This window comes from Ceratotherium simum, chromosome X (genome assembly GCF_057802395.1).
Source record: "Ceratotherium simum simum isolate JZ-2026a chromosome X, ASM5780239v1, whole genome shotgun sequence".
Classification (NCBI taxonomy): domain Eukaryota; kingdom Metazoa; phylum Chordata; class Mammalia; order Perissodactyla; family Rhinocerotidae; genus Ceratotherium; species Ceratotherium simum.
In genome coordinates this window covers 101,174,095-101,246,183 of record NC_141940.1, presented here as the reverse complement: position 1 = coordinate 101,246,183, position 72,089 = coordinate 101,174,095, and positions in this window count along the sequence as shown.

The following is a 72,089-nucleotide window of genomic DNA, read 5'->3' as shown; positions in this document are numbered from 1 at the left end:
AAAAAAAAAAAAATATCTATGAAATTCTATTCCTTCTCTCTGGATATGTAAACCTGTATGGATATCTCTAGTTGATAATAAACCCACCAAAAAATTATCAGGGAAAGGGAGAGAATAATCAGAATTAGACATGTTTTCCATTTTGTGTCTACATTTACAGTAGGGACTATCTTGTGGCCTCTGCATTCTGAAAAAAAAATACGAAATAATGATAAGTTAAAAACAAAAAATCTAATATTTTCTTCTCCCCCGAGCTGATTTCTCATAGTCTCTTTTCTCTATGTCCACCTTAACTTCCCCCTCCAGCCCCCAATTAGACAGATTTCTCACCCTCAGATCTCTTGCTAGTCAATTGATGCCTCCACTTAGACCAGCAAGTGAGCTTTCTCACACTTCAAGAGAAAGCCTAAGCAACATATAAAAACCGTAAGAAAAAGTGGATATACTGCAGAAAGGCCTCTTTCAGTGCACAAAGTGGAAGATTAAGTTTTAGAAGTTTCCGAAACCTGGCCTCTGTATTCACCATTGGATTGCGAAAAATTGCAGCAAAACTCTATTTCCAAATGACTAAAATCATCTTAAGCAGCTCTGACAGAACTTGCTGTGATGAGGGAAATGTTCTATAGCTGCCCTCTCCAATGAGACGTTCATTAGACACATGTGGCTATTGAGCAACTGATATGTGACTAGTACTGAATTTTAAAATATGCATAATTTTAATTAGTTTAAATTTAAATTGCTACATGTGAGTAGCATATCCAAAGTATTCATCTTAACACTTATTTTATGCCCTTGATCCAAAGGAAGGAATTTATTTTTAGAATAAAAGACAAAAAATAAAATGTCAGGATGCATTTTTAAGAGCTTTATTGAGATATACTTTACATACCGTAAAATCCATCCATTTAAATTGTATAATTCAATGTTTTTTAGTATATTTAGTATTCAGAAAGATGTGCAGTCATTACCACAATCTAATTTTAGAACATTTCAGCATCCTAAAAAGAAACTCTGTACACGTTAACAGTCACTCCCCACTCCTCCCCCAATTCCCAGCACTAGGCAGTTAATATTCCACTTTCTGTCTCTATACATTTGCTTATTCTGGAGATTTCATATGGAATCATGGAATACGTGGTCTTTTGTGACTGGCCCCTTTCACTTAGAATAATGTTTTCAAGGTTCATTCATGTTGTGGCGTGCATCAGTATTTCATTCTTTTTATTGCCAAATAATATTCTATGGTATGAATTCACCACATTTAATTTATCCATTTGCCAGCTGATAGACAACTGGGTTATTTCCACTCTGTGATTAATAGGAATAATGCTACTGGGAATATTCCTGAACACGTTTTGTGTGAACATGTGTTTTCCTTTCTCTTGTGTATTTACTTAGGAGTAGGGGACTGCTGGGTCATATGGTAACTCAATGTTTAAGTTAGGGGACTACCAAACTGTTTTCCAAAGCAATTGCATCATTTTATATTCCCACCTATAATGTACAAGAGTTCAAATTCTTCCACATGCTCATCAATACTTGTTCTGTCTGCTTGTATTACAGCTCTTGTAGTGAGTGTGAAGAGATATCATGTAGTGGTTTCGATTTGCAATTTCCTATTACTAATAATGTTGAGCATCTTTTCATGTACTTATCAGAGCAATTTCTTTTTGAAGAAATTTCTCTTCAAATCACTTACTCATTTTTAATTGGGTTATTTTTCTTATATTATTGATTTATAAGAGTTCTTTATATATTATGGATACAAGCCTCTTATCGGATATATATTTTGCAAATATACACCCCGTTCTGGGACTTTCATTTTCTTGATGGCATCATTTGCAGTACAAAAGTCCTATATTCTGAAGTCCAATTAATTTAGTCTTTCTTTTGTCATTCGTACTTTTGTTGTTCTATCTAAGAAACTATTTCCTAACCAAAGTCACCAAGACTTTCTCCTATGTTTTCCTCAAGTGTTTTATAGTTTTAGCTCTTACATTTAGGTCTAGCACCCATTTTGAGTTAAATTTTGTTTATAGAGACAGAGATCTAATATTCTTTTTCACATGGATATCCTGTTTTTCTGGCACCATTTGTTGAAATGGTATTCTTTCCCCCATTGAATTGTCTCGGCACCCTCACTGAAAATCAATCATCAAAAATATAATGGTTTATTGCTGGACTATCAATTCTATTTTGTCATTTTGTATGTCTATCCTTATGCCAGCACCACAGTGATTACTCTAACTTTCTGGTAAGCTGTGAATTCGGGCAATATGAGGCCTCTAATCTTAAGCATCTCTTGTAAGATTGTTTTGTCTATTCTTGGTCCCTTACTTTCCATATGAATTTCAGAGTCAGTTTGTCAATTTGTTCAAAAAAAGCCAACTGGGAATTTGGTGAGGAATGCATTGAATCTGTAGATTAATTTGGGGACTGTTGTCGTATTAACAATATTAAATCTTCTGATTCATAAACATAGATCTCTTTCTATTTATTTAGATATTTAATTTCACTTAGCAGTGTTTTGCCACTTTCAGGGTATAAGTATTACAGTTTATTTTTTAAACCTGTTCTTAAGTATTTTTATCCTATTTTTTATTTTATTGCTATTGTAAATGGACTTGTTTCATAGTTTCATTTTCATTTTAATCATTGCTAATGTATAAGAATACAATTAAATTTTGTGTATTGATATTATATCCTGCAACTTTGCTGAACTCATTTATTAGTTCTAATATATTTTTTGGAATGGTTTCCTGAGGATTTTCTATGACAAAATCAAGACATCTGCAAATGGAGGTAGTTTTACTTTTTCTTTATAATCTGGATACCTTTTTTCCCTTTTCTTGCCTGAATGCCATGGCTAAAACCTCCAACACGATGTTCAATAGAAGTATCAAAAGGGGACATCCTTGTCTTGTTCCAGATCTTTAGGGAAAAGAATTGATTCTTTAATATTAAGTGTAATGTTAGCTGTGGGTTTTTCATCGATTCTTCTTAATCAAGTTCAGGAAGTTCCATTATATTCCTAGTTTGCTGAGTATTTTTATCAAGAATGGATATTGTATTTTTTAAATGTTTTTTTCTGTATTAATAAGATCATGTGGTCTCATCCTTCATTCTATTAATATGGTGTATCATATCGATTGGTTTTTGGATGTGAAACCAACCTTGCATTCCTTAGTAAATCCTACTTTGTCATGGTATTAAAAGCCTTGTTGGATTTGTTTGGTTAGTATTTTGTTGAGGATTTTTGTATTTATATCCATATTATGTATTGGTCTGCAGTTTTCTTGTGATATCTGTGTCTGGTTTTGCTATCAGGGTAATACTGCCCCTACAGAATGATTTGGGAACTGTTCCTTTCTCTTCTATATTTTTGGAAGATTTTATAAAAAATTGTTATTAAATCATTTTGAAGATTTAGCCTCCCCAGCAAAGCTATTACCCAATTCTACTAAAAATTATCTTCTTGAGTTTGAAATGGAGTTTTGTGTTACTGCTGGTAAATGGCTAGCTTGTCACAGAAAATATTTTTATCTGAGATCCAGGTTACAACACAAAGTAACTTAAGCACAGTTAATCCACCAGCCCTTCTGGCGAGTCAGAAATTCCTTTCTCACTTTTGCCAAGCCTGGCATTCGAAGCTGGATAAAAATATCGAAACGATAGACACCAGAACCAGAAACAGATTCATTCTCTAACTGAGAAGCTTTCTAAACAAAGAGACAAAAATTTCATTTGTTGGTTCATTTGCTTTTTTTATGTTTTACAAGACATCCAGAGAGATCTGACGGATCTTTAAATGGTTAATGTTTAATAATTGTAAAAAATATAAACTTAGCAAACATATTCACCTGCCGGCTGTTTAAAAGATACTCTACTCAAAATCATTATGAAACTGATTTTGTGATACACTCAGCCTCCAATCAGGTAAAGAAAGAAGAAAACATAATGAAGCATTTTCAACCTGATATAAGCTGACTTGAGGACAAGTCATACAAGGTCTTTTGTATTTGTTTGACAAAGAAAGAACAGAACATAGAATCTTAGAATTGGAAGAGAAAAAAGTAACTAGTAATAGACTTGTCCCGTCACTGAAAACAATAACATAACTTAACAAAATATATGAGAAAATTGTTCTCAGGCACTGGACAATAACAGCTGCAGGACTGTGATACTTCAGAAAAGGGAAACACAAAGTAAGCAATAGCATTTTCCTGTATTTCCTTCTGGAAGTACATTCCTGCTCTAGGGTAGGATAATGCACCCCAAGTAGTGGTGGATGTTGCTGAACAGAGAAGGCCGAGATCTAAATTCGAAGATGCTGGAATCTGTGCAGCAGGGTAAATGAGAAGTGAGAACTATGCAGAGACAAGGCCCCAGAAGTCTGTATGGAGATTCACCAGCTTTCCATAGCCAAGAGTAGAGTTCCGCCTGTGTGAATCTCTGGGAGCCTTAGTAGAAATCACCTACTGTTTTGTTGAGAGCTGAGCAGTGATATCAAGAGTCATGTAACGCTAAGAACACTGACGTTCTGGCCGAAATAGAGAGGAGAGACCTCACTGAACACCTTGGGATGAACACCTTCCTTGATACTCCCAGGAAAACCAAGCCTTAGCAGTATGCTCTATGACCTAGAATAAGGGCCATGGCCTAGGATTAAGTTCAAGACCAAAATAGTTAATAAGGTTAATAAAGAATAAAAGCTAATAAAGTTAAAGAATAAAACCATACCTAATACACCCAAAAGGAACCACTGATAATTTAACTAACTACCTGAGCAAAGCTCAATGGCCTTTAAAGGAAGATGACTCACCACAATGTATCACCCACAATGTCTTATCATACAATAAAAATTAAAGAAATCAAGGCATGAAAAGAAGTAAAAAAAAAATGTGTCCCGCTATCAAGATCTGGAAGAGAATATCCATGTCCCTTCCAAGAATAAACTCATGCCTGGGTTTACACATGTAGTTTATTCTCTCGTCAGAGTCCTATCTTAACTGCCTTGTCTCTGACCCTTTTTCAGTGGCTAGCAGAAGTATTACCTGGCAAATAGCTGCATCCTTTCATTAAATGCATTTTATTTTGCTGAATCTTCAATAACACATTGCTCATGGTACCCCAAAAATCATGTCACTTATTCAGCAAATTTGAAAAAGCGATTAGCATATCCTAACTTGAATCAGGGTTTCATGAGGATGGTACTGTGGCATTTTTTTCCCGTGGGAATCTTTCACGCCTCCAATGAGTGCTAAAAAGAGGTTGGTACGCTTACTTCAGACTTGATCTTCTACTCTGATACAAATTTCCCAACAGGTTCAGTTTACCTATAATCATAGATCTCTGACTGAGTCGTGTGTCCACTAATACCTATATACCTTCTAACGTCTTTATAGAGCAGGTCTTATTTTATTAACTTGTGTTAATAAGTTATTAATTAGTTGTTTATTACCAGTCCTATAACTTACCAGCTAATTTTCTATGATTATTTTATCCAATATGCTGTTTCTTTGTCCATATTTGACAAGTCCATGAGATATAACAACTTTCTCTTCTATTTTCCAAGCCTCAATTATCTTTCAATTCTTTATGTCAAGGAATATTCACTATATCGAGGACTTGAAAGTCTGTAGGTAGAACTCCAGCAATCAGACAGCAAGCCTGAGAGCTATTTAATAAACTATTCCACTTGTTTTGATTCTGTTGTTTCTACAGCTGTATGGAAGAATATTGTGCTTATTGTCTGAGTAAATATCTATAATTCTTTTAGTTATATCAGAAAGAAAAAGTCAGGTAAAGTCCAAATTTCTTAGACTGGCAAGTGCATGTTTCTACAATCTAAAATAAAGCACGTTTTCAAATTTCAGTTGCTTCCCAAATGCCATGTACTACCATAACACCACCTACTTTATTACCATACTCTACCTCTGACCACACTATTTTCGCATCATTGTGAAAAATGATTTTTATCTGGCAAATATCTGCCTCCTTTCATTAAATGCATTTTATTTTGCTGAATCTTTAATAGCACATTGCTCATGGTGCCCCCCAAATCATGTCACTTATTCAGCAAATTTCTAAAAATTCTCTAGATTTCTAAAAATTTCAAAGGTTAACTCCAATCTCATCTCCTCCTGGAAGCCTCCCCTTCTAACATATAACTCCCTCTGCCCATTTTTTTCTCTATCCAAACTGCAATGAGCTGTCCATATTTTTTTCTGATCTAACCACTAAGTTGACACTTATGTACATAAAATGTAAGTACAATTCAATATATAAAATCTTTCAACAACTAGATATAAAGAATATAAGAACATGGATCATATCTCATATTTCCTTATATCCCCTGTGAGCAACAAAGTACATTGCATCTAATATCTCCCCCCCACACACACACATATACACATAATCCTGATAAGAAAGAAAATTATTAAATGAAGTCATGGCAAAGGCAAAATATATGCTTAAGAGTAACTGATCTCAAGTATGTTTAAAATTATTTCTAAATAAAAGTAAGAATGAGAAACCAAACTTTTTCTAAATATTTGGTTTACTATCTTCAATATCCACTAAATAGTAAGTATCTACTTTAAACAACATTAACATGTTTTTGATTACTTTTCTCTTTTCTTTATCTCTACTTATTTCAGTTCTTCTCATCTTTTTATAAGCAAAGGCAAATTTTAAGGTTCAGAACTATAATAAGATGGTTAAAGCATACCATACTTTGTTTCAATAAATTAAGTAGAACAGCTCTGTAACTCTAGTGATTTGCTCTTTTACTGCACAGAAGCTAAAGCCTAGCTTTATAGTAATAAGATTGATAGAACTTGTACATACTAACTGATAAAATTGAAAGCTTTGCGCTCTCACTTTGTTCAATTGTTTCTCATCAGATGACAATATTTTTTTTTCTAATCCTTGATCTGCTGCATCTCAGTAGTCTATCCAGGTTTCAAATGTGCTTCACTGAGTGTCAATTTTATTCAGTGTTCAGGTTTCTCTTATCTGCTGCTTAAAACTAACTTATTTAGTTGCATTTTTTTCTGGAAGAAGCATATCAATAAAGGGGAGAATATTGTTTTTTCAGTTTCCCATTGAGAAGATAAAACTCAGTAATCTTTTTGCATAGCAGAGATAAAAACAGACAAATGTGGTCCAGCCAGAACAATACGCAGGAGAATTCAATTTTGATGTCCCATGAGGTCCATGGAAAGTAGATGCATGCATTTTCTCTGCTCAACAATTTAGATCCAATCAAGACAAATTGTACATTTACATGAAAAGACATGGTAGATAAAACAAGATATTTACTTTTACTTTTCAGATGCTTCTGATGCAGGGGTGCAGGGATAACAGGAACATTAGTCACAATATACTTCAAATTATAATCCATTTAACAAACCCTTACCGTAACACACTAAGACCTCTCAGAAAGGAAATTTTGCAGGTTTTGAAAAACTAAGTTGAATCGTGCCTTTCTTGTTGAGCTCCAGTGTTTTTTAAAGTGCACAGTCCATCATTAACATTCAATACTAAATAATCATGAATATCACTGTACATCTAACAATATCCTTTCTCCATCAACCCTGATCCACCCACAAGTTAAACCCTAGTAGAATCATTAACTCAACTGGAGAAAAACAGACCTTTTATGTTTCTTTTATTCCACTTGGGTAAGATCTGAAAAATGTCCATCTCTTCTGCAAGCTTTCTTCAAGGCTCCTTTTCAGTAAATTACCATAGAAGCCAAACCTGGATGAATCAATACGCTTTACCCAACATACCAGAAGTGCTGAAACGGAGACAAATAAAAAGGCCTCACAAGTCATCAATAATAAATTAGTTTGCCTGCAGTAGTGACATCAGGCCAATGTGAGAAAGGCCTTACTTCTGAGCTATTTAGCTCCTCTAACATAAAAAGAAGATTCCACCGATGAAAGACACAAGTGAAAGGACAATAACATGTTTTCATCCACCCACTAAAATTATTTTCCGCTTACCTTCATCAACTCATTAAATGAAAAAACATATTTATTTTTCAAATGGAAGTTGTTTCTTCCATTCAACTTGTTGTTTTAGGCACTTTTGCCAAAAGCAACAAGATGACAATGTGATAGAAGGATCACGACACAGTCTCCTACATGAATGTCATGAAAGACTCTGTGAACCCATAGAAGAAACACTGAAGTTAGGGGAGGTTTGTGATCTCAAAAGGAAGCGATGTATTGAGGAAATGGTGGGTGGAAGGCTAATTTCAAAATTATAAAACAAGCTGCAGGAATCCATGAGTCAGAGACGGTTAATTAAAAGATATTATTTTGAATGAATTATAATAGTCTCTCTGCTGCTAGTCACTCTTTCCACCCTCGTCAGAAGTTTTCATCAATGTTCTATTTCATACTCTGAGCACAAGCAGAAGATGGCCAACCTAGTTAGCCCTCTGGCAGATGGCATGCATAGACGCAGAACTGAATTTATCAAGTTCCCTTCAGATCCTACATTCTCAAACGCTTCACCTCCTCGTAATTTTTTAAACAACAAACAAATACAAGTCTTTCAGGTGTCTTTACTACTCATTGCTATCGTCTCCACAAATGTTCATCAGATTTGCCTTCTGTGTCCTATCTCCCGAGTCCTCGAATACCTATTCCACAGCAAAAAAGATTCTTGCGTACCCTAACTTATTTTTCAAAATGCGCCTTCCCTCATTGTTTTAAATGACTGGTGTTCCCGAACACACCACTTTTCCAAGCGTCCCTCAAAAGTAGAGGCTGCCTCTCCTATACCTCGCCCCTCACAGGGTTGTGGTTCTGCTATTGCTAAACTTTTCAATGGCTATTCTATACTATTATTCTTTCACCTTCACATAAAATGTCTTTGAGAACTTGATCACACTATGCCACAATACTGTTCAAGGCTTATTCTCCTTCTCTTCACCTTTAGAAGTCTTTGTTATTCCATCTTCATCTAGGACTTGGGATCCTCAACTGTAGCCTTTCCAGCAACTCCAAATCCTTCCATCCACACAGAGAATTTCACTGTATATTTTATGACTGTATCCACCTTCTCCACTCTCATTCAGTCTTCAATCCACGAAAATCTGTTACTCCACTGACACTTCTTGCTCAAGTCATTAATGCCACACTAATTGCTTAATCTGATATCCACACTTTAGTTACTGTCTTATTCAACATCTCTGCACTGTCTATACTGTTAGGTCACTCCTGATTTCTTGCAACTCTCCCATGTAAGATTCTGAGACATCACTCTTCTTATTTCCCTGCTTTTCTTCTGAATGCATCTCCTTATTTTCATTTGTTGACTTTATTTGCTCCTTATAAGTCAGAATGCCCAAGCATTCCATCTTCAGATCTCATTTTTACTCAACCTACGCATTCTCCTTTTTTGTTTTAAATCATACCCAAGGCTGCAGCAATCACCTATATGATTATTCTTCTTAAAATATAACAATAGTCTTCACCTACTTCTGAGCCTCACACATATATAACTAACTTTTCAAAAGGATGTCTCCATTTAAAGGGATCATGGGAATATAGAAATCAACATGTCCAAAATTGAATTCATCACCTCTGAGTACTATTTGGGTACAATTATTCTGGGAGTTATAAGCTCACTGAATAATAACACCTTTTAGTCATGAAACAATATGGAAACCTTTGGCAAAACAGTGTCAAAATTATATTTACTCGATGTTATATCTAGGTCATTTCTTAATCAACTGATTAGTAAGTCTATAAAAAGCAGTTAAATGTTGACCCTTATTAATAAAACCATTATAGATCCCAACAGCTAATAAAGTCATAATTCATTTAATTAAATATAAGAAACGCAATGTCTAAATCTCAAGAAACTATAGCCTTCTCATTCTCAGAACCAGTCAGCTCATATCTAGAAAAGTATCTTCAGATTTGTTTTGGCTGCCATTTTAAAAGTGTGGATAGTGATGAATAGCCTAGCATGTGAGCAGTTGAAGGGGTGGGTATTAAAAGATGGAAACATCTCAAACATTAGAAGGGTGGCTATATGCTGCTTCCGAACGTAGAAAGGGGACCATGAGGACAACTCTAAGAGTAGGAGGGGATTATAGTTTATATAAGAAATAATTCTTTCACTGAGTATTGCTTTTCATAATGCCATGGTCTGCCTGATTATCTCCAAAATTCTATCTCTCTGAGGTTGTTCAAACAGAGGCTAGTCAGTATCCACAAAGCTCACTGTGGAAGAATTTGCCTCTCTGTATGAGTCTGACTAAATGACTTTAATGTTATCTCATAAACAGAGATTACGTCTTAACGCTACACATGAATCAATATCATTTTACTACTCTACTTCCTATCAACTTTAAACAAGATAGGCATAACAAGCTGAACATTTTCCAGAGATTTTTAAAAAGCTTTCTTTTAAGTTATAAAATAATTTAGTTTGAACTAAGTTTTAGCTACAATTCATGATACTTAAGTTTCTTCACTACCATCTCCAACTTCCCGCACCAATACTTTAGAACAGCTAACAGTCCTTAAATCAGGATTTGGTAATTCCTTCACTTTATTGGGAAAGGTAGAAAAATAATAGCTTCTAAAACAAAAAGAAGTACCTTTGCCTCTAGTCATTCACTTCACCAGCAATTCCAATATTTCATCGGTACCTGTGAACAAAACAGAATGCCCAGAGAAGGCTAACCATTTAATCTGCTCCTTCTGCACCAAGGCAGAAGTGGCTTACTCAACTATTACAGACTCTAGAGAAAGTCAAGTTATAGCCCCACTTTACCAAAACATTAACCATTTAGTGGCTTTCCTTCCCTTAAATCCTAAATCTTAAGTACTGTACTCCCTGTATTCTGCACTGGATAGAGAATTCTGTTTTTGTTTTTTACATTATTTTCCTTTGCTAATTCAACGTACCTTGTGTTTCAATATCTTTGGTAAGAACAACAATAAATTTTAAAAAATGGAATAAGTCTTTGCTCACATATACTTTTGGCAAAATACATGGCTTTCCCCCCTTCCCTGTGGGTTAAAACTAAAAATTAAATATCTTATGAGTCATGATTTCAAAAGACCTTCTCTTGTCATTTGCGAGTTCAACAAACATGAATATTGTCACAGTTATTCTGTTGATTCAGATTATGATTTATAGCTCTAGCACCTGCCAAAACATCTCTTAGTTTCCTTTCATCAACTCTTTCCTCTCCTAATCTCTCTCTCTCTCTCTGTACTGAAGCCAGAGTGATATTTTCAAACCTGCGGATCTGATCAAGTCAAGTCTCACCTTGCTTAAAATGTTTCAGTAGCTCTTTATCCCTGAAAGGATCCATACAACCATATGTGGTTTTAACTATCCCACCAGTCTTATCCCATAGCTCCCTCTTTGCTCCTGCCTCATTGCGATTAATTCCTATTTCCTCCAACTGTCATCCCCTCTGTTTGGAACCCTTTTCCCATGATACCCTCCCCGTGTCATATGCACAAAACACTTTGTCCTTCATACAACTTCCTCAGAAAGGACTACAATGACCCCAGTTTAGGTCAAATTTCTTCACTATGGGCTCTCACAAAACCATGTTTCCTTTCTGTCAAAGTGCTTACCTTGGATGTTATTCATGCCTTCAACAGTAGAATTGTTTAATCGATGCCTATTTTATACACTAGTAAAATTTCTCAACTGTGACATCATTGGCATTTTGGCCTGGATAATTCTTTGTTGCAGGTGGCCATTCTGTGCAATGTAGAATGTTTAGCAAAGTCTCTGGCCTCTATCCACTCGATTCTAGTAGCACACTGCCTCCCCCGGCAAGTTTTGACAACCATAATGTCTCCAGACTCACTGGTAGATATTGGAGTAGGGTAGAGCTACCAAACCATTAACTCCATAAAAATACTGATATATGTTTTTGATCAGTATTTACCCCTATGCCAAGCACAGTGCTGAGCTTTAGTGGGTACTTAATACACATTTTTAAATGATACATGTTGGGCCACAAAGTTATATTTATAGGAGAATCTGAAAAGATATGTTATCAAAAGATGAGAGCCATGAAAAATGCATCTAATAATTTAAAAGCTTTCAAATACTGAGGAAAATATATATTATGATATACACAAAAAAGAAAGAAGCTAATTTAACTCTGCTTTAAGCACTTTTCAAGAAGCTAAGCATTTCTAAAATTGAGATACAAGATGTAAAAACTCTACAGTTTAACAATGTTCCCCCCTTTCGAATTACTCTATCACTGCTTGAAAGAGAACCTTTAGAAGTGCTCAGGTTGATAAAGGTAGAACATTATACTTAATTCCTGCATATTCCTTAGTTCAATCTTATTTTAAAGTAATAAGCTGAAACTTATTTTCTACATGACTGGATGCAGAGATTAAGTTTGGACTACTAAAATTAGTAGCTGGTCTTGCCAGGGTTTAATGTTTTTAAACATTTAACCATTGAACAAAAGATTGATATTATATCTCAAGGGAATTATGCCTTTATATATCTTCTGTCTTTTAATTCAAATAGAAGCTTAGCTAACGTCCATAAAAATATTAATAAAAATTCAAATGGCTTAAACCAAAAGATTGTGTTATGATAAGAACAACTTTAGCAGTCTATCTTTAATTCATCACACAGGACCCAGCATTCATGAGTTGTGTCCCTGGGTGCATTATAATTAAGTTAATCATGGGTATAATAGTTGTGATTTATTTGAATGCATCCACTTAAACTATTCTCCCAAACCCTTATTCACCTGTAAGAAATTTATCTGTTCTTAGACTTGTTTGGTATTCAGAATAGGATCACTTCAGACGAGGCAAGACAGTTTTCATAAAGGTTGCATGAAGGGTTCTGGGATACAGCATGAAAACCACATATTTTACTATATAGATTGACACCAGCCTTTAAAAGGATGATCTCCTGAAATTAAGGGACTCATGAGTATTCCCTGAGTGTGGAGCTGTGAGTTAGGCAGAGTAGAGAAGGAAAGAAGACAAAAGTTAGAAATTATTTTTTCTCTTCCTATTCTATTAGACTTCAATGCTTTAACATTTCTTTCTTGAACACTTTATTTTTCAGTTAAAGTATGCTATCTCAGTACCAAAAAATGGTCTCTGATATAACTCAGAAGGTGCATGATGCCATTTGGAAAGGAAAGTATAAGGTAATTGGATCCAAGGAAACCAAGCTGATGATCAAACGCACTTTTTAGCCACAATCCCATATTATACCAGATAGGTCTATGACAAAATATATACACTACTTTGCTAGACTTATTTTACTAGGAAAATGAAGCTAAGTCTTAAGAGTTAGATTCTGAAATTAAACAAAAGAAAAATATATATACATATTAAAAATTCCTTAGGAATGTATCCTATTGGAAACCAACATCGCTCAATTAAGGGACTATACTGGGGACCAATACTGGCATTAAGTGCCACTAGATAATTTTTCCTTCAAGATGGGTACAGAGAGCTGTTTATCCAGGGAGGTATCAGAAGAAATAGTCAATTGGTTTGGTCTTAGGAGCCATGCTCTGTATGACTCACACTTAGGAAAGTGAAGTACTCCCCTTCTGAAATGCACATAGAAATTCAGGATTCTGAGCGAACAGCAGGTTCACATCTATGGCATCAACTTCCTTTGGATATGTGCTCAAAAATGAGAGAAAGATAAAAGGCCTATCATAATAATTATATTTTATCTCTGGTTTTGCTCTATATAAACTTTTCATTTATTAAGTGCATGTTTTGCCTAACTCCAGCATCACAGAAATGGGTTTATGTTCACTCATGTCCTCCAATCTAAACCTAAATTGGCAAACTATATAAATTTACACATCATTTACCAAGATAAGAGTTTAATCTGAGATTTATGATTTCAACCTTTTTAAATTTGGCTTCCTAAAGTATAGAATTTAATTAGTTACAAGATTATAAAATATATAGACCCTAAATCTATAGGGTCTATTATAAATTTCTATTTTTTTTCCTGACTTCCAATCTTTGTTCCTTGTAAATCCCATTCCACCCACCTTTGTTATTAAAGAACTTTTTTATGCTCTCTAGTACCCATGGGTTCACTTCTGTACTATGCCTTCTGGCTTTTTGCCTTCCGCAATCTGATCGGATATTAATACTTTTAACATTATATACCACCACATGTATATGTGTAGTAGTTCAGCTCTCCTATTCATGACCAAAAAATGTCATTTTATTTCTTGCATCTTCACAATGTGCTTATGACATCACTTTGATCCTGAATAGTCTCCCCATCAATAATATCCCATGTACCCCTTACTCACTCTCTTACAACCAATGCAAGTCATACGTGCTCTAATTGTGACACAATACCTCCCTTTTCTTAGTTCTTATGATGACAACTATTAATGCCTCTTCCTTTTATTAAGAATCTCTATTCCAGTTAGAGCCAGGTAAGTTTTATATACTGGTTTATTCCATCCTTAAAACAGTGAAATATAAGAATGACTCTTCTCATGTTAAATCCATGAAAATTTAGGTTAAGTAACTTACTCAAGGTCAAAAATCACAAGTGTAGAGGAGCTGTGACATGAACAAAGAACTCTTTGACTCTAAAGGTATGCTTTTCCCATACAAACCACGAGGTCTCACCCCCAACCCGGGCCTTCCATTTTGATTTATTGAATTTGCTTTGTTATCAATTTGTTTTATGTGAGTATTCTCTCATCAGCTAGATTGTGATTACTCAAAGGAATTTTCTGACAATCTTAATTATCATTCTAAGAACATGGAAAGTGTTTAAAAAAATAACTGAACCATCAACATCTAAAAAGAACATATTCAGTCGATGTGTCTTTTTTTGCTTATTTCTCTGATAAAATGCATAGCAAAGTACAGAAATTCATTAAGAAACAAAATAGAAGGTAGAATTGGTTTTAAACCTTACTGTAACAAAAGTTCATTTTTTCAGCCCTAGGCTTCAGGTTCCGTATTGGTAAAATGAGCTTAATTCTAAAATTATTTCTACTTTTAGGGCCGGCCCCGTGGCTTAGCGGTTAAGTGCTCGCGCTCCACTGCTGGCTGCCCGGGTTCGGATCCCGGGCGCGCACCGGCGCACCACTTCTCCGGCTATGCTGAGGCCGCGTCCCACATACAGCAACTAGAAGGATGTGCAGCTGTGACATACAACTATCTACTGGGGCTTTGGGGGGGAAAAAATAAATAAATAAAATCTTTAAAATTATTTCTACTTTTAAAATTCTGGGCCAAACTCCTAGGATTATTGGGCAGCTCAAGTAAGATAAATGTAAACAGACTAAAATATTATAAAGACATAAAGAACTATTATTAATTCTGATGTAGTTTTATTAATAAAAAAATTAAATTTGTTTGCACTATATGCTAATAAGTAGGGGACTTGATCTATTCAGTGGCTCTAGTTCTGAAAATGTGCCAGAAATCTGGAGGACTGAAAGGTATTTTTACACTGAAAAGCCCTAAAAACATATCACAATCCAATTAAGAGCCAAATATATATTATCAATTTTTTATTTTAAATATTAGAAAACATATTATACTAAATATTTTTAATAGTTATTTTTTGCATTATTTTAGTTATATAGTGTGTGTAGCATTTGGCACATGGACAGCATGTTGGCTTTTAACATGTCCAAATTAAGTTTTTGTGCTTAGTTTTTCTTTGTGTTTTCCTTATTTCGTAATAATTTCCTGTGATGGATAAAGTGTCAAGCCTTCTTTGAGAGCTTGACTTTCCACTTTGATTTCTGTACTTTGTTTATGAGAAAAAAATCTACTTATGGAAATGCAGTATTTCATATTTCAGTAATCAATCAAAAGCAATAAATACTGCACAACCAGCATCTTAAGAATGCACTTAGGTATCTTATTGATCCCCAGAACATTAAACCTCTTACCAGTGTTATGACTACATTCTGCTCTTGGATGCATATGCTGTTCTCAGTGACTTGATTTTATAAAGAGCTGTGTTCATACAGGCGAGGGCAAAATTATACCTAAAAATGGACTCTGTAACTGCCTGTAAATGCATTTTAGGAATTTTTTATTTTATTATCTTTGTGGGATATAGCAAACATACTCCATATTTCACTATAAGAACCTTGCTACTTAAAAAAATAATGAACTTGTAATTCAATATATACATCTACTACTCCATCTGGAAGTTGCTAAATTTGGTTAATATGAAGTTATCTGTAAACAAACTAAAGTACAATAGCCTATATGGATCGTGTAGAGATATTTACAATGTTATATATGTATTAAATTTGATATTATTTGAATTTGATACAAGTTTACACATGGTATCCCATTGGAAATGTAAGTAAAGCATACCCACAGAGTGAACTGCATTTGGAATCTGTCAATATTGGGGAGGAAAAAAAAGAGAGTTACAATCAGTTCTGCTGCAACACTTGTTCTGAAAACACAAATTTGTTTCAATGTGATTGATATATTAAGAAACGATATAAGCATAACAGAAATTGTGTGCTGCCTTTGTGCAATTCCACCCATGAGAACTTCTAGGTGAACTCAGAAAATTGCATCTCACCGAATGGAACAATGCAGGAGTACATAAAATACATGCACACACCTCAAACATACACCAGCTAACTTGGCTCATTTCTATCCACATCTGGTATTAAAACTTTACTTCTGGGGCTGGGCCGGAGGCATAGTGGTTAAGTTCGTGTGTTCTGCTTCGGCGGCCCAAGGTTCGCCGGTTTGGACCCTGGGCCCGGACCTACTCACCACTCATCAAGCCAAGCTGAGGCGGTGTCCCACATAGAAGAACTAGAAGGACCTACAACTATGATATACAACTATGTACTGGGGCTTTGGGGAGAAAAAAGAAAAAAAAAAAAAAAGAGGAAGATTGGCAACAGATGTTAGCTCAGGGCCAATCTTCCTTAAAACAAAAAAAAAAACTTTACTTCTGATTTCTGATAGCCCACTTCTATCACTTCACAGTAACTAAAAAATGCAAACCCTTCCTATGCCCACTTCCACAGGCAAATGTCAGGTCTTTTTCAAGGCAAAGTGCCTTATTTATTGTATTTATATAGGTGTTAACCTTCTAACATGTATAAAATTGTGATATCATTTTTTTTCCAATTACTTAGGTCTGGAAAGGGGATTCTCCCCTTGAGCCTCCACAAAGGGATTCAGCCCAAATGATACCTTAATTTTATTCCATTGATGCACATTTTGGACTTCTATACTACAGAACTGTAAAATAAGGAAAAAAGTGCATTGTATAAGCCACTAACATTATGGTAATATGTTTCAGCAGCTATAGAAAAGTAATATACTTTCTATTCCTGGCTTGTTGAGTGTTTTTTTCTTTAAACATGAAAGGATGCTGTATTTTTTTTCAAATGCTTTTTTTGGTGTTTGTTGAGATGATCATGTGTTTTTTTGATCCTTTATTCTATTAATAAAATGAATTACATATTCATTCTCAAATGTTGAACCAACTTTGCATTCCTGGAATAAATTCCACTTGCTCATGGTCTGTAATTCTTTTTTATATGTTGGTTTCAATTTTCTAGTATTTTAGGTAGTATTTTTGCAAAATCCTTATACAGTCAATTAATTTTACCTATTTAGGTACATTGACCAGTGCTCGCTCTTTCTTCATGCAGATTCAAGTTATGGTCTAGTTTCCTTTCATTTCATCCTGGAGGACTTCTTATAATATATTCTCCAGGACTTTATCTACTAGCCATGAATTTTCTTGGTGTTTGTTCATCTGAGAACATAGTAATTTCCACCTCTTTTTTTGAAGGATAGTTTTGCTGGATATATTAACTCTTGGTTGACTTGTTTCTTCCTCTTTTTTTTTCATGACCAGGTTTGCATTTTTTTTTTGATGAGGAAGATTGGCCCTGAGCTAACATCTCTTGCCAATCTTCCTCTTTTCTCTTGAGGAAGATTGTCACTGAACTAACAACTGTGCCCATCTTCCTCTATCCTCTATGTGCAATGCCACCATAGCACGGCCTGATGAGTGGTGTATAGGCCCAAGCCTGGGATCCAAACCTGTGAACCCCAGGCTGCCAAAGCAGAGCACACAAACTTAACCACTACACCACCGGGCCAGCCCCCAACTTTTTTTTTTCTCTATCATCATTTTGAATATATTATCCCACTGCCTTCTGATCTCCATGGTTTTTGCTGAGAAAACAGCTGTTGATCAGATCAAGGACCCTTTGCATGTGAGGGGTACCTTCACTCTAGCTGCTTTCAAGATGTGTCCATGTATAGATCTCTTTTTGTCTATCTCACTCGGAATTTCTTGAGCTTCTTGAACGTGTAAATTAATGTTTTCATCAAATTGGAAAGTTTTTCAGCCATTTCTCTTCTAATATTTTTTGCCCTTTTCTCTATTTCTTGTTCTTCTATAATATCCATTATGCAAATGTTAATACACGGGAGGGTGTCACACCGATTTCTGAGGCTCAGTTCATTTTTCTTCATTTTTCTTTCTGTTGCTCAGACTGGACCATCTCAATTGATCATCTTCAAGTTGGCTGATAATTTCTTCTGCCCACTCAAATAACCTGTTGAGCCTCTAATTAATATTTTTAAGACATTATTTCTTAGAACAGTTTTAGGTTCACAGGAAAATTGAGTGGAAGGTATAGCTATTTCCCATATGCCTCTTGCCCCCACACATGCATATCGACATCTCTACCAGAGTGGTTCATTTGCTACAATTGATGAACCTACATTGACACATCATAATCACCCAAAGCCAATGGTTTACCTTAATATTCTCTTGCTGTTGTATATTTTATTGGTTTGGACAAATGTATAACGGTACGTATCTATCATTCTAGTATCATACAGAGTACATTTACTGCCCTAAAAATCCTCTGTGCTCTGCCTATTCATTCCTTGTTCCCACCTCAGCCCCTGGCAACTACTAAACTTTTTACTGTCTCCATAGTTTTGCCATTTCCAGAATGTCATATACTTGAAATCAAACAGTCTGTAGCCTTCCTTACATGGTAAAGGATGGCTCTCAGGAGCCAGAGGGGAGTATTTCCCTTCTCCCATGTGGAAGTCTAGAGCTGACTGGATTAGAAACTTCCCTTCCCTCAGGTAAGTTAGGCTCTGGTTAAATAGTTTAAATAAGGGCAGGCCTCACTAAAAAGAACAATGTGTATCTGACATATATCAAAATCCTTTCCCTTCCTCCTGCCAAAAGCAGGAAGGGAATTTCCTGTGATGTTTACTTTAAGAACCTGGTGGAGCTCCTGGAGGTAAATCCCACATGACTGGGTCCCCCTGAGATTTTAACTCTCCGAGTTGTTCACACTGAGCCTCCAGCAATTCGACAGTTACAGCTCAGGTTTTCCTACTCTGCACTGGTTCCTATGGTAGCTTCCATTCATGAGTAACGTTTCTTTTTTCTTAGGGGTTCTGGTTTTACCTGTGTCCTCGTCTCTCTTATGGATCCTAGGAGAGTTGTTGATTTTTTAGTCTATTCAGGTTTTTACTAGATGTTAGGACAGAGTGGTGACTTCCATGCTCCTTATATGAAGGATCCCATATTTAATATTTTTTGTATTATTACTTTTCTACTCCAGAATTTCTATTTCATTCTTTTTCATGTAATTTCTATCGTTTTCATATTCTCTTTTGGTGAAACACTGTTCTCATACCTTCCTTTAGTTTTTTAGACCTGAATTTCTTCAGTGCTTTTGAACATACTAGAAAACAATTTTAAATCAATTTCTAATATAAGCCCAAAAGCTGGGCTTCTTCACAGACCCTTGCTGTTGGCGTTTTTTTTTTCCCCCTTTCTTGATCATGGACCATAAATTGTTTTTTTTTTTTGCACATCTAGTATTTTGTTTTGAAAACTGAACTTTTAAAATAATATAATGTGGCAACTCTGGAAATTAGACTCCACTCCCCCCCACAAAGTTTGTTTTTATGCTTATTATTTTGTTTGCTTGTTTAGTTACTTTTCTGAACTAATTCTGGAAAGCTGATACTCTTCATTACACGTGGCCACTGAAGTCTGTGCTCAGTTAGCTTCTTTACTGGCCAGCTAATGATTAGACAGAGATTTCCCTAAATGCCTGGAACCAATAAATCTTCAAATCTTTCCTGAGGAGTTCTGTGTGCATGTTGGTGACAACTTCATCACTCAGCAAGGCAACTCTGTTTTATCTTCACTTCCTGCATTGGCAGAATCTCAAGCTCAACCACAGACTGGAGACGAGGATGTTCTCAGGTCTTTTCCATGCTGTGTCCAGTTCTGGGCATGCACAAAGCTCTATGCACATGCATGGCCTTCCTGATTCCCAGTAAGACACTGGAGCTTTTCAAAGCATCTTATCTCCATTTTATTTTCTGGGTTTTACTCTCAAGCTTTTTGATCAGCCTATTGTTTCCCGCAATTCTTATCCTCCACTACAGGCAACTACAATGTTAAATAACTGCCTCTTATGGGTGTCAAGAATCATCCCAAGAAAAGGCTGTTCACACTATGTGAGCTTTGAATCAGGTAAAATAAAGACAGTGTTATGAGTGAGGTCTTCCATGGACCCACGAGACAGGGAAAATAATGACAGTTCTTCAGAAATGGGGGTTTGAAGGAGCTCCAACCATATTCTGCCCCCAGGTTGCTGGTTTTAAGAGTTATCTCAGAAAAAGGAGTGAAGGGTCACAGTTCTTACCAAGATTCAGTCATTGTTCTTGAATACACACTACCTGGATTGCTGAAAGCCTTTGCTTAATTCCCCGAGTTTGGAAAAATTTGATCCTGAGAATGTTTTCCATGTTCTCATTGCTTTTATGGAGGAGAGGATTTATGGAAGCACTTCTTCTGCAATTTTTGCTCAAATCGTTACCTAATTTTACTATGTTGATTTTTTTAAGTCTAGAAACCTTGCTAAGTTTTCTTAATTCAAATTTTTTAAGATTTGTTTTTATAGGAATACAATGATAGAATCCACAAATAAAGACAATTATATTATTCTCCTTCTAATCCTATAGCTTTCATTTCTTTTTTCAGCCTTATTGCACTGATTAGGACTTCCAGTATTATGATGAATAGAGATAGTGATAATGATCATCTTCCTTTTATTCCCAATCTCAATAAGAAAGCTTTCAGTTTTGCCAAAATCATTCAGATGAAAATATTTCTCTTCTCATCCTAGTTTACTAGAAAATTTTTACCGAGTTGATACTGAATTTTTAAATTATTTTCTGCATCTTGTGAAATGATCATATGGTCTCCTTAAATTTGTTAATATTGTGAATTACCACCTGTTTAAATACACAGATGAAAAACCATGGATGCATGGTTTTAAGATAGCCAGCTATAGCAAATGATAAAGTCAGCAAGCACTGATAAAAATGCTTTAGTGTTTTCAAAGAATGAATATCCGGGTACACTCAATTCCTACAACCTGCTACAGATAACATTGAAAACACCAATCCAATTTAATGAATTGCTCCACTGCCAACCCTAGCAGATGCATGGAACCAAATAATTACAAGTGATTTTTGGCAAGTTCTCAATTTGTCATATCCTTTAAAACCTTTAGTGACTAGAAGTCAGGTCAATAACATTAAAACATTGAAATAAGCTCCAACGACGTGTATATCCTAGGGTTGAAGAGTATATACACTGTTGACAGATTGCCTGGGTGTGAATCCCAGACCTGCCACTTAGAATAGCTGTGACTTTGAGCATGGCTCTCCTTTTCCCGGTACCTCAGTTTCCTCCTCAGTTAAGATAGTAACAGTATCCTCACAGAACTCTTGTAAGGATTATATATGTTATCTATGTCAAGCACTTGGAAAAGGCCCTGGTAATAGGAAATGCTACAGAAAGTGTTACTTGTTATGTATTTTCTGCCTACTGTAAGAGTACTGACTAATATATGGATGGGCTTTATCGCTGATATTACCACCTATTTCTACAATCAATATAAATCTTCAGTCTTATTTAATTAACAATTGTTATTCTATTTAGATTGCTAGTATATCAATGTCCATCATAAGAAATTAAAATTATAATTTGGAATCAGTTTTTTAAATCATATCTCTGCTCTCAGCTTTTACTAGAAGATCAATAAATGATGTATTAATGAGAATTTTAGTTGATCAGACATATTATACGATTTTTAATCTCATTAAAACATTAAAGATTCATATTTTAATACTGGTTGTATTTAGAATTTAAATCAAAATTAACTATGGGAAACTCAAGAATAATAAGATTTGATGTTTTTACTTTAAAATGGTAATTTTCCGGCTTATAAAAAATTCCTAGGTTATGAAGTAAGTTCTACTCAAAACATTACTGTAAATTATTCGAAAGTTAAGAGGTATCTATTCATAATCATAAACAAATTTAATGCCACTCATATGAAAAAGCAGAAAATAGAAGTGAACAGCTATTGTATTAATGATGCAGAAATCATACATGTTATTTTGAATCATGCTAAGAAGTCAAAGGATATTAGAAGCAACAATAAAGAGGATAAGGGCTTTCTAAAGGTGAGAGAATCCCTTGGGGGAAATCTCCCTCTGACTTGGAGTCACTACTTTATTTTGACTAATAGCAGCTTGTGAGATAATACACCTGCCAAGGTTTCATTCAAGCTTCACACACACACAAAAAATAGAATTGGTCAAAATGATAAATGATACCAGGGTAGCACTTGAAACAGTGTTGGTAAATATACAATATCATTAATTAATTCATTTATCCATTTATTCTTTCATTCAGGAAATATTTTTAGGCACCTGCTATCCAGTTGGCGTCAGAGATATAAGAGAAAAGGACTGATGTGGACTTTTCCTCATGGAGAGGAGGTAGGCAATAAATAAGCAAGCAATAAGCAGACAATTAAAATCATTTTAATACATTTGGTGATTTTAGTAAATGCTAAGAATAAAACAGTCATATGATAAAGAATAAAACCAGAGGCAGGCATATTTTAAATAAGGTCCTAATGGAAGCTCTCACTGAGGAACTGACAAGGAAAGCATTTGAGCTGAAACCTGAAGATAAGAAGTCAGCCATAGGAAGCGCTAGTGTGTACTTGCTAGCACTCATGTCCTACATGACCAGAGCTTGCACCATCCATGACTCATGACACATTTTCTGGAAATAGTGGATGAAAACTCAGTATCTTTCACAACTTCCTGCTCCCAGATCCGTACTACATTCCTGCTGCCATGTAAGATGAAAATTACTTGCATTCTAGGTCTCAATCTCTTCTAGCAGAAATTTCTTGTCACCACAATTCCTAATTCTATCTGCTCTTTACTTTCTTGCCCAGAAAACACTCTTCTCCAGGAGTATTTTCTCTCATGATGTTTTTGGATCAAAGCCTTGTCTTTGCATTTAGGGACCTCCACAGTTCATCTTTGTACAAGTGAGAAAGTCCATCCATCCAAGATTCTTGGAATACTCTTCTTAATTTTCATACAATAACGCTAATTTTCCTATCAGCCTATCTGATTTCCTTATTCACCCGTATTGTAGACTTGAAGAACTTGACAAAGAACACATACTCAAACTGGTTACTCAGCCCAGTTGATAGTTATATTTTTGAAGTATTATGCATTCATCCCTCTATCTCAGTGTATGTTTTAAGTTACAAAATTTAAAATTCAAACTCTCATGCTGAGGACAGGATACTTGACTCTGCTGGCTATACTGCTCTTCAATGGAGCCACAGCTCCAAGTATAAATACCCTTTAGTCAAAAAGAGACCATAATACAACTTTATACTTCGTAAGTGGACTGTGTTTTTTAAAAATCTCATTCTTCTACGCCAGAGGACTTAGTAAGTGGCATTTAGGTGTTATGTGCCCCCATTGGTTTAGTAAAAATACAAGATATATCCTTAGGAAATATCCTTTTGGGTTTGCCAGAGGGATATTGAAGGCTTATTTGTCTACGTTACTCTTACTTGAAGTTTCACGTACAAGGTTTAGAAGAAAATTTTTTTGTGCCTTTTAGGACCAGAATGTTATAATATATTTATTAAGTAATACATATCTCACTTTATCTCCCTTTGCTTTGCTTGTGACAAACTTTGAAAATAAAATCCCAAGCATGTACTTAAGTAGGCCTGCATGTATGAATTATATTTTCTTTTTGCTTTGATTTGCTTGATGACTTATATCATTTACTTAAAAAAACACACGTTTATCGAATGCTTACTATATACCAGAGATTGTGGTGTTTACAACTTAAAACCATGCTTTATCAGGATATGATTTGGCTTTCAGAGGCAGCCTGAGAAACCCTGGAAGAGGGTGACTGGCCAAATGAAATGCAACAGTTCTCAAGGGTATGGTTTGATCTTCTTAATCTCATGATCATTTGAGCTACTCCTCTGTCCAGCCTTCTCCTCACTTTGCCCTTGCCACCTCCACCAGTTACTTGAATGTTGGTTCTCCCTTAATAAAACAAACATTAAACTCTGAATTCTGGCTTATGAAGTATCTGTGATTATGGTGCTCAAATTTTGATTTAGCAACCCAATGGCTTTGCCAACTTACCAGATTTATTAAAAGTCAAATTATTTCATAAAAGTTACCCTACAATCTCTCCACTGAAGACATATCTCACAGTATCAGCAAACTGTACTAAATTCAGAACTTAAAAATAGGGAATAGTCACAGATAATAATTTCCACTAGATTTGCTCAAAGACTTGCTTCATGGCAGATGAAGTGTCTCATTTTTTTTATTTCCCAGGATGTATGTCAGTAAGGGTTTTTGTTTTGTTCTGGGCACTTTCCTATAGATGGGTTTTTATAGGTATTGTATTGAAGTTCTGTCACTGGGTTCCCTGCTTCTCATGGTGCCCAACTCTACAAAGGCTTCACACTACACTCAACTGATATAATATTTCATTACAAAAGGACTGGCGACAGGAAGACCAGTGACATGACAACAGAATTTGAGTAGTCTACTTGGTAAAAAGAACCTCTGTGCTGGTGGGTGTATATAATAAACCTTGTCTATCCAAAAATTTATTTTAAATAGTCAAACCTTATTTGCCTTATAATAATATATACTATTTTTAGTGTTTAAAGCAAAAATTTCTCCTTAAATGCAGCTTGAAACAGTAGAAAGTATAGAAATGTTAGTCTCTAACCTGGCTGTGACATATTCTTCCATTATATAAGTGAAGGAGTCATTAACTCCTCGGGTATCTGTATCCATAACGGCCCTGACAGTATACAGATGGCACACCACACAATGGGATAAGGGAAGTGAGGTGCGCAGGGTTAAATTCACTAACAAAGATTGTGCAGCATGCAGGGACTAGTAATACTAGAAAGCCCTTATCCTCACTATTGATACTGGAGGCCAGTGAGAGCTCAGCTTTGGAAGAGGAACTGCACACCAGCAGGTGTGGCTGTAGATAGAAAATTCAGGCACTGTTATGTAGGTCAGCAGGGAGTGAGCCAAGGTAATCAATACCTCTTTCTCCTCCAATGATCTCCTCTCTTACCAGTGATTTCCATTGGGTCAACACATCTAGAAGCCAGAGTATAGGGATGCTGGTTGACAGAGCCCATAGAGATCACTCTCCCTGGTATTAAGCAGAGTAGAGCAGGCAGAGAGTAAAATTGGATGGGCAAGAAAAAAACCTCTTGTCTAATAAATCCATTCTATTATCCAAGAAATAGTAGAAATAATAATTCCCTGAGTTGCTTGGCTTGCAGGCAAGATTTAAGACTAAAATGATATATTTAGGACAATAATTTATAAAGCATTTCACAATAATGGAGTGTCAAAAAATCTACCTGTTTAGCAATTCAGAAAAGACAAGCCAAAAAAAAAAAAAAAAAAAAAAAAGAAAAGACAAGCCAAACCAAATTAGTTTCCTTATTTTAAATCTAACTTACTTTTTATAATGAAGAGCTTATGAAACATTGAGACATTTTGAAAACCATAGTACTAAAACATTTCCCGTTGTTAGATGTTTGATTCTAATTTTCATTTGTGTTAATGAAGTGATTGTGAACTCCTTGGTGTCTAACCCTTGTTTCTATGGTTTTAATTCCTGGGCATTTGACATCCATTGTTAATTTTCTTTTAATAAAGACAGTACCTATTAACACTCTTTTCTAACAGAAAACTGGTATCTGATCGCTTTATTAGACATTGATTTTCTTACTGATTATACATACATATATATAAATATATACATCATGTGCTTTGTGCATTTAATAATTAGTTTCTCAAAATTTTGTCCCTCTTTTTAAATCACTTACCTGGAATAAGTTCTATTTTATCCACCTCAATTTTTATTATACACTTTCCCCTCAATTTCATATAGCAGAATTTCTCTTTTTTCTCTATTAATCCATTTGAAACTTATTTTGGTATAAAAATAGTTATAATAGAAAAGGTCTAACATTTTACCAATTAGCTAAACAAATTTCTCAGTATCACTACGAAATAGTATTTTGACTGATTTGTAAGAAGTTCTTGATCATATTATAAAAGCATGGATTTGTGTGATTTTTATATTACAGATAAATCAGAATAAAAGTGTCTTCTTTATCTTGCTATCAACTACAATGCATTGTGATTTTTCGAGATTGAGTCTGTATTTCTTGAGTCACTGAATATCCGAGAAAGTCTATGACCTTTACAAACAAATAAATTGATTAATTTAATGATTCTTTTCCAATAAAATTTTAGACATTGCTTCAATGATTTCTCATGTTACGGAATTCTGGTGGTGGTATGTAGTTTTTTGAAAAACTATGACACTTTTTTTTTTTTTTTACAGCTCAACTTAATTTTCCTCTCTTCAGTTGGTTGTGGTTTTGTCTTTGGCAAGCACAACTGTACCATGAAACATTCTCCCTCATTTTTTTCAACATTACTTTCAGGTTTCTATTCTTTTTTTGTCTGTATTACAAAAGGATTAGTTCCTCAATTCCAGCATCTACAGATTCAATTTTCTCTGCTGTTATTTTTTTATAAGCACCCTGACGAAGCGCTTAATTCCATGATTATGTTGTTAGCTTCCTTGTAGTCTTTTTTTTTATTGATGTTTTAATGGTTTCTAACATTGTGAAATTTTGGGTTGTACATTTTTGTTTGTCCATCACCATATATATGACTCCCTTCACCCCTTGTGCCCACCCCGCACCCCCACTGCCCCTGGTAACCACAGTCCAGTTTTCTCTGTCCATGTGTTGGTTTATATTCCACATATGAGTGAGATCATACAGTGTTTGTCTTTCTCTTTCTGGCTTATTTCACCTAACATAATACGCTCCAGGCCCATCCATGTTGTTGCAAATGGGAAGATTTTGTCTGTTTTTATGGCTGAGTAGTATTCCATTGTATATATATATACCACATTTTCTTAATCCAATCGTCAGTCGAGGGACACTTAGGTTGCTTCCACTTCTTGGCTATGTTGAATAATGCTGCAATGAACATAGGGGTGCATAAGCCTCTTTGGATTGTTGATTTCAGGTGCGTTGGATAGAGTCCCAGTAGTGGGATGGCTGGATCATAGGGCATCTCTATTTTTAATTCTTTGAGGAATCTCCATACCGTTTTCCATAGAGGCTGCACCAATTTGCATTCCCACCAGCTGTGTATGAGGGTTCCTGTTTCTCCACATCCTCTCCAACATTTGTTGTTTTTTGTCTTGGTGATTATAGCCATTCTAACAGGCGTGAGGTGGTATCTTAGTGTTGTTTTGATTTACATTTCCCTGATGATTAGTGATGTTGAGCATCTTTTCCTGTGCCTATTGGCCATCTGTATATCTTCCTTGGAGAAGTGTCTGTTCATTTCCTCTGCCCATTTTTTGATCGGGTTGTTTTTTTGTTGTTCAGTTGTGTGAGTTCTTTATATATTATGGAGATCAACCCCTTGTCAGATGTATGTTTTGCAAATATTCTCTCCCAGCTGGTTGGTTGTCTGTTCATCTTGATTCTGGTTTCATTTGTCTTATAAAAGCTCTTTAATCTGATAAAGTCCCACTTGTTTATTTTTTCTTTAGTTTCCCTAGTCTGGGTAGGCATGTCATCCGAAAAGATTCCTTTAAAATCAATGTCAAATAGTGTGTTGCCTATATTTTCTTCCATGAGTTTTATAGCTTCAGGTCTCACCTTCAGGTCTTTGATCCATTTTGAGTTAATTTTTGTGAATGGTGATAGCACATGGTCCACTTTCATTCTTTTGCATGTGGCTGTCCAGTTTTCCCAACACCATTTATTGAAGAGACTTTCCTTTCTCCATTGCATGCTCTTAGCACCTTTGTCGAAAATCAGCTGTCTGTATATGTGTGGTTTTATTTCTGGGCTTTCAATTCTGTTCCATTGATCTGTGCGTCTGTTTTTGTACCAGTACCATGCTGTTTTGATTACTATTGCTTTGTAGTATGTTTTGAAGTCAGGGATTGTGATGCCTCCTGCTTTGTTCTTTTTTCTTAGGATTTCTTTAACTATTCGGGGTCTTTTGTTGCCCCATATAAACTTCAGTATTCTTTTTTCTATTTCTGTGAAGAATGTCATTGGGATTCTGATTGGGATTGCATTGAATCTGTAGATTGCTTTAGGTAATATAGACATTTTAACTATGTTTATTCTTCCAATCCACGTGCATGGGATATCTTTCCATTTCTTTATGTCATCATGGATTTCTTTCAATAATGTCTTGTAGTTTCTCATTGTATAGGTCCTTCACCTCCTTGGTAAGATTTATTCCTAGGTATTTTATTCTTTTTGATGCAATTGTAAATGATATTATCTTTTTGAGCTCTCTGTTAGTTCATTATTAGCATATAGAAATGCAACTGATTTTTGTAGATTGATTTTGTACCCTGCAACTTTGCTGTAGTTGTTGATTGTTTCTAATAGTTTTCCAACAGATTCTTTAGGGTTTTCTATATATACAATCATGTCATCTGCAAATAGTGAGAGTTTCACTTCTTCGTTACCTATTTGGATTCCTTTTATTCCTTTTTCTTGCCTAATTGCTCTGGCAAAAACCTCCAGTACTATGTTGAACAGGAGTGGTGAGAGTGGGCAGCCCTGCCTCGTTCCTGTTCTCAGAGGAATGGCTTTCAGTCTTTCCCCGTTGAGTATGATGTTGGCTGTGGGTTTGTCATATATGGCCTTTATTATGTTGAGGTACTTTCCTTTTATACCCATTTTATTGAGAGTTTTTATCATAAATGGATGTTGTATCTTGTCAAATGCCTTCTCTGCGTCTATTGAGATGATCATGTGGTTTTTATTCTTTGTTTTGTTGATGTGATGTATCACGTTGATTGATTTGCGGATGTTGAACCAGCCCTGCATCCCTGGTATAAATCCCACTTGATCATGGTGTATGATCTTTTTAATGTATTGTTGTATTCGGTTTGCCAATATTTTGTTGAGGATTTTTGCATCAATGTTCATCAGCGATATTGGCCTGTAATTTTCTTTCTTTGCATTGTCTTTGTCTGGTTTTGGTGTCAGGGTGATGTTGGCCTCATAGAATGATTTAGGAAGTGTTCCATCTTCCTCTATTTTTTGGAATAGTTTGAGGAGGATGGGTATTAAATCTTCTTTGAATGTTTGGTAAAATTCACTGGAGAAGCCATCTGGTCCTGGACTTTTATTTTTTGGGAGGTTTTTGATTACTATTTCAATCTCTTTACTTGTTATTGGTCTATTCAGATTCTCCATTTCTTCTTGGTTCAATTTTGGGAGGTGGTATAAGTCTAAGAATTTATCCATTTCTTCTAGATTGTCAAATTTGTTGGCATATAATTTCTCATAGTATTCTCTTATAATCCTCTATATTTCCATGGTATCCGTTGTAATTTCTCCTCTTTCGTTTCTAATTTTATTTACTTGAGCCTTTTCTCTTTTTTTCTTAGTAAGCATGGCTAAGGGTTTGTCAATTTTGTTTATCTTCTCAAAGAACCAACTCTTTGTTTCATTAATCCATTCTACTGTTTTTTTTGGTCTCAATTTATTTCTGCTCTGATTTTTATTACTTCTCTCCTTCTGCTGACTTTGGGCTTTGTTTATTCTTCTTTTTCTAGTTCTGTTAGGTGTAATTTAAGGTTGCCTATTAGGGCTTTTTCTTGTTTGTTAAGGTGGGCTTGTATCACTATGAGTTTCCCTCTCAGAACCGCTTTTGCTGCATCCCATATGGTTTGATGTGGCATGTCATCATTTTCGTTTGTTTCCAGATAGTTTTTGATTTCTCCTTTAATTTCATCAATGATCCATTGGTTGTTCAGTAGCATGTTGTTTAATCTCCACATTTTTGTCACTTTCCCAGTTTTTTTTTCATGGTTCATTTCCAGTTTCATAGCCTTATGGTCTGAAAAGATGCTTGTTATGATTTCAATCTTCTTAAATTTATTGAGGCTTGCTTTGTTTCCCAACATATGGTCTATCCTAGAGAATGTTCCATGCGCACTTGAGAAGAATGTGTAGTCAGCTGTTTTTGGATGGAGTGCTCTGTATATGTCTACTAGGTCCATCTCGTCCAGTTTTTCATTTAAGTCTAATATTTCTTTATTAACTTTTTGTCTGGATGATCTATCCATTGCTGTAAGTGGGGTGTTAAGATCCCCTACTATTATTGTCTTGTTGTTGATGTCTCCTTTTAGGTTTGTTAATAGTTGCTTTACGTACATTGGTGCTCCTATGTTGGGTGCATATATATTTATAAGTGATATGTCTTCTTGATGGAGTGTCCCTTTTATCATTATATGTTTCCCTTCTTTGTCTTTCTTAACCTGTCTTATCTTGAAGTCTACTTTGTCTCATATGAGTATGGCAACACCTGCTTTCTTTTGTTTGCCATTAGCTTGGAGTATTGTCTTCCATCCTTTCACTCTGAGCCTGTGCTTGTCTTTAGTGCTAAGATGTGTTTCCTGAAGGCAGCATATTGTTGGGTCTTGCTTCTTAATCCATCCTGCCACTCTGTATCTTTTGATTGGAGAGTTCAATCCATTTACATTTAGGGTAATTATTGATATGAGGGCTTAATATTGCTGTTTTGTCACTTATTTTCCGGTTCTTTTGCATTTCCTTTGTTTCTTGTCCCATTTGTTTTGGACTGCCAATTCAGTTTGGTTGTTCTGTCTTATGACTCTTCTAGTTTTCTCTTTGTTTATCATATGTGGTTTTGCTTTGATTATTTGTTTAGTGGTTACCTTGAGGTTTGGGCAAAAAATCTTGTGTATGAGATAGTCCATTATCTGATAGCCTCCTATTTCCTTATACTAAGTCAATTCAGTCACTTTCCTCTTCCCCTTCTAAGTTGTTCTTGTTATACCTTATTCTATCTTGTGTTGTGGCTGTGTGTTTACAGTGATGAGGTTCAATTTATTTTTGGTGAATTTCTTCCTTTGATCTTTGAGTTTAGTATTTAAGTGGTTGCTAACCTATTCCGGTAAAGATCTACTATTTCTCTGATTTTGTCTACCTACTTTTCTCCTTCCTCCAAGCTTTGTGTTCCCTTTCTCTTCTTTTTTTCAGGCCTGAGGGCCTTCTTGAATATTTCTTGTAGTGGGGGTCTCGTGGCCATGAACTCCCTTAGCTTTTGTTTATCTGGGAGAGTTACTATTTCTCCATCATATTTGAAGGATATTTTTGCTGGATAGAGTATTCTTTGCTGAAAGTTTTTGTCTTTCAGTATTTTGAATATATCATTCCAGTCTCTTCTAGCCTGAAAAGTTTCTGTTGAGAAATCCGCTGAGAGCCTGATGGGAGTTCCTTTGTACATTATTTTTTGTTTTTGTCTAGCTGCCCTTAATATTGTTTCTTTGTCGTTGACCCTGGCTAGCCTTACCGCTAGGTGTCGTGGTGAAGTCCTTTGTCTGTTAATATATATAGGTGTCCTGTTGGCTTCGCTTACTGGTATTTCCTGCTCCTTCCCCAAATTTGGGAAATTCTCAGCTATTATTTCCTTGAATAGGCTCTCTGTTCCTCTTTCCCTCTCCTCTCCCTCAGGAATACCTATAATTCTTGTGTTACATTTTCTAATAGAGTCAGATATTTCTCAGAGTCTTTCTTCATTTCTTTTTAGTCTTAGTTCTCTCTCCTCTTCCATCTGGAGTATATCTGTATTCCTATCCTCTAAAGTACTAATTCTTTCCTCCATATTGTCAGCTCTGTTCTTTAAAGATTCCAGATTCTCCTTTATCTCCTCCATTGTGTTCTTCATCTCCATCAGCACTGATTGGTTTTTCTTTATGATTTCAATCTCTTTTGTGAACAAACTCCTAATCTCATTGAATTGCTTGTCTGTGTTGTCTCGTATTTCGTTGAGTGTTTTTATGATAGCTATTTTGAAATCTCTGTCATTTAGTTTCTGGATTTCTGTGTCTTCGGGGTTGATTTCTGGGTGCTTGTTGTTTCTGGTCTGGTGATTTTATATATTTTTGCATTGTGGTTCCTGTGTTGGTTTTGTTTTTCCTCATCCTTGAAGTCTCTGGTTGCAATTTCCACCTGCCACCACTGTCTGGTGGTAAAGGGCTGTGTAGTCTAAGCCCCCTGCCCTCGGCCCCGGTTTTTCTGCTACGATCTGCAGTTTTGTTTTGTTTTTTTCCCCGCTGCGATCCACGGGTCCAGTCATTTGATCAGGTCTGCCTGGGATCGTTAGGTCTGGTCTGGTCGGTTGAGCTGCAGAGTCTGGGTTGCAGGGAGGGGGGAGCTCTCTCTTTTGCCCTCTGGGTCCCTGACGTGGGAGGCTTCTCGTTTGTCCCTCTTTATCCGCTCTCTGGGGTGCTCAGATGTTGATGGTAGCCCTCTGGCTCTTCTGAGTCCTCTGTGTGGGAGTTTCCCACTGGCTGAGAGAGTTCGAAAAGCTAAGGTTTCCCCGCCGAGGGCTGCCCCTCCCCCCTCTCTGGGAGCCGCGCGGACCGAGATCGCTGATCTGATGGGGAGGGAGAGGAGTTCTCCTTATCTCTCCCCACTTCCTCCGGGGGCCCAGCACGTTCCACTCTCAGATGTGCGGCAGTATGGATCCCTCCGCTCTAGGTTTTCACTGTCTGGGATTCCGTTGTTGGTCTGTGACTGTTCCTTTTGTTGTATCTTGTCGGGGGAAGAGTTCACAGGAAAGCTCACTCCGCCATGATGCTGACGTCACTCTCCCCTTGTAGTCTTAATTTTATTGAATTTTCTTTTACTCTCCACTTATATTTTGCATAATTGTGTTTTAAATCTAGGATCTCTATATGACATTTTGCAATGTATTCATGGAACCCAGTTTTATATGTCATTTGAAAATATCTAGAAAATCTTTTTTTCCTTAAGTTTTATTTTTGAATATTTAAGACAGTTTTATACACCTTTAACATTTTTCACAGACACCAGATCATTTTCCTTCTTTCCCCTTTTCATCCTTTCCTCTGGGACAATGAAATATACCAGACATCTTTTTTTCCCATCTTTGGATTGCCCTTGGTGCCACTCATCATCCAACAGGATGTTGATATAATCCTGTCTTAAATTGAAAGCTGAAATGTAGGTGGATGTACACATCTTCTAGACCAATTAGGGTCTCAATCAGAGGTTTATCACCATGATTTTGTGGGCCTGAGGTAGACTTATCCTGGCAGTTCTCTATAAGATAAGTCTTATAAGTCTCTAAGACTAGGGTAAGTGGTTTTCACATTGTGTATTGTGGGTCTGTAGGAGTTCTCAGAGATGCTTTGGGCCACCCCAAGGAACAAGCAAGCAGGGGTCTTGATTAGTGTGGTTTGGCGAATCCTGCCTCCACTTAAACTATAAAAATGGAGCATCCCTGGTTGAACTATTTGATTTATATGTAGGATTTGATGAAAAGGTTCTGCTACTGAAAAACAGAATTTCATAGAGTAGCGCTGCTCAAAATCTGTATCCATCACCATTAAGCCTTTTAAAATGCAGATTCTGATTTGTGCATCTAACTGAGCTTGGAATTGTGCATTTCTAACAAGTCCCTAAGTGATGATGGTGCTACATTTTTGTGGACCACACTTTAGGTAACTCAGTGGTCTGAGAGTATTTGAGTAATCTCAGCTCTGCTTTAACCAGTTGCTACATATAAATCACTACACATACCAGGATGCACTTTTCCCAGAGATCTTTGTGTCTCTGTTAACAGTATTTTCTGTGAGGAACTATGTGTTTTTAGAATGCAATGTCTTTCAAGCCCTGCTCTTAGAACCCTACGATATTCCTTACTAGTATTTGTAGTTTGCTTTCTTTTTGTCTTCTTGTGATTTGTCACAGCAGTAGCTGTCTATCATCTCTTAACCAGACTCACTAAGTTTGGGGAACTGCACACATGAACTCCATCCCTCCAAGATTGAAGCAAATTCCTTTACAGGCTCCATTGAAGCTCGAGCATAGATGGCCATGTGTTAGAACAACCCCACTCAGATGCAATGTAGCAAGTGCTTACTCTTAAGAGAGTAAGGTGAGGGATTGGGTGCCACTTTCTGGTGAGTATGGTACTTTCAGAAACAGACATGATAGGTGTCCAAGTTGGAGGCACCATATATATATTACCAGGTGTGAAAAAAACTGGGTTCTACTCTGGAGACATAAAGTTCTCCAATGAAATAGACAGAAGCACAGCATTATAATTTGGATATTGTTCCACATTGCATACTCTCCAAGCCTGACTCTCTGCCCTGTTCCTCTCACCTTTAAAAATTCCTCCCAGGAACTACCTGGGAAACATCTAATATCTTTTCATTAATCTCTTTTCCATTTCAACTAGCTAGTATGGTTTCTATTGTGGACAACTAACAATCCTGATTAATACAATCTTTAAACAAAAATTGTTTTGCTCTATTAAACAATAACAACAATATATTATGATATAAATACATTCTTGCATTAGAAGGAATACTAATTTCATGAGAGAGGGAAGAACACTATGAAAAGATGAAGTCTGTCTCAATTCTTAGTTTTCAAAGGTCTCTGAAAGATGTTTAAAAATAAAAACATGAGAAGCAGCGGAAATTGCTAATGGTGATAACAAAGAAAAGGAAAATAATTAGTTTTTTCTGTGCACAAAATTCATATGAGATGAGTGTGGTCCGTCTGCCACTCTATAATGCCTTTTTCTGGAAAAGCACATTCTGCATTGTTAAGAGCAGTAAGTCCAGGAAACAACTTTCTTTGTTTTGCAATAATATTGATGGGTTCTTCACTTCCAGTTCTAGTTTGCTTTACTTAAATTGGCAAAAAATAAAATTACAGACTGCTTGAAGACCAGTAGATTCCAATTCTGTCTATAACAACATTCTAGAATAATGACTTTATATATAAAATGCATACCATAGTAATTTAATGAGGAAAACAAATAACAAGCATTTATTTTTGTGCTCTGAAAAAGAAAGTTGCTTTTGACCAATAAAATTATAAAAAATATATATATTAGATATATTTATTTTTCCTCAACATATCCCTCTTGTATACTTGCTGGTGTTTTCTCATCCCACAAAAGTAGGGAAGGCATTTTCCATACCTTCAGATTTTCTTGAAATTGTATTATCTCTAGCCAGAAATCAAAGGAATGGACAGAACAGTAGAAAAATTTCTCAAGTAATGAACAATGATCTCCTGTGATGAAAAAAAGGATAGAAGATACTTTTTATCTTCTCATTTTAATCAGGTCCACCTTCAATTTTCCTGAAATCATGTGTAAGAAAATGAGGTAGAAAGAAATCAAAGATGCACGTGGTCTTCCTTTTAAAGGTAGTAGTCAGTAAAATCTCCAAATCCCTGATGCTCTTTTGAACATCTAAGTAAGATACTATTGAGAGAAAAATTCCTATTCAAGATGTCACCTGTGTATATGAGAGAATTATGTCCTATTTAAAACTAATATATGGGGCTGGCCGGGTGGCTTAGCAGTTAAGTGCGTGCGCTCCACTTCTGGCGGCTCGGGTTCGGATCCCGGGCGCGCACCGACGCACTTCCTCTCCGGCCATGCTGAGGCGGCATCCCACATACAGCAACTAGAAGGATGTGCAGCTATGACATACAACTATCTACTGGGGCTTTGGGGGGAAAATAAATAAATAAATAAATAATTTAAAAAAAAAAGCTCTCCCTTTGCATGTCCGAGATTTCAACTGCAACTTTGAAAGGATTGTTGTAAAGGTATACCAGATTCTGTCCAGGGCAAGAGAGTTTAAAAAAAAAAAAAAAACTAAACTAATATATGAATTAACATTTCTCAAATAGGAAGAAAGAAATTACAGGAAAAATATTGAACCATCTGTGTGTGCCTGTTATGGCTATTTTTATCAAAGTGAACTGGGATTTTAAAATTGGGCAAAAGGTTCACTTTCCACGCTATGCTATTTTCCATATATTTTAAGGTACACAGTCTATAATCTAATGATTCCAGAATTGTAATTTTTCTATAAATCAAGGAACATTAAAAATATAAACTATCATAGCCTATAAAGATATACATCATACTTCCTGTTTTGACATTTGGCCACTCCTTTAGGGAAAATTTTCATTTAGGATACCTCCATAATTGTAACGTATGAAATATATGGCAACATTACTTCCTCTGTGGATTCCACCCATGGATGACACCATTTAAGGAAGATTTGCGGCTACTGGACTACGTAAAATCACTCATTGCTCTTAAGGTCTTTCTTGGTATGTATTGTTTTTAGAAGACATATATGAACTTCCATCTTCAGACTGAAGACAAAAGTCTTTGTCTAGAAAGATTCTCACCTAATTTAAGAAAGAAACTCTATTCAGGGGGGAAAATGAGGACTTTGTCTCCACTGTGGTTACATCTCAGTCTTCAGATATCCAAAAATAGGATAGAGAATCAAACATCAGAAACAAAGGAAATGTTCACAGAGAGAGCTCCGAGTGAAATATTACTTCATTTTGTGGACATCTTAGCGGGTGTTTTTGTCTTAACTCCTTCAACTAAAGGCACTCACACAAAATAATGTGAACATACTTCCTACTTCTTTGATATTTGATTTCTACTAGGATGCTGAGTATCAAAAATAGGCACAATAAATGTTCACAAAATGTACAGAAAAAGCTTTCCAGTTCCATGAAACTGTAAAATAGAGGTTTCTTGTTCACAGAAAGGCTAATAAACATAGGTCTAGAATATACACAAACTTTTTTCCAAAGTAAGAAACCTGTGTCAGAATTCTTACAGAATAATGAGCCACTAACTGAAAGTACTGTTTTAATTTCTTACTAATATTACCCAGTAGGTAAAAACAATTAAACTATGAAACGGTACATCTAAAGGTTATTTTTCTGAGAATATTTTATTTACTAAACAAGTTCTACTAGCAGTTTAATTGGCTTATTAAACTTTTTAAAGATATGTAAGTAATATACTTCAAGCCAAACAATCAAGTTTTTATGTTTTAATTATTATTCTAAAAATGGATATAATTTTTATATTATTCCTCTAACTTCTAATTGCATAAGTATAAATCAACTTGAATGTCATTTTCTCCAGAAGTCTTAGGTTCCAGTTAGGTATGATTTCTCTCTTCTTTTCCTCCCGTTTTACTTTGTAACTTTAATAACACATCATTCTCTCTAATATTTGTATTGCTATTTCCCTACTAAATAATCAACTCCATGAAGGCATGTCATGGATCTGATTCTTTATTGCGTTTTTGGATCACCTGGTTATAGTCGATTCCATCAACAGCCATGATTCATTATCCCTTCCCTGGACCCACACTCCTTGTTATATAACTTTGCATTTCCTTCTAGTCACAGGCAGGATAACATGCTCTGCTAGCTGACCTTGTACTCAACTACAAGACTTGCTTTGACCAACTGGATATTATCAGACATGGTGCAAGCAGGAGCTTAAAACAGACTTACACACGGGGCTTGCTCTCTCTTGTGTCTCTATCATTGACTCGAAAACATGCCCAGGCTTGCTTGCTGGAGGATGAGAAGCATGTGGAGCAGAGCTAGGTCATCTAAATCACTAAGCCCAGCCTATTTAAAATGATAGCCAGCTGACTTCCGGATTTGTGAAGAAGCCCAGTCAAAAACAGCAGAGCTGCCCAATTGATCCCAACTTAGAAGAGCTAAACCGCGCAGGCAAATGAAAAATAAATGTCTGCTGGAAGTCACCAAGTTTTGGGATGGTTTGTTACAAAGCTCTAGGTAACAGGTATTTTAGTATATGTTGTAAATAGTCTGTGCTCAAAAAAATGTGGAGGCCAGGTGGCGTAGTGGTTAAGTTGGCACACTCTCCTTCAGCAGCCCGGGGTTCGCAGGTTCAGATCGCAGGAGTAGACCTACGCACTGCTGATCAAGCCATGCTGTGGCGACGTCCCATATATAAAGTAGAGGAAGACGGGCACGGATGTTAGCCCAGGGCCAATCTTCCTCCACAAAACGAGGAGGATTGGCAACAGATGTTATCCCAGGGCTAATCTTCCTCATCAAAAGGAAAAAAAGAAACCCAAAAACTTTACTTGGAAAATTTATCTTAGAAAACAACATAGACACAATAACTAAAATCAGCCACCAGACCTAACCAAAAATTTGCATTAAATTGTGGTTTGAATCAGTTGCCAGTACTGTATAATATAGTATGGCTCAGGCACATTCAACGACAGGGATCCAAATGACCCATTCTGACTAGGGTACTCCAACACCTTGGATACACACTCACTGATTTGTGGGTAGGTGGATAACCTAATAAGGGTCATAAAGAATTTTTCTTTGCGAGTTACTTTTTATCTTTGAGGGTTCAAGAAAATGAAAAATACACAGACGCTAAAAGTAATTTTTGCCACTTCAAGGAAAATGCGCAAGTGAGAGATACAAAATATGCCCTCAGAGAGCTGCTTAGTCATTGAATAACATTAGTACAAATATGGCTATAGTACAAGAGAGAATGTGACATGTTATAGAATTATAGACAATAATGGGAAGCAGGGGGAGAAAAGACAATGTACAAAGATAATCAGTGTTAGTAAAGATGAGAGACACATAGAAAGACTTTTAATGGTATCATTTGAGGCACTGAATCCAGCCTTGACTGAATTCCGTTTTCAGTTTTGTGAGCTAGTACATGCTCTTCTTTTCATGAGCTAGCTAGTAAGTGATGAGTATTACTGAACAAATGGATGCTTTTCATTAAAATGAACTGAGGTCCTATTCTCTATTCTTTACACCATAACCAGCTGACAGTATATTATGTGCCAGGCTACAGTGTAAAGGGCTAGTCCCTTGCCAAAGTTTCAATTTCAAACTTTCATGTCCACGATTAGAAGAGGTAAATATAGAACAGATAAACTTTGATGGAAAAAAAAAAAGAATTAGTTCAGCCCCAGAACCATAAAATATAATTAACTGACGCAGGGTCCAGTAAGGCATATATAAAATATTTCAACACAATGACTTGATAATCTAGTTGTACAGAAAAACACTATAAATCCATCAAATTACTCAAGAAGAATGCAAGGTTACATATTTTAAAGGATTTATTCTTGTACAAGAGAACATGACAATTGTAGGCCCTTAGTCTAATGGGAGAGAAAAAGAAATAAAATATAACTTGAGGAGGGCTATATAATAGAAACATAAATACAACATTGGGTCCCAGTACCTAGATCTTGATTTCTAATACCATTCTCCAATAAAAGGAACCAGGGCCTCTTGAAGAAATGAGTTATTCTAGGTACAATTGGGCTGGGGAATATTTAAGATAAAAGCCTGAAAACAAAAAGTAAAGAAGTGTCTCCCCAAACACACACACGTGGGCATGTCGAAGGGACACAAAAGCCAACTAAAAGTTTCCAACGGCCAAAGCTTGAAAAATTTGGGCAACAAAATAAGAAATATGTATCGGATTATAAACATAAATATAGAACAAATATCTGTGAGTCCACAATAAATAAGTGATTGAATAAATGAGGAAGAGTAGACAAATATCTCATGCAGAAGAATTCAAAATAATTTAGGTAAATATTACATCTTCAATGACGTGGAACATAACTTCTCACTCCTTAAGCTGAGAGTGAGGTTGGTTATAGTAACTTTCTTCCCAAGAGGACAGTATGGAAAAGGGTAAAAGATTAACTTCACAGTGGAGAAACCTGACAAGCACTACCTCAGCCAGGTGACCGAGGCCAACATCAACAGTGATAAGTCACGTTGACAGGAGGTACCCTCGATATGATGTGGTGAGAACGGCCCTTTACCTGCAAAAACCCATAATCCCAGTCTAACTGTGAGAAAAACATCAGACCAGTCTCAGCTGAGGAGCATTCTACAAAATACCTGACACCAGTACTCCTCAAAATTGTCAAGATAATAAAAATAAGGCAAGTCTGAGAAACTGCCACAGCCAAGAGGAGTCTAAGGAGACATGATGACTAAATGTAATGTGGCCTGTATGGAATCCTGGAACAGAAAAAGGACTGGGGAAAACTGAGGAAATGTGAATAAAACATGGACTTTTGTTAATAATAACAATGTACAGATATTGGCTCATTATTTGTAACAAATGTACCATACTAATGTAAGGTGTTAAGGGAAACTGAATGTGAAGTATATGGGAACTCACTGTACTATCTTTGCAAGTTTTCTATAAATTGACAATTACTCTAAAGTAAAAAGTATATATAAACATAGAATGCCATGGGAGCTCAGAAAAGAGTGTGATCATCTGCCTGGGGAGGGATCAGGGCAACAAAATTTTTTTTCTTTTTTACTGGAAGTTTGTACCCTGGAAAAAGCTTTCAGAGGTGGTAAAGCTTGAGTTTGGTTTCAAAAGAGGAATTGGAGCTTGCTAGAAAGAGAAGGGAATTATAGGCAGAAGGAAGAACAAAGAATAGATGTTTAGAGGCAAGTGAGGACATGCAGTGTTTGGACAAGGACCTATTCACAGCCACCAGATTTGTGAAGGCTGCTATAAGAGAAGTTGAGAACAATTTGTGACTAGAATATAAAAAACTTTTCACGCATAAGATGTTTGGATTTTATCTTGAAGACAGTACACTCGACAGGGATACTGAAGCCGAGGCGGAGACTGTGTTTTAAGAACAGTAATCCTCACGGCAGTGGTGGAGATGATGTGAGGAGAATCTGGAGGCTAGAATCCATTTAGGAAGTTTACATTGTTTTCTGAGTGAGAAATACAGAGGATGTACAGGAGTACCAATGGGCTGGATTTGGTGGTCATTTCATAAATAACATTAATAAGATTTGGTGGCAACCTGTATGTCAAAGGTGATGGAAGAGAAAAGTAAGTTCAAGAGGCTTCTGAGTTCCCCAATCTGGTTTACCAGGTAGATAGTACTACAGCTATCTAAGCGCAAAAAGAGGACGATAATAGTTTAAGCTTATAACAATAGAAATAGAGACCACAAAGTCTCAGTATAATAGTCACAAGACTTGCTTATTTGATATGCATTTCAAATTTTCTCACCCATATTTGTGTGCATCCATATTGGATAGCACTCATTTTTAGTCAATATATACCATTCTATAACTAATTTTAACAATTATTTTTTTTGTGTGAGGAAGATCAGCCATGAGCTAACATCCATGCTAATGCTCCTCCTTTTGCTGAGGAAGACCGGCTCTGAGCTAACATCTATTGCCAATCCTCCACCTTTTTTTTCCCCAAAGCCCCAGCAGATAGTTGTATGTCATAGTTGCACATCCTTCTAGTTGCTGTATGTGGGACACGGCCTCAGCATGGCCGGAGAAGAGGTGCATCGGTGCGCGCCCGGGATCTGAACCCGGGCCCCCAGTAGCAGAGCGCGCACGCTTAACCACTAAGCCATGGGGCTGGCCCGCATAACTAATTTTAATAAATAGTTTTTGAAGAGACTGCAAGTGAAGAAAAACCTCATGCTGCTTAGGAAAGTTTGGTCTTCTATGGAGGTCAAGAACTGTAGAATCTATATGGTATGGCTTATATAAGGGTCCCTTAGTTACAAACATTATTCTAACCCAAGGCACAGCCTACTTTACCTAGATAGGCAGTACAGTATCTTGGTTAAGTACTGGACTGTATAGCCTAGATTACTATCATATCACATTACTAGCTTGTAACTTAGGGTTTGTTACCTTATCTCGCAGTGTGTCACTTTTTTCATATGGTAAAATAGATAACCTTCATGGGCTGTTGAGATGATCACAGCATTGCCAGGAACATACTAATTGCTCAGCAAATATCAACCATTTATTACTACTACTATTAATCTTCCTTGAAATTTCCTTCATTTGACAGAGAAGAGAATTATAACAGTAAAAGGTGTTTTAAAAACAAATTTTCACAAAGCTTCATAATATAAAACACACTTCCATATATATATAATTCCATATATACAGAATTGTTAACTTCTTTTCCAACAGCTCTGTTTGATATGTAAGATGGGATGTATTATCTCCAATTTATAGCTATGGAAATGGAAGCTCAGAGTACCTAAGCTACTATTCCAAGGTTACAAAGATAGTAAGTTACAAAGCTAGGTGGAGACCCTATGCCTTCTATGTCCGGTTCTACTGAGCATTTTCTCTGTGTTAGAATTCTGCCTGTTTTAATAGTAACTGAAATACGGTACAGTGCACCATTGGCACTCGTTTAGGCAGGTATGGGTTCAGATTCCAGCTTTGCCACTTATTATCCAAATGACTTTGGAGGAGTTACTTCTCTCAACTTCAATTACTTAATCTGAAAAATGGAATGATATTTGCCTTTTAAGTTATTTAGGCATTAAGGCTCTGTATATAAACCACTTGTTGGCATATAGGGATAACTCCTCATAATCTATTATTTGTATGTGAGTCTTCTAACATATATCTTTTCTCTATGGAAGGACACTAACATATTTTCCGAAAAAGGAGAGCTGCTTAGTCCTAAAAGTATTGATACTCAATATTAGTGCAATATCCATCACAGGAATAATGAGTTCTCAAGTGGCCAGCCAGGTATTATGACTTACCCATGTTAATCATAATTGTTATTATCACTCTTATTGCTATTATTACATACAAGAAAAATTATAGATATCTTGTATCCAGGAACATCACCATGAACATTAACATCACAAGCTGTACAGTACACGGCCTCCAATTTTGTACTTCAATAAAACAACAGAAAAGCCACTTTGGTTAATTAGCTTCCCAGTTTGTATCACCAGGCACTTTGCCACCATCTTTTCCTAAATTATCTTACTCTGATGAGATTCCGGCTTAAAAGGTAGCATTCTTTGTATTACACTAATACTTATTTCAGGATAGTATCTACTACTTTTTTCCTAAAAATTAAGACCCACAGAAGTGTGGTTCATCTCATTCTTTTGGCACTGTTAATAAGAAAACAAGTTTCACAACTTAAAGCGACATAAAAGATTAGTACATAGTATCTCCTCCTTCAATTTATGAAAGATATATGGTGAGCACCTTATATGTATCAGGTTTTATGCAACATATTGTTTCAAAGATGCCTAAGACATGTTCCCAGTACTGAAAGGGCTCACTATCTAGGTGGGAAGACAGAAAAAAGACGTATAGAGTGAGTATAACAAGAACTGAGATAAGAAAAGTCTATTTAGTTTACACAGGGAAAGGTTTCTCTATGCCATATTAATGGATTTGAATGTATTAGGTTTTCTTGCTTAGTTTTGTTATGTTTTAAAAGCAGGAGAGGTCTTACATGACGTCAACAACTATCACAGGTGACACAACTAATTATTATCATAAACAGTGTGGCCATTTCCATCAAAGCACATAATAATGACGACAGCTATTAACATTTGAGTGCTGAATATGTGCCAGGTACTGTTCTTAGTGAATCATCTCATTGCATTCTTAAACAGCCTTATGAGGTGTGCATCCTTAATATGTTCATATTACAGATGAGTTAACAAAGAATTAGATGATCAAAAAACTTCCTCCAAGTCTGACAACCAGGAGACTGGAGAGTCAAGATGTAAAATCACAGAGTGCAATTCCAGCACTAAGAGGTTAACATGCTGGTACATAGAGGATCTTTTCCAAAATGAATGAATAGAAATGTAAGAAATTAAGTATATCCCAAAAGCTGTGCTTTCTGACAGCTGATGACATAGGAGATCGGACTGCTCTGGTTCCCCTAGCTTGTTCAGCAATAGGGAGAAGGGATACGGCTCTTCCCATTTCTCCTCCCTTCATCTCTGTAGGTCTGGTAACAGACACAGGAATAACATTTAGGCTGTATTACGTTCCTCTAATACCTCAGTATCTAGACCAGCATTTACCATGGGTCTTCCATAGATTAGTACTCTTCCATGGGATATTTATTGGTATCTGTAAAAATAGAGCTCTGTTGTAAAACAAGCTTGGGAAATACTGAGATATCACCAGTTTCAAATGCCTCCTCCCAGCAATATGCCTCAGAACCTTCAATATACATTATGACTTTCCAATAGACGGGATATACTATGCTACATATTCCAAACTCACTTAGCCAAGGAATTTTTATTTCTTCATGGACACTTAATGGACCTAGTGTTCCATAGGGTACATTTTGGGGGAGCGCATTCTAGAAAGTTCAATATAGTTTTAGAACACAATAAAGATCACAGCAAGCATTCATATGTCTCTCTCTTGAGTAAATCAGGTGTCTTTCTATAGGGCTTGTTGCTTAGCTACAAAGTAACCAGAAGAGCTTAATGAATCATCTGAAAATAAAATTATCAATAAAGTACATTATTACATTCTATTATTGGGATAGTCATGTGGCTTTTTTCGTATTAGGAAGAAAGAGTCGTGTTTAAAACCTACAAGGTAACACAAGCTGCCTGATAACTTGATGAAATAAGCATTAGAGCACATTTTGGGATTGCTTTGTTGTAAATAACAGAATTGACAACCGTGTTACAGGATCTACATGAACCATTCCTGTAAAAGTGCCTCCCTAGAGGATCCCAAGTAGATACTTACCCAAATACCGAACAGAACACATTTTCTGAAAGGGGAGAAAAGCTATCAGAAGCTTATATCTTTCATGCAGGATATGAATTATTTGCTTCCATTAACTTTTTTCTTTTCAACTTGTCAGCAATGTTCCCCTTTCGAAAAATCTCCTATGGTTCCTATATAAAGCATTCATATTTTTTTCCTAGTTTGATCATTTTCCCCCTTCCTGGATCCTGCAATAATTTCTTAGCCTGGTCCCTGACATAGAGTAGGTGCCTAATAAATATTTATTGAAATAATCTATTGATTTGTACTTTTCCAAGAGAAAAGAAAACCTTCACTAACCACTAATTATTAACCAAATGGATGTTTTTCTTCTATTCAGACTACCCTGTCCTCAATTCTCACACCTCTTAATGTCTATCAAAGTGCTTCCTCCTTCTTTTCATTCAGTAGCATCATTAATAATTGCTCTCAGCTTCTGCCAATAGTCACCACCATGGCCCAATCTTTTTAAATACTAGTAATAGCAGCATTCTTTCTAACAGCTAAGAACTTGAAACAACCCAAGCATCCACTAACTCATGAATGGATAAGAAAACTGGGGTACATCTATAAGATTCTATTCAGCATAAAAATAATGAAGTACAGATGCATGCTACAACATGATGAAACTTGAAAACATCATGCTAAGTGGAAAAATCCAACCACAAAAGACCACATATCTTATGATTCCACTTACATGACTGAAAAAATAGCAAATCTGTAGAGACAGAAAGTTGATTAGTGCCTGGCTAGGGCAGGGGTGGTCAAGGGATTAACTGTAAATGGGCGTGAGGGATCTTAATGTGGTGACGGAAGTGTTTTAAAACTTTATTGCCATGATGGTTGCATAACTTGGTAAATTTACTAAAAATCATTGAGTTGTACATATATATGAATGAATTTTGTGGCACATAAATTATACCTCAATAAAGTTGTTAAAAAATGCTAGTGAGGGGCCGGCCCCGTGGCTTAGCAGTTAAGTGCATGCGCTCCGCTACTGGCGGCCTGGGTTCGGATCCCAGGCGCGCACTGATGCACCGCTTCTCCAGCCATGCTGAGGCCGCGTCCCGCATACAGCAACTAGAAGGTTGTGCAACTGTGACATACAACTATCTACTGGGGCTTTGGGGGGGAACAAAGAGGAGGAGGATTGGCAATAGATGTTAGCTCAGAGCCTATCTTCCTCAGCAAAAAGAGGAGGATTAGCATGGATGTTAGCTCAGGACTGATCTTCCTCACACACACATAAAAATGCTAGTGAGTACCACTGTACTTAGTCAAAACGAAGGTTCTGTCCACCACCATCAACTCATGACCTAACATATCTTTGTTTTACATAAAACTTTTTTCTACAGAGATGTTCATTCTGTACCAGAAATACTTTTCACATTATTATGATTACTCTAGTAACCATTGAGATTTGTGATAACTATTTTAGAAGCACTCATTTAGTGAATATGCTTTTGCCATCAGAAGATATACGTTTCCTTTTCAGCACAGCTGACTGTATTACCCCCGACTAATCCCTTTTTGTTCTTTTATTTCTTTATCTGAAAAAAATATGGTGTCCTCTCTTTATAAAGTATTTAAACATTCACATTCAAAAGGAATATCTTCTAAATACAGGATACCTTCAATTAAGTTATTTAAATAGTGTACTGAGATGATTATTGCTCTAAGAAAGCTTTTTAGCAAAGTTTAGTTCCATTTGCCTTTGTTCAAATGCATTGGGAATTAAAAACTATATTGCCCTATTATAAATATACCAAATTGCACCCTTTCGTAAGACAAAAATAGATCAAAATGTATTATAAAACTAGGAAAATAGATACTATTTTTTAATAATACATTCATCCATGATTCCTCAGGAATATTTAGAATGCAAAATTTTTTAAGCAGTTGAAAGTTAAATGCTGTTTTCCTAAATATACATGAAATGAAAAAATCCATGTGATTTATATGTACAGCAAAATTCTTCACACGTATTAAAATATCTAATTTGAAAACTATTTTTTGTGTGTGTGAGGAAGATTAGTCCTGAGCTAACATCCGATGCCAATCCTCCTCTTTTTGCTGAGGAAGATTGGCCCTGGGCTAACATCCTGGCCCATCTTCCTCTACTTTATATGAGACACCACCACAGCACGGCTTGACAAGTGGTGCCTCGGTCTACACCCTGGATCCGAACCCGTGAACTCCAGGCCGCCGAAGCGGAGTGCATGAACTTAATCGCTACACCACTGGGCCGGCCCTTGAAAACTATTTTGTATAATTCAAATAATCAGGTAGTAACAAAATATTTTTAAGTTAATATGGTACAACCACAAGCTTTTTACATATATTTTTTTAGAACCTGAAAGTGAAATGTATAGATTTATCACCATTCCTATGATTTGATTCTTCTTATCAGGAAGAGCTGAATGCAGTTGTCTTTTGGTATATGTTATTTTCCTGAGAATGCACTTCTCACTTACTATGTTTTCCCACCTTATTTCTTAAAATTTTTCTTAACCAAAGTAATAGTAACAATTCCAACCATCGGAAGGTTTTTCTGATTCTCTGAATACCTTTAAACAAAAGAAAATTTAAAATTCAATCAAAATCTTAGAGAAGAAATATCAGGAGACTTTTATCTATGAAATAGTAATTCCATACAACTTGGAGATGCACAAAGCCACAACTTACAAGGCAGTCATTCAGCTCTCTTATTGTACAATATTAGGCAGAATCCTAGCTTATTTTTGAACCTCTGCTCTTTTTTCCTTGATACTAATGAATCCTTGAATTAAAATGAAAGTAAAACTGAAAAAGAATCAGTAAAAGAGAAGCTGGGAATATCTATTTTTTTTTATTTTTTGTTTATTGCAGTAACATTGGTTTATAACATTGTATAAATTTCAGGTGTACATCATTAGAATATCTATTTGATGTCAACCTAGACAGGTTAAGTTAAATAAAGTATTTATATGATATATTTCTTGGTTGCATGGCTCTGGACAAGTTCTTACCATCTTTGAGTGCCAGGTCATCAATAAAATGAGTTAAGGGAGTTACAGTAAGGAATGAAAGAGATACCATATGTCAAATGTTTTGCACATTGCCTGATAACATGGTAATCATTCAATAAATGAACAAGAAACTTAATCATTTTTTATTTGCCCAGTAAATACCAATGAATTCTAACCTAGAATAGCAATGGTACAAGCTATTCTATATTTCTCAATTTTCTACTATCAACTTGGACATACAAGAAGTTACATTGAACTTAGCATATGTTTCTAAATATTATTCTCAAATTTTTTCCAAACAATTTATTAAAAAATCTTTGCTAAATGATTGCCATAAATGGGTAACTAAAGCTAAAGATTTTCTCTTTCACAACTGAAAGGTATCCTATAAACAACCTCTAGTTGTCATGATTTCATCATTCCAACTTCTGCCTCCTCCCTACTCAAAGCCCCAGTACGAGCAATTCAGCTCCAGTGACTTTTAGATATAGTAGGTGACATTAAAAGGCAATCTTTTGTCCACAGCTCAGTTCACTGTATTTTGCCTTATAATTTAGGAATCATAAATCATATGCTTCGTGTAATGTATTATTAGAAATATTCAGCAATCTTTAAAGCCACAATTCCACAGTTATTCTTTATTTCCCTATAACTTAGATACCTAATAAAACATTTTAAAGGAATCCCAAGCCATTACCAGGGATTGAATGCCATGATGAAGTATGGTGTACACCTTCACCGGCCACTCATTTTATTGAATGATTAAAAGTTTATGTGAACAATATGCCTGACAACCATAAAGAAATGAGAAACAGCACACTCTCAATTTATGATCTGTTATCATAATGTAGGTGCAATAGACACATCTGCAGCAACATTTCATGCTAGGTGATAGACACATGGTTTTAAGATGTCCATTCAAATGACAGGCCATTTATGATAAGTCTACTTGCTCAAAGTGATTCATTGGCTCTGAAAAAATATCCATTGATTTAAAGATCACATTAGGATTGTTAATGTGATTTACACACCTTGTATTTCTAAATGTGAGAGGAAAGTTTTCACTTTGCAAATTAACTGGTTATGATTTTGGTTTAATTGTCAAACTAAGTATGTATTGAAAGCTTATGTGACTAAATTTTCCAAAAGTCTTATGAGAAAGCAAATGGACTCTAATTCAGAACTCCTTTCCTTGAGACCAGTGCTTCTCCATCCTCTATATTCATAAAAATCATCTGGCGAACTGATCAAATTCCATTTTCTGATTCAGTAGATTGAGGACAAGGCCCGAGATTCTGCACTTCTAATAAACTCCCTGGGGATGCCAAGTCTACCAGGCCATAGACCACACTTTGAATAGCGAGGGTCTAAGGTTACCATCATACTGACAAGGCAAGCCTTAAAATATTTTACTATTCTACTAACTGTATTACTAATATATAATTTGTTTCTTTTATAGCCGTTTGTATTTTACTTTACACATTTAAAAGCATTTTCCTTAGAAGAGATCCCGAGGTGTTACCAGACTGCCAAAGGGATTCATGTCACAATCATCTCAACCATAATATGCCTCCATCATCATTATCCCTTCTAACTCTGATTAGATTATAATTCTCCCATCAACAGTCTGATGCTCCCCTACTCTTTCTCAGGTCGGGCTAGGTTTCCACTCTTGATTTTCCCTTAGAACCCTCTGCATATCTGCATCATTTTGTTTATAACTTTCTTTTGAAAGTATAAGTCCTTGTATGTATTCTATCACCTCCAAAAGTGTCCAAGGGGAAAGAAATATGACTATTCTCTATGTATCTTCCACATCTAGCACATGATAATTACTTCATACATTATTGTTAAACACTTTAATAAAATAAATAAAATTAGATGTGTAATTCAAAGGATGCATAGGGATTGAACATGATGCAGAGGAAGACTTCTGGTCAGGAAGGACATAACCAGGATGGCCTTTGCAACATGTAAGTGTACCAAATCAACAGGTTGTATACCTTAAACTTACACAATGCGCAATGTTATATGTCAATTACAACTCAATAAAGCCAGGGGGGAAAATGAAGATATAGAGAACAGTGTTGAGACAGGCCTGCTTGAGATATCAATAGTATATTTGTATAATTGGAGAAATGGAGACAAGCCGTTGGGTCTCACTGAAAGAGGTCTTAACCGGGTCATGAGTGCCTTCCTGTCATAAGAGCTCCTTGATGTTAACTGATTCCTACGCAGGAGGTACAACACCAAAGGGAACTCCCTGTGCGTTCACTCATTTAATTAGAGCAACTCCACTCTACCAACAGGCAGAAATTTGTTGTTGAACCATTTGGTGAATTCAAGGTGGCTATGAGCTTTGTACTTTCTCCAGTAACTGTTTAACTTCAAAGTTTCCAGATGTTCTGAAAATACAAATGTTTGCTAGAACTGAATTTATTATGATGACTCATTCAGTTGGAAGACCTCCAGCATCCTAAATGATTGAGAATATATTCATGAACCTAGAAAATCAGCAAAAAAGCTACCAAATGCCAAACTGATGTTTTAAAGCACAGGCACTGAATTCTACAGGAAAAGCTGCATTCAGCCACCACTACTCACATACTAGGAAAATATATCTGAACTGAAAAATTTTCCCCAGCTCTATTTTTACTACCCTCTTCTAAGCCACCACCACTTGTCTAGCTTCTAAAGCAGCCATCTAACTGGCTTTCCTGAGTCTTCCCTTGCCCTTTTTCATCTTTTTTCAACACAACATCTAGGGTTATTTTTGAAAAATTAAGGCTGATCATGTCACTCCTTAATTCAAAACTCTCCAATGATTTCCCCATTCAATCAGAATAAAAGCCAGAATCTTTACAATGTCTACCCAAAGCTCTAAACCTCCTGGCCTCATCTCATCTATTCCCCTTTCCCCTTGCCTCACTGTTCTACAAGCACATGGACCATCTTGTTGCTCCTTGAACCCCCCAAGCTTGCTCCTGCCGTAACATCTCATTTCCCTTGCTGTTCTCTCTACATAGATCTCTACCCTCTGATCTCTGCACGATTCCCTTCCTCACCACCTGCAACTATTTGCTCAAGTCAGTATCTAAATAAACCTTCCCTGAAACAGATGTTTTTAAATTTATATGACCCTCATCGTTCCTGGGACCCCTTACCCACCCTTCCTCTTTGATTTTCCTCTATAGTAATTATCAATACTTGAGATATCATCTTATTATTTGGTAAATGTCTCTGCCTTATTTTATATGCACGTAAGCATCATAACAACACGGACTTTTGTCTTATTGTTGTCGTTTACTGCTGTATTCCCAAAATCTAGAACAGTGCCTGGTCTCTACAGTAGACACTAAGTGTATACTTTTTTCACAGAAATGAAAGTAGGAAATAAGCAAGCAAGCAAGAAGGAAGAAGAGTTCCATGTGTGAAGCACTAACATAAAATATATTATTTGTTCTGTTTCTCTGAAGAATCCTAATAACACTTCCTCTCAGTACATATGGACTGGACCCTTACAATCCATCCTCCATTCTGCTGTCAAATTAACCTTTCTAAAAAATTAATTATATAAATATTTTGAAAACATTCCATGGCTTCCTGAAAATGTCAAAATAAAGTATTTAGCAAAGTTATCCACAACCCTGCCCTTCTTTTGCCTCATCTACCATAAGTCTCCCCTAAAATCCCCACACTCAGACACATATTGCTCCACATAGACATAATTTGTAGCTCAATGAGTAAAGACTGGTATTTCAAACATCCATGTCTTCACATATGCCATTCCATCTGCCAGAAATGTCGCTGCCCCTCAGAGAACTCTTACTTGTATGTTTCATCAATACTCCTAGTAAGTCTTGTCAGAACACTTTAAGCACTGCCATTAAGAGGGTCATCTGTGCTTACCTCTATCAGAGTACAATGCTCACTGTTCTGAACTCACGTGTCCGTCCAGCATACGAGATAGGAATACACTCCATTTTAATCACTTGCTTCCATTTCTTTCAAATCCCCTGGTCCTACTACAATTTCTGTGATACAGAAATCAGTTTATAATGTTTGCCAAATGAGTAAAGAAATAAGTAAAATGACTCATTTTTGAATACCAAGATATAGGTATTCATGACAGCAAGATATAGTCCATGATTAATATGGCATTTCATATCAGTGGGGAATGTAGTAATTATTTAATAAACATTACCCATTTGGGAAAAAACAGCCCTACAGAAACCATTTGTTGAGATAAAGTACATATTAATTAAAGATTCTAATGTAAGTAATAAATCCATGAAAATATTACAGTCAAGTTTGATGGAGTCTTTTCTAAATCTTACAGTAGGGAAATATTTCATGATAATGACACCAGAGGGGAAATTCTACAAAACAAGTGATGAATGGATTTAACTATATAAAACTTGTATACATCAAAAATAAAACTAGAAGTATCATATACAAAAAAGAAAGGATCAAGACCATGTAAATATAAATAAAAAGCATAATATTATACAACGATAGCATACAAACCAATTTAAAAAATACTCTCAGAAAATGAAGAACATGGATAGAGAATTTTTTTTTTTGTGAGGAAGATCAGCCCTGAGCTAACATCTGCCAATCCTCCTTTTTTTGCTGAGGAAGACCGGCGCCGGGCTAACATCCATGCCCATCTTCCTCTACTTTATAAGGGACGCCACCACAGCATGGCTCGACAAGCAGTGCATAGTCAGTGTGCGCCCGGGATCTGAAGCGGCGAACCCTGGGCCGCCGCAGCAGAGCACGCGCACTTAACTGCTTGCACCATCGGGCCGGCCCCTGGATAGAGAATTTTAAAAAAATTATAAATGGTAATAAATATCAAGAGTATGTTAACTCTAAATATTTATCAAAGAACATGCAAATGTAATGATATATCCTTTTTTCACCTATCAAAACTTGCTAAAATATAAAATAATTATAATACCTAATACTGAACATAATATAGAGAAAGAATGTATATAAACTGGTAGATGGTGCTTGAAGTGCAATTTAGTAGTATTTGTCAGGTCTTAAAAATATGTATTTTCTATGAACTCCAGACAGAAATTTCTCTTAGGCATGAACTCAGATCACAGAGGTTTATCATACTGATATTTCTAACAGAGAAAATTTTAAACAACTGAATTGTCCAACATTAGGATGTTCATTAAATAGATTATGATATATCCACCCAATGGAATATTAATAAAAACACAGTATAACATTGTAGTTGAGAGTCAGACTTATGTCTGATTCCTAGCCATGCCACAGAGCAGCTGTGGGTCCTGGTACACTTTTCTTAACTTCAAAGCTTTAGCAGTCTCATCTATGAAAGGGAACACTAGAACAATGCATAGGCTTGTTGAGATGACTAAGTCAGTCAATGTGTATAAACCACTCAGCACAGTGATTCATAAGCAGCACTACTGAATAATACTATTAAAATAATATTGAGGAAGAATGTTTTGTGACCTGGAAAGATATTTACATTTTAATATGGGAGAGAAGCATTATAAAACAGATAAGTACATTTTATTTAAAAATGATAGATTGACATGGAAACAACTAAAATGTCCATCAATGGATGAATGGATAGAGAAAATATGGTGTGTGTGTGTACAATGAAATATTATTCAGTCATAAAAAATAATGAAATCTTGCCATTTGCAACAACATGAATGGACCTTGAGGGCATTATATTAAGTGAAATAAATCAGACAGAACAAAATAAATACCATATGATCTCACTTAAGTGTGGAATTTAAAAAAAACAAAAAAAAAAAAAGGAAAAAAACTTGAGTTCATGGATATAGAAACAGATTGTTGCCTAAGGCAGGGGGCGGGCAAAATGAGTGAAGGTAGTCAAAAGGCACAAATTTCCAGTTATAAAATAATTAAGCCATGGAGATGTCACATACAGCATGGTGACTATAGTTAATAATGCTGTATTGTACATTTGAAAATAGCTAGTCGAGTGGATCTTGAAAGATCTAATAACAAGAAAAAAATTCTGTAACTATGTATGGTGATAGATGTTAACTGAAGTTATTGTGGTGATCATTTTACAATATATACAAATATTGAATCATTACATTATATACCTGAAACTAATATAATATTACACCAATTATACCTCAATGAAAAAAGGGAAGAAGGTCAGCCCCAGTGGCCTAGTGGTTAAGTTAGGCAGGGTCTGCTTCGGCAGCCCAGGTCTGGTTCCCGGGCAGGGACCTACACCACTTGCCTGTCAGTGGCCATGCTGTGGCTGAGGCTCACATACCAAAAAAAGAGGAAGATTGGCAGCAGATGTTAGCTCAGGGCAAATCTTCCTAAGCCAAAAAAAAAAAAAAAAAAGGGAAAGATACATATGTCTTAAAACCTAAAATACTGTGGTTTTCTTTTTCTTCTTTTTAATAATCTAAAATGTTCTTTTTTTCAACAATATACTTTTTCAATAAGGAGAATATTAAAAAGCCTCAACAGAATATATTTCCATTCTGTTTTCAACACAACAGCAAATCCATTCTTAATAATTTATCCCTTAAAAACAATACATTCTAATTTGATTAGATAAAACAATAGCAAACAGTTAAATTTTGACTTCCACTTGTATAATTCATGTTCTAATTTGAGTAACAGTTGGTATAAAAATAAAATATAAAGTGAAATTGATAGCATATCAAAATACAGCATGTTTTCTAACAGTATATCCTACGTATAACACAAAAATAATAATTTAAATGCACTGAGAGCAACTATTATCTTTCTTTGTACAACAAGGTTAATTTTTGCTCAGCCCACTAAGGAATCACAATGCAAACCTAAAAGAGAACTAAATAAATTTAATACAAAAAATGGATTTTTAAAAAATACTTTTGATGGGTTCATCTCTAAGAAATTACCAGCAGCAATTATTTTACCATATTACTGTTGAAAAACCAGTGAGATCTCCAAGAGGATTTTCAAAGTACTATATTATGTTCCTCTTACTTCTTCAAAATAATGTAAGAACTCGGTGGTTATGGTTGGCCAAATATCACTTAAAAGTAAAGTGGAGGGGCCGGCCCCACGACCTGGTGGTTAAGTCCAGCATCCTCCGCTTCAGCAGTCTGGGTTTGCAGCATCAGATCCTGGGCGCGGACCTACACCACTTGTCAGCCATGCTGTGGCGGTGACCCACGTAAAAAGTAGAGGAAGATGGGCACAGATGTTAACTCAGGGCTAATCTTCCTCAGAAATAAATAAATAATAATAACAAAATAAAGGGGAAAACAGAAAGCTGAGCAAACACAAATATTATATTCTATGTTGCATACCATAGAACTCTAAAGCTACAAGATGTGTGGAGAATGGGTTCTATGCTCAATTATGGGAATAACATTATATACTATGACTCTCTGAACCCATGGGTCATATACATTTTTTTAAATAAAAGACCAGATAGTAAACGTTTTCAGCTTTGCAGACCATCTAGTCTCTGTCACAATTATTTAGCTCTATCATCGTAACATGAAATCAGCCACTGACAATATGTAAATGAATAGTCATTGCTGTATTCCAATAATTTTTTTTTTTTGGTGAGGAAGATTGCCCTGAGCTAACATCTATTGCCAATCTTCCCCTTTTTGCTTGAGGAAGATTGTCCCTGAGCTAACATCTGTGCCAATCTTCCCCTATTTTGGACATGGGACGCTGCCACAGCATGGCTTGATGAAGGGTGTATAGGTCCAAGCCCAGGATCCAAACCCACAAATCCCAGGCCGCCGAAGCAGAGCACATGGATTTAACCACTATGTCCCCAGACAAGCCCTGCAAAAAAACCTTTATTTATAAAAACATATAGTTGGCTGGATTTGGCCCATTCTGGCCATAGTTTGCCAATCCTTAATGGAACTCACTAAAGAAGTAGAAAGTTATACAGGAAAATCTTTAAATTTTTTTAAACATAATGTTCCCAAACATATTTGAACATAGATCAACTTTTCTATGTTACACCTAGGAACGCATATCAGGACGCAGTATCTAAAAAAAATAAAATAAATAAAGTATTTAATAAATATGTTCCTATATATGTGTGTGTGTGTGGTGGGGATGGGGAATTGTATTGGGATTGAAAAGAAAGAGTGAATGATAAAATGACTTTTCTCTGAAACTGCATTTAATAGAAAACTATTTACAGGAATAAACTCTACTGCTTGAACAAGCAACATTTAGTTTAGATCTTAAATATTATTGTAAAAATTAAATGTCTCTTTAACTCTGAATTTTTTTTATTCCCATGTGTCTACTCAACAGTTTATAAACATAAGAACACAAAAATAGTTTTGTCCTATATCTACATGTAACACAAAAGACATATATTCCATTTATTTTCTTAGCTCTAAAATCAGGGTCCAATTAAAAACAAGTGATGTATAGGACAGATTGGATGAGTACAGATTTCCCCCCACTCCTACATCCACAAACTCGCCCTATACCCAATGATTCTCTCAGGATCAAACAATTGAATCCTAGAAAACAACCCCCTTCTCATTTCAGGGCCTCTTCCACCAATCTTCTCCTTCACTTAATCTCTTGATATTTATATCTTGTATCTTTGGCCTAATTTCATTCAAATAAAGTGAATCGCCCTATAAGAACACTGTTTAAAGAAATGTTCATATTCCTCTTTGTTGTCAGTGAAATAAAAAAATAAGAGAAAATTTATATGGCATCAATCTTTTGCCTTAACTTTATATAAATTTTTAAATTGTTCAGTTTATTACAAAGCATAGACACATACAGGCCTGTGGCTCACTTAAGCATGTTGTTAGAGTACCTCCTCAAATACTTGTCCCTGAGAGAAAACATCTATCTGGATGATACCTGATAACTAAACCATTTTATCCAGCTGCTGCTCATTTAGACTAAAGCAACATCAAAACTCCTGCTCAACGACTGGTATAATCGAGGTATCTGAAACCACATTGCTAAATTCCCAAAAGTCTAAATTCATGTTGAAATTAAGCCCCAGAGTTAGTATCTCCTTTCTGTCTTCTATCCATCTCCCTAGATTCTGCATGCTCTTTTAAATGTGCTTGCTTCTTTCTCACCTGGATCTTTTGAGCATAAGCTTTCCTGTCCACAAAGCAGCATGGCTCATAAAAAAACAAACAGGAAAACATGTTTCAGGCGCATGAGATTAAGTGATTAGGACTTTTTAATAAAGTACCTGTTATGCACAAATCGTTACAGGGCTTGGAAGGGGAAATAAGTAAGAAACAAAAGACAATGTTCACGTGATGAATATTTGTCTATACCTACCACAATTTTACATCATGCTAACTCAGAAGAGCATGGGGATAACAGGATATGAGTAATAAGTACTATCTTAGTTTGAGCAGATCTAAAACAAGAATATGAGTGTATGCAGTTTATTTGGAAAGTACAGGGAACACCAGCTGGGCAATGGATACAGAAAAGGGAAGGAATCTAAGGAAGTATGTGATAATAAGCAAGGTATCACAGTAGTTAAATGGAAATTAATCCTGTGTGAAACTCTGAAAAAGGTGCAAAACTTATGTCTCAATCTTTGCACTGAAATTTTTAGGGAACTCCTGAGAACCTTTGGTTGAGGTTGCTCCGAGTGTTAATTCTCCAGTTTTCTTTGCTTGCCTACATGTGTGAACAGAGCAACCTTCTAGGGTTCCAAGGGATAGGAAATGAGGCACAGAGATGGAGATCCTGGCATAAGGGTACTGACTGATTCAGGATCCTGACAGGGAGGGGCAGCTATAGAGGAGGAAAACAGAGTTATATCTTAAAGGACGAGCAGGAAGTTATTATGCGGAGAAGAGAGGTAATCAATGTATGGAGAAAAGGAATAGAAAACATTTCACAAAGGCAGGAATTCATTATTTTCCTAATGCTTGGTACTTTGATTCTCTGGAAACTCTTCAGTTTGATAGTCATCATAAGTGACATGTCACTTGAGAATACTGAGCACTTGAGGCACACAGATTTAAAGGATTTTCTAGATCATTCATCTCTACAGTGTAGAAAAGTGAGTGTGGTGTATTATTCTAAAAATAGCCTCTATCATAGTCAAGGATTAGAAGACAATATTGTAAAGATAACCATTCTCCCCAAATTGTTCAATAAATTCAATGCATTTTCAATCAAAATCCTAGCAGGCATTTTTTTGTAAAAATTGACAAGCTCATTCTAAAATTTATATAGAAAGGCAAGGGATCTAACTAGCTGGAACAATTTTGAAAAAGAAGAATAAATTTGAAGGTCCTATGCTACCTGGTTTTAAGATTTATTATAAAGTGACTGTGATCAAGACAGTGTGGCACTGACACAAAAATGAAGATATTGGTCAATAGAACAAAATAGTAAGTCAAGAAATGATCCACACATATACAGTCAATCGATTTTCAAAAAATCTGCCAAGGTAATTCAATGGAGAAAGAAAAGTCTTTTCAATAAATTGTACTGGAATAACTGGATGTTCATGTGGAATAAAACTTATGTTGACTCTTCCCTCAGACCAAAAGCAAAAATTAATTCAAAAGAATCATAGACTATGAAATTTCTAGAAGGACACATAAGAGAAAATTTGTATGACTATGGGTTAGGCAAAGATTTCTTAGATATGAAACCATAAAAAAAAACACAGGCAATTAAAAAAATATGACAAATTGGACTTGTTAAAAACTGGAAACTTGTTCTTGTCAAAAGCTGTCATCACATAAACTAAAAGATGACATCAGTGAAAATGGCAAAGTAAGGAAATACAAATTCTGCCCCTCCTAAAAGCAACAACAGCAAAACTAGGCAATAACTGTCAGATTCAACTTTTTAAACTCTGGAAATTAACCAAATGATTTCAGCAACCAAGGAAATGCCTATTCAAAAATGGGGGGCTGATTTTTGGTAAGGAAACAAATTTTGTGGTGTTTTAACTTACCCCAGGTCCCATCACACACTCCCCAACTTAGCAGCAGGGCCAGTGCACACTCTGGCACCTCATTTGCAAATAACTGGTACTAACTATCTGTTGTGACCTGTCTGGTGGCTCTCTGGAAGACTAGCTCAAAGGTTTGTCTTTTTCATAACTTTGAAATGGCCTAGTATATTCCATGAGTCATTTGTCAAAGATATTTACAGGCTAATGTCTTAAGTTGCTGCTGTCTGAAGCAACAGGTAACAGCTGGTCAAACAATAGATAAAAATCTTGGTAGAAAAGGCTGGGGAACAAGAATTCTATAAGGGCTTCAAAAGCCCCAATAAATTCCTAGCAATCTACAAGTCCATGTACATGCTCAGAGCTGTGTGTGCTCATGAAATACCTGAGAAGGCCATAAGATCTAAACTACTGTTGACCTTGAAGCTCTACAGAAGCAGTAAGTTAAGGCTAAAGCGGAGTGATAAACTGCCTAGCTAAGTGTTGAAAGCATGCTACCACACACACACACACACACACACACACACACACACACACACACAGCTGCTCAGCAAAAATTGGAAGCTTTTTTTCTTTATTACCAGAATTTAAGGAAAACTCTGTCCAATAGTTAGCTGATCACTAAGCTAACAGAACAGAGACTTCAGGGGCCACAAATGACAAAGAATACAGACTTGACGGAATTAGTTCACAAAGTCACTAACTGAAACAGCAATGAAAATAAGCAGCAATAACAACAAATCCCAGGGAGAGAAGAGAATTAGATTTGCAGATTTGGCACATTATAATGTTCAAAATGTCCTGGTTTTAACAAAAAAAAAAATATAAGGCATGCCAAAAAAAAAAAAGAACCCAAAAGTAGTAGGGCCACAATACACAGGAAAAGAAATAAATCAACATAAACTGTGAATGAGGAAGTCCAAATGTTGGACTTTCTAGACAAAGAATCTGAATCAGCTATCTTAAATATGTTCAACATGCTAAAGGAAATTGTCCAAAGAAACAGGAAAGTATGAGAGTGATGTCTCAGAAAACTGAGAAAATAAAATATAGTAGTTATAAAAAGGAATCAAATTGATATTTTGGAGTTGAAAACTACAGTAGCTGAAATAAAAAATTCACTAGAGGAGAACAAAAGCAGATTTTAGCAGACAGAAGAACAGGTGAACTTAAAGACAAATCAATTGAAATTACTCCATTTGAGCAACAGAAAGAAAAAAGAATGAAGGAAAATGAATAGAGCCTAAGACCTGTGGGACACCATCAAATATAGCAACATACACATAATGGGAGCCCCAGAAGAAGAAGAGAGAGAGGCAGAATGGATATTTGAAGAAATAATGGCAATAACTTCCCAAATTAAATAAAAATCATTAATATAGGCAACCAAGAAGGTCAACAAATGCCACGTTGGATAAACTCAATGACTTTTACACTGAGACATTATTATCTAACTTTGAAAAGTCAAAGACAGAATAATAAGAGCAGCAAGAGGGAAGTGACTCATCATGTTCTAGGGGTCCTCAATAAGATTAATAGCTGATTTTCATCAGAAACCATCCAAGTCCAAAAGCAGTGAGATGATATATTCCAAGTGCTGAAAGAAAAATCCTGTCATCCCAGAATCTTATATCCACCAAAACTACACTTCAAAAATGAAGGAGAAATTAAGACATTCCAAGATAAACAAAAACAAGTGAGTTCATTGTTAACAGTGCTGCCCTACATAAAATGCTTAAGGAAGCACTTCAGGCTGAAATAAGAGGACAATAGACAGTAACTCAAATCCACACGAAGAAAGACCAGCAGTGAAGTTGCCAAACATGAAATCATAAATGTCACTACTAATGTACTTTTGGTTATAACTCCTCTTTTATTCCTTTATGATTTAAAATAAACTAGATAAAGTAATTATAAATCTATTTTAATAAGGACACGTATAAAATTGCAATTTGTGCTAATAACAACATAATGGGGGACAGAGTTACATAGGAGCAAAGTTTTGTATACTATTAAAACTGAGTTGATATTGACACAAACTAGATCACTACAAACTAAGATGCTCGTAATCCCCAGGGCAACCACTAAGTAAATAGTTTTAAAAATTACATATTAAAAAAAACAAGAAGGGAATCAAAATGGTAGACTAGAAAGTATCTACATAACACAAAAGAAGGCAGTAATGAAGGAACTGACAAACCAAAAGATATAAACATATAGAAAACAAATAGCCAAATGACAGAAGTCCTTCTTCATCAGTAACTACATTAAATGTAAATGAATAAAATTATGTAATTAAAAGCAACAACAGGCAGAATGGATTAAAAAATGATAAAACCAAATGCTGTCTACAAGAGACTCACTTTAGATACACATATATAAAAACAGTTTGAAAGTAAAAGTATATAAAATTATATTCCACACTAAGTAATATTTGTTTAGTAAACCTGTAAAGAGAACTGGAATGGCTATACAAATATCAGACAGAACAGACTTTAAGACAAAAATATTTACTAGAGCCAAAAAAGGACAGCATATAATGAAAAAAATAATTCATCAAGAAGATATAATGTTAAACCACATGCAGCTAACAGCAGAGCCCTGAACATATGAAGCCAAACCTGACTGAACTGAAGGGGAAATAGATAGTTTAATTAAAATTGTTGAAAACTTAAATAAACCACATTCAACAATGGATAGAACTAAACAGAAGATCATCAAGGAAACAGAAGACTTGAAGAATACTATGTAGCAACTACACCTAACAGACATCCATAGATCACTCAATTCAAAAAGAAGAGAATATATATTCTTCTTAAGTGCAATTGGAACTTTCTCCAGGATAGACCATATGTTAGGTCATAAAGCAAGTCTCAAAAAATTTTAAAAGACTGAAATCATACAAAGTATGCTCTACAATCACAATGGAATGAAATTAGAAATAAGAAAAGAAAATTCGGAAAATTCATGCAATGTGGAAATTAAATAATCCACTCCTAAATAATTAATGGGCCAAAGAAAGAATTACAGAGAAATTAGAAAATACTTTGAGAAGAATGAAAATCAACACAGACGAGACCAAAACTTTTGGGATGAGGCTAAAGCAATGCTTGAGGGAAATTTATAGCTGTGATTATATATTAAAAAAAATGATAAGGATCTCAAATCAACACCTAACCTTCCACCTTAAGAAATTAGAAAAAGAAGAGAAAACTAAACCCGAAGCAAAAAGAATGAAGACGATAATGATTGGAGAGGTTATAAACGAAATAAAAAAATAAGAGATGATCAACAAAATGAATAGTTGGTTCTTTGAAAATTGACAAACTTTACAAACAAAATTGACAGAACTTTAGCTATCTGACCAACAACAACAAAAAGGAAGATTCAAACTGCTAAAAACAGGAATGAAAGAGGGGACATTACCACCGACCTTACAGAAATAATATTAACATACAGTTAAAATAAGATCTAGCAGTTCAATTTTTAAGTATGTACCCAAGGTAAATGAATACATATGACCACACAAAATTCTACATGCTAATATTTATAGCAGCTTTATTCATGATAGCCACAAATATGAAATATCCCAAACGTCCATCAACCTATAAACAGATTAAAAAATGTGTTAAATCAACGTAATGGAATAGCAAATACAAAATAAATCTCAAAATCATACTAAATGAAAGAAATCAGACACAGAATATAATATATTGTATGATTTCATTTAAATTATAAAAACTACAAATCAATAGCAACAGAAAGAAGATCACCAATTGGCTATGTCTAGAGGTGGAGATTGACTGCAAAGCAGTATAATGAAATTTCAAGAGGTGATGAAATTTTGTAAATCGTTATTGTGGTGGTAGTATCATGTCTTTATACATTTACAATAATTCATTGAACTACAGACTCAAAAGACATTAATTTTACGGTATATAAATTATATCCCAATAAAACTGTAAAAAATATCATATACAATTTCTCCCAGCACTGTAGGTATACCCTTTCACAAAGTAAGTTTGCCACTTTTCCAATCAAGAGATGGAATTATTTCTCCATACTTTGGTTTTGGACTTAACCATGTAATTTGCTTTGGTCAATGAGACAATAACAAATGTGACATACCCAGATGCTTGAAGAGTTCTTCTGCTTTGGGAACTGCCCTAAGTTACTGCTGGGTACTCTGAGACCACCATGTGAATGAGGCAAGGCCACACTGGTGGGTGACGAGACCATCACCCCAGCTGACACAAAAGTCATGCTATCCTAGAGCATCCAGCCCCAACTGAGACAGACCATACATAAATAATCACACAGCCAACTAACATAACCTCAAAAAAGTGGTAAGTCCTTGCCGTTTTAAACCACTAAGTGTCAGGGTGGTTCTTTACACAGCAAATAGTAACTGATAGAATAAATAAGCTGTTTTAGTAAGAATTCAGATTTCTAGAGATTACTTATTAACAGGCAAGTCTAGCATGTGGAAAAGATAGTCCATGTTATATCTGAAATTAATTCACCAATATTTCTGTCACATTGGCCCATCTCTGGGTTAGGGCCTTGGAGATGTTAAGTATCCTGTACAGCTAATTTGAAAAGGGAAATATATCATTAGCTAATAAAATGTTACTTGAAATTCATGAATCTAATAACATCATTATTCTCCTCATAGTGTCTCCTAATTGTCCTGATGGAAAGGGACTTTGGCCAGGTTACTTCCATTTTTGTTCTCAAAATCATCCTTATTGGTGTTTTACGATAAAATTCACACTTTTTAGATGTACGGTTCTATGAGTTTTGACAAAATGTATTCAAGTCCTATAACTTCCACAAAACTCAAAATATAGAATATTTCCATCACCTTAAAACATTCTCTCGTACCCCTCTGTGCTAATTTTTCAGCCCTACTTTCAGCTCTTAGGAACCACTGATCTGGTTTCTATTCCTGTAAGTTTACCTTTTCAAGAATGTTATATAAACTGAATCATACAGTATACAGCCTTTTGTATCTAGATCCTTCACTTAGCATAACGCTTTTGAGATTCATCTACGTTATTGTAAACATCATTAGTTTGTCGTTTTCATTGCTGCATAGGTAAACTCTTTAAAAAATGTTTTATTGAAGTAAACAAACAAAATAACACAAATGTGTACAACTCTATGATTTAACACAAAGGTGACAAATCTATGTAATCATCACTTAGAGCAAGAGAAGTAGTCAGTTACCAGAACAGCAGAAGTCCCAGCGATACATGATGTCTCAAACTCAACCACTATCCTCCTCTGCAAAGGTAACCAGGATGCTCATATTTAAAACCTTACATGCACCCCTGTGCTCATTGCAGCGTTATTCACAATAGCCAAGACTTGGAAGCAACCTAAGTGCCCATCAAGGGACGAATGGATAAAGAAGCTGTGGTATATATACACAATGGAATACTACTCAGCCATAAGAAACGATGAAACCCAGCCATTTGTGACAACATGGATGGACATTGAGGGTATAATGCAAAGTGAAATAAGTCAGAGGGAGAAGGTCAAATACCCTATGATTTCCTTCATTAAGTAGTAGATAATAACAACAATAAACAAACACATAGGGACAGAGATTGGATTGGTGGTTACCAGAGGGGAAGGGGGGAGGGAGGAGGGTGAAAGGGATGATTAGGCACATGTGTGTGGTGATGGGTTGTAATTAGTATTTTGGTGGTGAACATGATGTAATCTATGCAGAAATAGAAGTACAATGATGTACACCTGAAATTTTTACAATGTTATAAACCAATGTTACTGCAATAAACAAACAAAAAAGAATAGGCAAAATGGGAAAAAAATAAATAAATAAAACCTTATTTGCCTTGAAGAGTGACATCAGCAGAATCGCAGACTAGGAGGCTCCAAGCTCTCACTCCTCCACAAAGTTTGAGGGTTTAGACTACCAGATCTCATTTTTTAAATAAAATTTACAGACATGCACACACATACACAATGAGATATTATTCAGCCATTAAAAGAATGAAGTTCTGATACATGCCACAACATCGATGAATCTTGAAAACATTATGTTAAGTGAAATAAGCCAGACACAAAAGGCGAAATATTGTATAATTCCACTTATATGAGGTCCCTAGAATAGATGAATTCATAGAAATTCAGAAAGTAGAATAGACTTTACTAGGGGCTGAGTGGAGGGGTTACGGGGATTTATTGTTTAATGGTATAGAGCTTCTGTTTAGGACGATGAAAAGTTCTGGAAATGGACAGTAGTGATTGTTGCACAACATTACAAATGTACTTAATGCCATGAAAGTTTACACTTAAAGTGGTTAAATTGGCAAATTCTGTTATATGTATTTTACAATAAAAAAATCATAGTCGCCTTGTTTAAAATTTATATAAATTGAACCACACAGGCTATACTTCATCGTGGGTACATTATTTCAGTCAGTGTTGTTTGCACAGTTCATCCATGTCAGTACATATAGTTATAGTCCATTCACTTTCATTGCTGTATGGTATTTCACTCTGTAGATACAGCACTATTTATATATCTATTCTGCTGCTAATAGACTTGGTTGTTTCCAGTGCTGGGCTATATAATGATGCTGTGAAGCACTATTTTAGCTTCCATAATAGGAGGAAAACTTTAAACTGCATTTGTCATCACAAATTGTAGATAAATGGGACAAAATACCATAAAAATTCTCAGAGGTTATTAAGCCAGTGTGAGAAATCTTAAAATGCCTTATGTATAGTCTGTTTATAATGTACTTCAATTTAAATATTCTCAACTTACCTTCAGCCTATACCTGCCTTTCATTAACTTTCAGCCTTGTTCATACCTTATTGGTATAAGTGTGTGAAAAAATGTAGATACCTTCCCCACATACTTGTTTTTGCCTCAAATACCACATACAGTGTTCTGAAAATTAGGTTCAAAGTTCAAGGGGAGTGAGGATATTTCACTGAGAGAGTTAAGCCAAATTCTTCCTGTTTCAAGATTCAGACAAGCACTGCACTTCTAGAAGGTATTTGTCTAAGTATCATAATAATAGAGATTTACATATATATGTATGTGTGTATACAGCGTTTTATAGTTAATTGTTAAATATATATGTCTTTTTCAAGTAGAAAATTTCTTTATATCATCTTGCAAGTTTTAGAATTCTTCTAAATTTTTATTTCAAGATTGCATTTTACAAGACAGGTTGTCAATGCAATCCTGTCAAATATATGTATAATGGCATACATCTAATTTCCTTTCCTCCAGGTTGTTATAAAATTACCTTTCCAGAAGTGAGAAAGTACCAACTTCTTAGAAAGCATTTTATTCAGTTAAATTAGCTTTTGAACCTTATTGCCTCCACTTCAGGCTAAATCTGCTAAGTTAACATTGACATGTCTTTGCAAACACTTCAATGATGATGGTTTGGATAAGATGTGTTGACTTTCAATTCTAAAGTTACTCAGCTTGGAATCCCTCATCTGGCTGGGATCCATGGATACTGTAGGCTGGCCACAGCATCTTCCATCATCTGAGTAAATTCACACGAATGGAGATAATTATATTAATTACCAATACAGAAAGTTTAACCAGAGTAAACTAAGAGAAAAGTAATTCTACATGATTAATTTAAAATCAAGCTGGTAATTCATGTAATGTTAGAAGTTTATACCGTACGTCATGCAGTACTAAATATATGAAATATTGAGGTTAGGGGATGATTAAAAAATGTTTTTTAACTATTAGTACAAGGAGGTAAAAATGATTACAGCTAAATGGCTAGGACACGAGCTCTAATGACTCAAAGGATAGAAATATACTACTTTTACCTTTTTAATTGGAATGAAATTTAATTTCAATACACTACCTATCGCTTTTGTCTAAATCAAAAAGTTTCTAACATTCAAGAAATTTCAATTAGCCACATATGATATCTGTGCATTTCCATTGTTGTAAGATTAATGATAATTTTTGTTATTGTAATATATAAGCTAATCTTGTTATTCCTAGCTTTGCAATACTTAAAAAGATAGAAATGGAATCAATCATCAGCCCTTGAGCATTTGTTCAAACCAAATTTTAATTATAGAAATAGCAACAAAGAACTTTTGCAGTCTTAGAATAAATTATTAATTACCTTCTCCAATAATCTGATTTTAAACACTCAACTTATTGTAAGTATATTATTGTTGAAAATCGTATGATTTATTGGCAAATATGAATTTCTAAGTAACTTTTATATAAAATCATTCTGGCACACTTTTAGACTTTATCAATTAATTACATCAGCTATTTATCCAAACTAAGATGTCATAAACCCTGGAAAGTGTGTAAAGTAGCCTGACAAATACAGCTACAGATCTCATTATGGACAAGAGGTATTTAGTGATATAAACAGCATATATCTTAGCAAATATTCTACACTCGTCACTTTAGCCATGGTTTTGTGTAAAACACATCTCTGTTTTCTTCTCATGTCCTATTATCACCTATATCCATTGGTTTGTCATTAATGGGATAAAAACTTGTATATAAAAACTTACATTACTATGAATCTTGAGGCTTGTTGAGTCTTCTTAATTTTTCTCAATGACATAGCATTATTTCCAGCCTGAATGGTGCCTGATGTGGAGGGATCCAACAATGAAGCTTTCAAACGCAATGGGATTATTGATTACTCTGCTAAATGACCCAGAAATAACCTTTATTTCTTAAGTTGTGTTTAGAGAGATGTTACTTATTATTTCCATTAGTGTTAGTTTTCTGTTGTCAGATCAATTTGAAAAACGCAGCTAACTCTGTCTAACTCTTGGACATTAACAGAGCCTATTGAAGTCTCTCAGTAATCTATAATAATATGTAATTTTACTTAATCTATATATTCTCAAACATATTTGATCTTAGATTCCCCTTTTATCAAACAGCTATTATCTCTCTGAAAAACACTGGGAAATTCTAATCTAGAGTAATATGTTGCTTTAAATTATTGTCACGTTGAGATTATTATTAACTATTGCTAAAAATATGAAAAAAAAAGTATACCCCAATACTTAGTGCCATAAAATAATCACCATATATAGGTTAGGTGGCCTTGGCTGATCTTGGCCAGGATCAGATAAGTCAGCAAAGTTCCATGTGTCTCTCACCCTCTTTAGACTAATGGGTTAACTGAGGCAAGTTGATTTCATGTTGATGGGAAGAGGCACACTGGAGCAAAGAGAAATACCATGGCATATTAGAGCCTAGGTGTGGAACTGGCATGCTTGTACAATTGCTTCATTCTATTTCTAATGCAAGTCACATGGCCAAGTGCAAAGTCAAGGGGGCAGAGAAATATAATCTGCCTTTAGGGAGGAACTATAAATTCACATGAAAACGGTATGGAAATAAAAAAAGGTGAAACATTAGGACTAATAATACAATCTATCACAAGTCTTTTCTCTCATTTCAGGCTGTCAGCTGTCAATTCATATCGGCATCATTATTATTGCTTCTAATGTGCTTCTATTAAGTTTTAGGCTGGGAAAATTAGTCACAAAAATGTAAAGTAAGAATAGACAGGTTCTTAGCAGAGGCTCTATGGTTGTTTTATTATCAATAAAATCTGTCATATGTAGTGGTTAAACTTGATGGCTCATATTTTGGACTGCCCTGGGTATCTATTCGTTTACTTCCTTGTTCCTGACACCTAGAAAGGAGATGATACGTGAAGCTTAGGTCCGGATAAGTAAAATGTTTTTACTATCAACGTTTACTTGTTTTTTTTTTTTACTTGGTCATTTTACTCTGTTTTATTATTAGTAGTAGTACTACTACAACTACAACTACTTAAATGAGGATAGATCAAGGAAGAAATCAATGCATGGCAACTTTTAAGAACCATCATAGTAACTAGATATAAACCAACCAACTCTGGAAACTACAAGGGTATGGTAATAAATTATCATTTTTTAAAAATTATTCACGTTCTCCTTCCATGTAGGTAGAGTTATAATTCTCCACCCTACTGACTTGGGCCTTTTTTTGGCCAGTGGATGGTTAGCAAACACATTGTTTGAAATATCCAAATAGAAGTGTTTAGAGGCATTATAAATTTTCACCTGACTTCCTCTTGGTCCTGTGCATGAAATGAGAAAATCCCAAATTGGAACTTATCCTTCAGTCTGGAGCCTGGAATTAAAAGACATATAAAGCTGACTTGATCACAACCTACAGTCTGAAATGAGTTGAACAATAGACAGGTAACAAGACAAAAATAAATACCTGTTGTTACAGGCTACTGAGATTTTGAAGTTGCTTATTACATATCATAAGCTGCAAAACAGACTAACCCATAAGATTAATATATGAGTGAGTGAGAATTCTTAAGCAGACTGCAACTGAGTGCTAAATCAGAACAGAACAACAACAAAAACAGAGAAACCTTAGAAGACTAAAAGGATAATATATTTCCTTCTTAACCGCTTCACCATGACTTTTGTGCCCCGCTTAGGTTTTGCTATTATCAGTATTTTGTTCAAAACTGAAATATGAGCTAAACAGACCACATATCAGAATTTCTGGGAAGTATCTTTTTAACAATACTTTTGTCCCATTATACCAACAAGAGTCTAAATGTATCTTAAAAATTCTAGTGTGTTGGCTTTACACTCCATGTTTTAGACTTCTTTCTCACAATTAGAAGCCGCCCAAGGTGACTGTCAGACTTGATTTTTGATACGCTGCTTTACACAACTTGCTATCTTTATCTTAACAACAAACAAACCCATTCCACATCTGTAATCCTTTATATCTGAATTCACTGAACTCTCTGGCCTCAGTGCTCCATAATCTTAAGAAACAAAACATAAAATGGTAAGCAACTTTCCATTTACCATGTACATATACTGCACTATCTGAAGGAAAAACTCCACTGTACCTAGTTTTCAATTTGGGGCTCAAGGTGGCCCAATCTACTTTGCTACAACATGAACTTTTATGAGCATTACTAAGAAAAAGCTCAAGCACGTCATTTGTTAATTTAATATTTAAGCATTTTAATAATTAAAGTACTACATACATAGCTTAATATATTTTGCAATGCATATTATCATTATTGGCTAGTAAGATTACACTTGAAGGGTCCTACAGGTCAATAGTTCTTAACCTTTGAAGATTAGCCACCCTTTTAAAAATATAATAATACATCTTCTATTGCCAAGCCATGGACTAGGAGCAAGGCCAAAGTGCTGGAAGAAAGAAGAGAGTGTAGTCTTCTTAAATTCGATTTCAGCAGACACTTGGCTGGCTACTTCTTGGGTAGGGTGAATACTGTCCACTCCTTATTACAAAAGCCCAGCTTTTTAAGTTACCATATGCCCCCATGAAAAGGTACATTATTTTCCCTGCTGGAATTCCCTTGTAAAATGTGGAAGAGAACATTTTAATTGAAAAACACACAGATCCATCACCTATTTGTCTAAAACTCACCCTTACAGTACACAGAAAATTACTACATTACCAATCATTTCAGTTTTTGATGCTAGGCACCAAATCCCATGCCCTATCGTATCGCCACATGAATATATGTCATTAGCTACATACATTACCTTGCACTGAATTATAGGACATTATACTGTATTACTGCTCACATAGCTTGAAAAGTGTCATCTGAATAATTATTCCAATTCACTATACATAAGAAAATAATTTTAGATTTCTTGTCAGTATAAGGCGTTATTTAAAAAAACACAAACTATAAGAGGGCAAACATTTGTTAATATTCTTTAAGCATAGGCCCTCAAAATAAATTACATAGTAATTTATTCTTTAGAAACTGAAGTCTTCGAGTCAGAATCAAGAACATGTCACCCGCAAACAAAGAATACATCTTCAATTATCACTTTCCAGACAGACAGCAATGCATTTTAATTTTATAATCAAAATAATTTATGTTAATAAATAAATCATCTGTGTCCAAAGTTACTTTGTGCAATCCTGAATAGAAAATTATCAATAAACCACATGTACTCATAATGTTCACTTGAATGTGAATGGAAGCCTGCAAGAGAACAGCATTTACGCCCATTTTAGTTTCACACAATAAGAGAGCTGTCGTCTCACATAGGTACCTCACCAGAACATGGGGATAAAGCCATAAAATGTCCCTCGAAACTAAAGGAAGATTTCTCAACATAAAATGCATGAGATTCATCATCCACAGGTGATGTAGATTTGTTTATAAATGGCCTGTGGAAAGACTCCTTATGTTAAATAATGTCACATGTAAAACAATGTTTCAAAAAATGGAATGGCTAAGAGAACCAGAAAAATCTACATTATAATCTCACTCTCAAGACCGAGTAGCTTTGAGACTTTGGGGTTTTAATATCTGAGATCCTGCTTCTTTATCTAAAAAGTAAGGGAAAATAATGACTTCTTTGAGAACTTTTGTGAATATTAACTTGTTTCATCACAACGTGGTGGGCACCAAAATCATGTCACAAACATGATGTGTTAGAAAATCAGATCCGATCCAGTGTATGGTGGGGGGATGGACAGAGAGGTATAGGAATTAAAGCTTTTCCCTTTAATTTTGACTCCTGTAATAGAGCACTTGGCTCATTCCCCCTGGGGTCTTGTAAATTTGTCTTATACTCTGGTTCATACAAACCTGTGGTCCTGCCTTAGAACTTCTCCTGACACAGGGATTTGAACACCAGGACTGAGTTTAGGGTCCTGACATCAGTTACTACTAGCAGATTCCTCAATTCCCCATTAACATGCTTTACCTATCTGAAAGAAACCTCCCCCCTTCTACTCTTTTCTTTTTTTTTTTATTTTTTTATTTATTTTTATTTTTTTTAAATCTTTTGCTTATTGCAGTAACATTGTATAAATTTCAGGTGTACTCTTTTCTAAAGAACTATCTGGATTCCCTTCCTACCTATTCTCCATTCTAGAAACTAAGTTCTACTGCCCATCTACACTCCTGGTAATTATTTATTGCAGGATGTGCCTCAGCATCTTTACCTCCAAAACAAGTGGAGATTTCTAATCTCAGAGCCACGCCTGGGTGTAGTTACATTCAAAGATATTATGATTCATGCTTGTTTGCCTATTCAGTCATGA